This window comes from Dipteris shenzhenensis, chromosome 22 (assembly GCF_047967505.1).
Source record: "Dipteris shenzhenensis isolate YYH24624 ecotype China chromosome 22, Dip_SZ_1.0, whole genome shotgun sequence".
In the NCBI taxonomy this organism is placed as follows: Eukaryota; Viridiplantae; Streptophyta; class Polypodiopsida; order Gleicheniales; family Dipteridaceae; genus Dipteris; species Dipteris shenzhenensis.
In genome coordinates this window covers 36,886,234-36,958,322 of record NC_141617.1, presented here as the reverse complement: position 1 = coordinate 36,958,322, position 72,089 = coordinate 36,886,234, and the positions used below count along the sequence as shown (strand labels likewise).

The 72,089-nt window shown below is 40.3% G+C and overlaps 2 protein-coding genes across 2 annotated transcripts; both read left to right on the top strand.

Annotated features, from left to right (window-relative positions):
• The first annotated feature begins 30,669 nt into the window (after nt 1-30,669).
• Nucleotides 30,670-35,220, top strand: LOC147888060 (uncharacterized). Its single transcript, XM_087393799.1, has 6 exons — nt 30,670-31,073; nt 31,840-32,160; nt 32,253-32,408; nt 32,497-32,828; nt 32,984-33,866; nt 34,082-35,220. Exons 1-6 carry the CDS (start codon nt 30,842-30,844, stop codon nt 34,954-34,956), a joined length of 2,799 nt encoding a protein of 932 aa, XP_087249925.1. The 5' UTR covers nt 30,670-30,841; the 3' UTR covers nt 34,957-35,220.
• Nucleotides 35,221-70,440: 35,220 nt separating this feature from the next.
• On the top strand, nt 70,441-71,523 carry LOC147888059 (uncharacterized). The gene has a single exon (XM_087393814.1). It carries the CDS (start codon nt 70,586-70,588, stop codon nt 71,150-71,152), a length of 567 nt encoding a protein of 188 aa, XP_087249940.1. The 5' UTR covers nt 70,441-70,585; the 3' UTR covers nt 71,153-71,523.
• The last annotated feature ends 566 nt before the right edge of the window (nt 71,524-72,089 follow it).

The window sequence follows — 72,089 nt, the reverse complement described above, 5'->3', positions numbered from 1 at the left end:
CCCTTTGATACAGCCATAGCAATGGCTGCTCTTACAGCTGCCATCCTTGCAACCGGGCTGAAAGTTTCTTCATAATCAATGCCATATGTCTGTGCATACCCCTTGACAACTAATCTTGCCTTGTATCTATTCACAGAACCATCTGCATTGTGCTTGATCTTATAAACCCACTTACAGCCAATTGCATTCTTGTCTTTAGGCAAAGGCACCAATTCCCATGTAGCATTAGCATCCAAGGCATCCATTTCTTCATCCATGGCTTTCTCCCATTTTTCATTTCCCATGGCTTGCTCAAAAGAAGTGGGTTCTGGTTCCTGTATCACTTTGACCATATAGGCATAGTGAATGGCTGTAAATCCATCATATTTCAGCCTATCCACAGGATACCTAACCCTGGTAGACCTGCGCAAAATAGGCTCACTTCCAGGTGCTCTCAAAACATCCCTGGTCTTTCTTACTCCAGGTGTAACAATAGAAGGAATACCCAACTCATCATCAATGCTCTATTCTGAGCCACTGGATTCACCATCCTCACAAGAGTGACCTGCATTCACATCAAACATGGGCTGATCTACCTTCTCTTTTCATTGCTATTGTGCATTCTATGCAGCATTACCATTTTGTGCATCTACATCAATCATCACATTTATTGGTTTATACCAGCTACTCATCTCATCAAAAACAACATCTCTGCTCACTGTGAACTTATGTGTAGAAGGGTTATAGCATCTATACCCTTTCTGCTGCAGAGAATAACCAATAAAGATGCACTTCTCAGCTTTTGGATCCAACTTGGACCTCAACTCATCTGGCACATGGACATAGGCAATGCAACCAAAAATCTTCAAATGAGAAATATCTGGTTTCCTACCAGTATACATCTCCTCTAGCGTCATGCCATGTATTGCTGCAGTGGGAGTCCTGTTCATTATATAGACTGCTGTAGCAACTGCTTCAGCCCAATAATAATCTGGTAGATCTTTTTCATTTAGCATAGCCCGAGATACCTCTCCAATATGCTTGTTTTTCCTTTCTGCAATTCCATTTTGCTATGGGGTATGACTGCATGAATATTGCTGCTTTATACCATGCTCCTGCAAGAACCTTGCAAACTCATTTGAGAGGTACTCTCCCCCTCCATCTGACCTTAGGCATTTTATTTGCAGGCCTGTTTCTTTTTCAACCATAGCTTTGAAAGCTTTGAAGTGCCCAAACACTTCACTTTTCTTTTTCATAAAATACACCCACAGTTTTCTGCTGAAGTCATCAATAAATGTGACAAAATAGTGACAGCCTCCAATAGATGCAGCTTTTGTAGTCCAACATCAGAGTGGATTAATTCCAATGGCTTTTTACTCTCTTGAACATGCCTAGGAAAAGGTTTCCTTGCCTGTTTCCCAAATTGATAGGCTTCACAAACCTTGTGCATTTCTGCAACCTTGAATTTAGGCAATCCTGCAACAATATTTTGGGCTTGCATTGATTTAAGTCGCTGTATATTAACATGACCAATGCATTTGTGCCAGATATCAATATCTGCAACTACACCGGTCCCATGTGCAAACATTGCTGCACTCAATTCAGGCATGTCCGCATCCAATGTAAACATCCTGCCCTTCTTCTTTCCTTTTGCTATCAAGCGACCATTATTTTTCATATCCTCAACAAAGCATCCATGAGGATTGAATCTGACCTGCAAGCCCTGCTCAACCATTTGACCAACAGAAACCAGGTTCTTGGTGATGTTCGGGACATGAAATACATCAGACAAGTATTTCTTTTTCCCATCCTGCATAGACAAAGAAATTTTGCCAATCTGCACAATAGGATGTGCAGTATCATCACCAGTCTCCACAAATCCTGGTTTTTCCATTTTCCTTGCATCTTGCATCCATTCTGCATGACCTGTCATGTGGTTTGATGCACCTGAGTCAACATACCACACATCATTTCGTTCTTTTGCACTTGTCACAGAATTGGTCATATGCTGCACCATAAATAGATGCTCATTTCTGTCATCACCCTGCCTACTAGAAGATGCATAATTGCCTTGCTGCAATTTTCCATTCATAATGTCATTCTGCTTTTTATAGTAGTCCTTAGCCATATGACCCATTTTGCCACAATAGTAGCATTCAACATTGCTGTTTGCATTTTGGCCTCTCTGCCATCCACCACGGCCTCTTTGGCTCCCCCTGCCTCTAGAGTTACCACGTCCTCCTGCATAGGACTGGTTTTCTTGCGTTTGCTGCATATTCTGATTTCTACCACGGCCTGCAGATTGGCCTCCTCTACCTCTGCCTCTACCTCTGCTAGCATTTGAGTAGAAGACAGTTTCTTTTGAAGTTCCTGCTGAAGAAGATGCACCACCATTTCTCTGCTCTTTAGAAATTAGAAGAGCAATCAAGTCCTCAAAATCAGGAAATTTTTCACGGACGGCAATGGATGTCCAGAACTGTGCATAATCCTTTCCTAGACCATTCAAGGTCACAGAGACCAAATCGTCATCATCCACTGGCGACCCAATGGAAGCAAGTGCATCTGCAATTTTCTTCACTTTCATGTGGTAGTCATTTATGCTCAAATTTTCTCTCTGCACATTGTGCAACTCCTGTTTGAGTTGATTTTCCTGGCTTGCGTATTTGTGCTATACATTTTTGCCAAAGTATCCCATGCCTCCTTTGGCGTATTTGCATCGTGAATATGCACAATCATGGAGTCCAAAATACTGATAGACAGCCAGTACATAACTTTCCTGGCTCTCTCATGCCATCCTTTAAATGCCTGCATTTCCTGTTGACTGGGAACATTAGGAAAAACAGGTTCTTCTTCATTTCCTGTAATGAACTCCCAATAGCCTTTTCCCATCAAGAAATTTGTCATTCTAAACTTCCATGCCTGGAAGTTGTTCTTGTCAAGCTTTTCAGTGACAATCTGTGAAAGAGAATCAGATGCCATTATAGAACACTGCAAAATATTCTGTCACTGCAAAAAACACAGCTTTTGCCTCACACGGGCAGATCTGCAAAACTGAGAAAGTGGTATTTCACCACACAGTCACTTTCTAGTGACGATTTTGCATCAACAGGCAACAAGCATGAATCTGCAACTCCCAATGTCTCTGCGCACAGGCATACGATGCAATTTCTGCGGCAACTTTTCACCGACCTGTAGAACAGTGGTCGCACAGCAAAAACAGGGTCTTTTTCTGAGTGCCTGCGGAGAACTTCTGCCTCCAAAACGGGCCCCGAAATGACCTCGAATCAAAAAAATAAAGTCACCAAGGGCTTCGCCCCCGACTCGCAGCATATAATGTCCTCTCGCCACACCACGAAGGGCGTCTCAATCTGAGACAGTGCACTCTTGCACTTCCGGCTGTGCTACCTGCAGAGATTTGCTCCCAAACTCGAAAAAGGAAAGCAACACTTGTCCTCTTAGCAGGACACTGCGAACTTGGTTTGCTTTCTTGAGCTCCTTACCACGAACAAGGCTCTGATACCATGTGAAGATTGTGGGAGAGAGGGAAGGAGTCTCACTTGAGGCTTTCTCACAATCACAATGGGGGAATACACACGAAGGTGGAGGCTGAAAACGGTTTTCCTCTTCTTAGTTGTGAAAGCCAAAAGAACTCTAGTACAAAGAAATAGAAGAACCCTATATGTGGGTCTCAAACCAAACTCAACTAACTAAGGTGGCATACTAACTGAGCCACAAACTAGAGTAGATAAGGATAGCTGTCATCCAGCTATTATTCGTGGGCGGTGTACCAACCGCATCTCCAGCTAACAAGTCGGTGACATAAATGCACAACAGTCACCCTGGCATATCGCGAGTGGAGCTCGATATCTCAACACCCATATGGGTTCCATTGCATGCTTTTATACTTGTCAAGGCTATGTCTTGTTGGAGAGTAATGAAGTACAAGGATTGTAACTCAATACTGGTTGACCTTTGTGCCTTAACCCCATAAAGGATAGTTGAGGTAATAGCTTGTTGATTTCATTCATAGTGGATTGTCACACAATGATTGAAGGGGCAATTGAGTGGTTAATTGATCCACACAAATTGCTCAAACTACTGTTTAGTGCCAACAAACATTGAATTGAAGTGAGCCTATGGTACTGTTGAGGAAGATGTCATGACCTCATTGGGTCTTCATGCTGAAATTCTTCAATTGGTGATGTCATCATTGAACAATGCAATTTTGACAAGGAAGCGTTGTCATCAAGTTTGATTCGTATGGTTGAAGTTGTGATGATTTTTGGTTCAAAATGAGCCAAAATTTGGTGCAATGATGATATTCAAAATCAAGGCAAATGTTTTCAAAATCTTTTGCACAAGATGCTCTTCCACTGTGTGAAAGGTGGGCTTTGCCAGGCTTCAAATTGGGCTTCAAATAACTAAGTTATGGCTAATTGAAAGCTATGAGAATTTTAAGGTTAGGTGTGACTTTAGACTTTAAGAGCTAAGAGAGACCTAAACTTATTTAGTTATGTGGATTAGTGACTTGGTTGAACTAACTAATTAAAGCTTAGTTCGATTAACCAATGTCCATACTAGCTTTACCTAATGATAGCTACCACTACCTAACCTAGGATTAGTGTGGTTTAGTTAATATAAGTGTAGTTAGTGTGAACTAACTAAGGTTAGTGACTAACTGTAGTTTATCAAACTAGGTTAACTAAGTTTAGGTGGGTAAAATTGAATTAGGTTAGTGTTGGGATATCTCAAGGTGTATGCCTCAGGCACACCTTGGTTTCTATGTGTGTGTGCTAGAGGCACAGTTAGGTGCCCATAAGCACAGTTAGGTGGTGGTAGAAGCCACATAGGATGATTGAGAGAATCTAGGAGTAGATTGAGGAGATGATTGTGGAGCTCAGAGGTCATCAGTGATGTCAGTGATCATGTAAGAGGTGCCTACTTAAGGACCTCACCTTTCTTCATTCCATAAGCAAGATTTCTGAGTTTGTGTTCACTTCGTGCTTTCTTTTTAGTTTACCAACATGGTATTAGGGCCCTTTGATCCCCCTTGAGCCCATTTTTGCCACATCATCATCATCTTCTTCTTCTTCATCTTCACCATTTCTCCTCTTTCTTCCCAAATCTTGCTAAAGCCTGTTCTCCCTCAATTCTCTACCTTTCTCCAAGCCCTTCCTGCTGGAGATACCTCTCAAAGGGATGAACCTTTGGCTACAAGGAATTGAAGCATCTCATTTCGCACAGATTGTCGACTCTCTTTCTTGCGATTTCTCTGAGACTGCTTCATCTTTCTCTAATTCCTATCAGGGGAAGCTTCTCCATCCTTGGGCTATCTTGTGCTAAAATCTGAGTAGCAATGGCTACATATTCAAGGAGAAAACAGAGAAAAACCATTCGACATTGAAGAAGCGAGCTATGGCGACCTGGCGTGGAATTGCACCTCTCCTTCTTAGTGGATCTTCTCTGGTATGAGAGCTTTCTTTTGCTTTAGAAATCCCCTTTTTCTTTGCTTTGGAGAGTAAGATACAAGCCCTCGAAGTTCAGGCCTCTGTTTTTAATAGTTTTGACAAGGTTGTGAAAGTGATGCTACATTAGATGCTACTTTAGCATTTCTGAGGTTTTGAAAATTTGAAAAGCATTAGTACAACTATGGCTACAACTTTCTTTTGAGTTGCTATACTTGGATTTGATTGGAAAGCTTTCATTTAGCCACCTCTGTGAAGCATGTAAGTGAAAGCATCATTGATTGAAATTTGGTCATAAGACTTTGCTACATTAAATGCTTATATTTTGAAGCTTTTCAGTTGTTATTCTAGGCTTGTAAGAGAGAAGACATTGCCCAATTCCTGGGTTAGACCCTCTCATTGCTACCATATTGAATATAGATAAGTTCAATGGGAAGGGCTTCCACACATGGCAGATGAAGGTCAAGTTTGCATTAATGAGGGAAAACATTTGGGGACTTGTCAAACCGGCTTCAACTTCTTCTTCAACAGCCTCCAATGCTGGAGAATCCTCAACTCTGACACGCATAGCAAGGGATCCCGCTAGAGAGGAGAAATCATATGGCATCATTGCTCTTGCTTTAGGAGATGATTAACATCTCTGACTTAGAGTCTCCTTTAGAAGCTTGGCTTGTTACCACTTTGAAAAATCTTCCTAATCCTAATCTTGAAGGTCTTATCTCTGCTCTTCAAGAAGAAGAAAGGCACATGGAACTCTGGAGAGGCAATGACACAGCCTATGCCATAAAAATCCAGAAGAGCAAGTTTTCGCCTTGCAATCATTGTGGGAAGACTAATCACCTCTCAAAAGACTGCTTCAAGATCAATCCATGCAAACACTATGGCAAAAACAATCATCATGAAAAGTTTTGTAGAGCCAAAAAGTAAGCAACTTCAAAAATAGAAAATGCCAATCTACTTTCAGTTGATGTGCCTCCACAAGATGAGGCATCCTTTGAAGATTATGCTTTTTTAATCATCTTCATGTATGCTCCAGATCTCTCTTTTGTTGAGTCAAGGTACTCAGCCTAGATAGTCCTCCAAAATGAATGAAATAAGACCTTTGTAAGAAATGACAAATCAAAGCATGAATGCACACACCGTTGTAATAAGCATGCCAAAAGCACAAGTGCATGAGATGACCATAGTACAGAGCATGGCATCCACACATAAAGCATTAAGGCACATGGAAGAACAAAGCATCATGCATCAAGCTACGTCAAGCAAAGAAGACAACGACATCGACAAACATGTATTGAGAAGCAAAAACCTTGCCACCTTCAGCCCACACGTTTGTAATCAAATCTGACCACCTGAGAATAGCCATGTAAGCACCCAGGGGAGGTATTAACATGTAAACCACACTTGACCACCTTAAGTAGCAATGCATGCACTAAGGGGAGGTGATGGATTTGTAACTCACATCTAACCACCTTGCAGTAGCCAAAGGATCATGGCACCAAGGGGAGGTGTTGAGAGTTGTGGTGCCATGAGCACATAATTAGAGGCTAAGGTATGGTATAGGAAAGAATCAAAGTAGCCACCCTAGGATGTGGACTACATGATGTGGAGATGTGGATTGAGGATATCCACAAGGAGAGAGGTGGATGAGAGGATCCCACATGGTTTGACTATTCAAAGGGCAATCTCTATATAAGGGGCCTATCATGTATTGTTGAATACACATTACAAGAGAAGAATGCACATTCACTCAAGATTCTATTTATGAGTCCAAGCTAATCTATCTTGGAACCTAATTGGCTTGAGGTACATGTCATGAGAGCATTCTCTTCATCATGTCTCCACATAGGTTCCATCCACCTTAGAGCGCTCCATCCATCCTGAGGCTCGCATATTTTGTCACAAGCTGCATCCCAAGCTACGTATCTATGGAGAGTACATGTAAGTAAAGTTGACAGTGGCACCTTGAGTTATGAATGAATGGTATTGTAACTTTATTGATGAATGGTATTGTAACTTCATTGATGACACATGGTTTTGGCATGAGGATTTAGTGGAATTAGTGTGGCCTCAAGGGCTTGGGAGCCTAGCAACTCAACTCGATCATGTGGAGGCTCTATGTGGATGGCCATCTCAGAAGCCAATACCTTCATGGTGAATGCAGTGGTAGGTTCTTGTGGTACTACCGAGCTAGATGCAAAAGTGGAATCAGAAGTAGAGGCACAATTCAAGTGTTTGTATTTGGGAGCCCATCGAGGCTCACCAATTGTCTTAGCTTTTGACTTGTCACATCTTATGGCCTTGTTCCCCTTTTAGGAACACATTCTTGTGGGACTACCACAGTCGACGCCCTCCCATGTAGCATACAAATTCAAGGGCATAGGGATGTCATTTTTTACTTCACTGGAATGGTTCTTGTGGTGTGAGCAATAGCTTCTTGTGATGGGCGAGCAATAGGTTCTTGTGGTGATAGCTCCATTTTAGAGGCAGGTTCTTGTGGTTCTATTGTTGTGGTGCTGCTTGATGACGCTAGAGATTGCCTCGTGCCTTTTGTCCTCCATTCGTGTTGCTGTGGAGGGCAAGGTCCCTATGCTAGGGGTGGTCGATGGGAGACATGGTACCCATGTGGCAAGTCCTTGGTACCCAAATATATACATTACCTTCTAAGTACCCTTGAGCTTTTAGTAACTATTTAGGCATCCACCTTGCATAACTTCTTTGCATCTTGGGCCTCATCATTATACTTCTTCTTTGGGACTTCCTTTATCTGGGGGCCTGAGCTAGGTCCTGGCATGGGTAGTAATGGGGGAGCAAAGCTACATGATGAGGCCCTTTCCCTGGATTCCAGATAGTGTTATCCTAGTGGAGAACGCCCTTGGGGACCCACTAGGGTCCAGCACGCTTCTTTTCGTCAATTGTGCTCGTAACTTGATTAAGCAGAGGGAACCATAAGTTTTGCACTTCCTTTTGGAGCCTTAGTAGCCTTGGTGGTGCTGTCCTTAGAGGATGGAAGCACTGTTGTGATGCAAGCTCTCCCATTTGGAGTAATGGTTGTGGCATGGATGGAAGAAGTGGGGGTGCGGATGATGAAGCCTCAACCATGTTGCGTAGGTTTCTAGTGTTTTTGTAGATGTGTGTGTTACCCTTATATGCTGGGCCGACCTTGGACTCCATGACTCCTAAAAAGGTGGAGTCACTGACATGTGATCGCCACTTGGTTGCATTGTTATTGATTCTCGCCAATCAATTTGAGAATTGATAGCCCAACACCAAGTCCTGCCAAGTATTGCATGTTTTTTGATAGCACCTGTAGGCATCACATAGAAGTAGCTTGCCACACTATGGTTATTTATAGAGACTTGCATCTCCATATATCCAATTGTCAATGTATCTCAACCATTCATAGCTCGTACAAGTACAAGAGCGGGTCCAAGGATTACTTCAAAAATTAATTGGTCACATTCCTAAGATATCAAATTATAGCTTTTTGCTCCAGGTTCCACAAAAGCTTTAGAGAAGTGGATCATTTCTCTACAAACCTACAAGTCAACTGGCAACCTAGCAAGGGCAATGGTTAGGTCTTCAAGGGTGTCTAGCCTTTCTATGACTGGCCTTACAAATCATTATTAGCCCTAATTGCTTCACTTAATCCTAGCGTGCTTGGGCATCTTCTAGTGCCTGCCTCTTCATGATGCGGGCGGAATTTTTTTAAAGTCCTTTTTCTTGATGGATGCCCTGCAAGGTTTGGAGGGTCAAGGGGCCATACTATCATTTAAGTTTGCTCCCATTACAAAACCATCCATTTCTACTCTATCGAGGGTTGCAATGAAGCACCATCCTTGTGGTGTGATCTCTACAATTCAATATGGACCCATACTCTGCGATTCACTTGGTATTTCTCATGCTGTATAATAATGCAAGGTCAGTTTCACTAAGCTCTTTATTTTTGAGGTTGCAGTCAAGCCATCGTTTTCAATAAAGTTTCTCAACTTTCATGCCGTATGCCACTCTAAGCCTTATCTTGTCAAGCTTCTCGAGCTAAATCAGCCTCTTAGTGATGGCTTCTTCAGACATCCTCTTTGAATTGCCACCCTTAGGCTTGGTAGTATGAATTCCATGGGAATCACCACCTCTATCTTGAATGCAAGGTTAAAGGCAGGGCAATTAGTTGCAACCTTGTATGCGGTGCAATATGCCCATAATGCAATAGTGAGCTTATGTTCCTAGTCACTCCTGCTAGCCTCGTGCAAGTCATAGTGAAACATAAAGTTTTATTAGAGCTTTCGGCTTGGCCATTTGCTCAGGGGTAGTAAGGAGGGGATTTCCTACCGATTATTAGGAACTCACTCCTAAGGATGTGAATTGCCTTGCTCATGAAGTGAGCCCCTCTGTTACTCACAATTTCTAGTGGGAGGCCAATGACATTCTCATAAAGGAATTTGCCGTTGCTCAAGCATCAACCTTCTTGGTTGCCTTATCTTCTGCCCACTTGGTAAAGTTGTCAATTGCCACGGTAATATATTAGGCTTGTGTACCTTTTGCTAATGGATTGATAGGTCCTATAAAATCATTACCCCAATTTCAAAGGGTTTCTATAAGGACTCCTAGAAGGGGCATATAATCCTTCATGTGGGGTATGGAAGCTCTTTGGCAGGGGTGGCAGCACTTCACAAATTTAGTTGTATCTGCAAAGAGAGTAGGCCACCATAATCCGATTTGTAATACTTTGCGAGCTGTAAGCTCTCCTACAAAAGGACCTCTTGCAATATGGCCTTCTTCCAATACCTTGACAAATTCATTCTCACAAATGCAGCGACCTATTATGTCATCCTAACCCATTCATTAAAATTGGCCGGATATTAATTGATAAGGTGTTGCTTCCTTAATAAATATTTGGGCCCTGTCTTGTAGAAACCTATCGGCAAAAAATAAGGCCAAGTTTTTTAGTCATTCCTCAATTAAGCCTAAGTGCATTAGTTTTAGTTGAAAAGAAGTTGTATGCATACTTAAATACAATATCTAAAAACAAATATACACACATGTTGCACAATCAAGGCCGTATACACACACTAGATACCTCTATATTTATTTCTATTCTTTTACTATGAAAGAGTTTCCATGTGGTAGCCAAAGGGGAGAGCGAGCCAGAATTCAAATCTTTGTGTGTATAAGCCTCATAAGTGTGTGTGTGTGTGTGTGTGTGAGGGAAATAGTCACAAGATAGAATTTTTTCATCTATGAGAGAGAGAGAGAGAGAGAGAGAGAGAGAGAGAGAGAGCGTCTATAACATGGAAATGTGCATGTTTGTGTGAGTAGGTGTACATGAGAAAGAAGGGGGGGGATCTCCTATGTTTGAGTGTCTTCATGTGTTTGCATAGGAGGAAGCCACTCAAGGGCAAGAGAGCACATGTGGGTGTGTGATGGAGAGAGAATTGTTATATATGCACTAAGAGAGAGAGATTGTGTGTGTGTATGTGTGTGTGTGTGAGAGAGAGAGAGAGAGAGAGAGAGAGGGCTTTACTCCTTGAACAACATCACATGGTCTCGCATCTAGCTCAATTGTTGAGTAAACTTATCATAGAGCCAAGCCAAGTAGTGCCTATAGTGGAGGGCGTCTTGAAACTTGAAATTTTATTTCTTGAATGTAAACACATTTTAAGACCCAGCAGAGCGGGTCTCTAACCTGTCGTAGATGGGTCATGCTACTCGTATTTGAAAAAGAGAGCATAGTGGATTAGCACAAATTATCCATGTTCCAAGCACTATCAATCCAAGTGTTGACCAATGTGCAAATGTCTCATTGCCAACCATCCTATTAAAATACTTGCCTACCATGGTCAGTTTACATGATTAGCATTGCTGTGATAGCCATTAACTCTAAGTGACAACTGATACAAAGATTCACCAAAAGAATACACTACTCAAATGCCAACACTTATGAAAGTAGCTTGATCAATTACCTCACTCCAACAAGGCCATAGCGTAATCCTAAAGTGCCAACATTTGAGAGGATGTGATAAATAAGACTATGACAATTTATGGCGAATGCATTGCTTTGTTTGTGACAAGCACGAGATGGCACTTATCTAAAGTTAGAACAAAATGCAATTTAAGTACACCCACTCAACATCTTACACCTAGATATCCAACATGTCATTGAGCAGAATAAGGAGGAATGTTGAATGTGATCAAACCTTAGCCCCATGTTATTAAGCATGATCAAACCTTTGTCCCAAAACATGACTAGTCTTTAGACGAGATTGAGTCAGATGACATTGTGTGAAAAATTATTTGCACATTGGATGGGAACCAAAGCAATGGCAAAGGAACCATATGCTATGACAACAAAGCCAAGTCAATGACTTGAGTTGGAGATAAGAGGGTCCCAATAGATCAACCCTGAAAAGCCTATTCAAAAGCCTCAATGTATGAGCTACATGGCAAGAGCTCCAACCTAAAACCCATACAAGCAATCAAGAAGTAAGTCTCACCGTGACCACTAGTTTAAACAAACACCAAGCTTATAACATTAGAGAGATGAGGCCTCCCCTAGCTAAGCCTTTATGCGAAGTTCTCAGCAACAAAAAGATCTAGCATCAAAGTTTTATCTTATGTTAAATTTGAATAGATTAGGACATGTACATTTCAACACGTAAGTATGAGGATTGCTTTAAAAATAGCCAAACTTTTGCAATCCCATAACCTTCATCACAAAATCCAACTAGGGTCATGTCACATATCAAATTAAATGGCATGATCTATCAATAAATTTATTTGGTTCACCAATTGTTAAAGCCATTTATATAGATATAAGAAGATTATTAGTTGGATCTAATTTCGCTCCCAAATTAGGGTCTTGAGAAAATAAGTTCATTAAAAAATAAGAGAACAAGGGACGGCATGGGCTGTAGTTTTGGAAGGAAAAAATGAAAACATTGATCTCTCCTAGAACGAAGCACATGAGTTGTGATCAATTATCATGCTTAGAGAAATCTCTTTTTTCTTGGGCACAAAAATATTGTTGATTATATACTATATTGGAATCTTTTCAAGAACATAAAAATTTTGTACATTCCAAAAAATAAGTAGTGTTGATTGGAAGCTATAGTAGTGCATGTTAGGGTAACGTAAGTTGCACTAAAGGGAATAGTGAACCACCCTACCCATAACGTGAGGAGTAAGTTTATTATAACATCTTTTTCTTTACTTCAAATGTAGTGTGCAACTAGCTACATGGTGCTCTCTCTCTCTCTCTCTCTCTCTCTCTCTCTCTCTCTCTCTCTCTCTCTCTCTCTCTCTCTCTCTCTCTCATCCTACTTTTTTACCTATCAAAGCCTATATAGTTCTTTAGGCTTCTACACATCTATTGTTGTCTTGACAGCTTGAAGAGCATCCTTTGCTCTTCATTTCTTGCACACACCAAAAATCATATTTAGACCTTCTTAGCTCAATAGGTCCCCCAATCGAAAATAATTCAAGGATGTTTCAATTGGTGCAACAAAATGAGGAAAGGCAAGGGGAGATGTAAACAAGAGGGTCATGAATGATGCCATCCTTCTATTCATGAGGGGAGTGGACCCCTCCATGTAGCTTAGTGGTTCTGAGTACAAGTCCCTCATTTGCATGAAGTTATGAAGCCATCCCTTTGAACTCACCTTAATACGGTTCTCCACCTTTTGCCTAAGTATTCGATTGAATTAATCAATTGAAGTTTAAAGGCCTTCTTAATAACCATTCTCCTTAGGTTAAGTTTGATGTGGAATAATGTATTAAGATAAAGGGCCTTTAGAAGGGTACATCTTTTCTCTGAGCGTCTTGGTCTGAGCACATTTTTCTGAGCATGGCCTATATTATGATTTCGTAGACAATTTTATCATAACATCACACACCATTTAGTCATAAAACTACCCCAAGAAGATACTATATACATTTCTACCGCACAAAGATGCCGCTAACATCACACACCCTTTAGTCATAAAACTACCCCACAAAGATGCTATATACATTTAATTACATTTCTTTCCAATAGTATTTAGGGCTTATAAGATCCCTTTATTCACAAAACTACTTTTCATGTCTACTTCATTTCAACACCCTCCACCTATATCATCCATCATTCATACTATCATGATAGATAGTGATTTATTGATGAAATGATTGCAAGTCAAATGGTGAAGAATTTAGGGTGCAAATTTGCATGCATCTATGCTGAAACATTTATTAGTTGCATCAAGGAGATACTTTAAGATTCAATTCACCATGATGATCATTTGTACACAACTCATAGTTTTGACATGGAAATCTTAACTAAGATATGACATGATTGTCACATCTCTAGCAAATAGAAAAAGTTTTATGAAACCAACATGCCCAAAATTGAATATGTGATATTGAGATTAATATTCATGGGTACTCACATGATGTACTAATAGTTCTTCAATATGATTACTACATCTCTAGCAAATGAAATAGGTGCAAGACACCACAAAAGTTATACATGTTCAATACTAGGGCATCACAAGCAAAATGAATTGCTTGAAGGGAAAAAGTCATGTCAAATCACTAGACTCAATCTTCTTTACTGATGTCATCCACATAGATATTGCGATGATGCCTTCTCTCTTTGATGGGGGCATTGAATGCAATGTCATTACACATCATCTCAGCCATAGCACCTGCATAAGAAGGCAAAAAGCTAAAATAGATCAATCAATATCAATGCCTCATTGATAATAATATTCTCCAACAAATAGGTTTAAAAAGATAAAAGACGAGAGTAACATACTTACTAGTCATCTGGAAGATTAACAACCATTTCCACACCTTCGGAATCATTTAGAGTCCCATAGTTGCTTAGCACATTTCCCTTTCCTTTTTGTCCATCCAAAAATGGTTGCAATATAGAATTGCAAATCTTAGGATCATTCTCAATAGATAAGCATGCTCTCCCAGAATGCACGCATGCTTTTTGCATTGAACCAGTCCTAGCACCTAAGTCCACCACATGTCCAGAAATCGGACACAACAACTCCAAGAAGTACAACATCATGCACGGAGCCTTCTCCAATGCACCTCTCCATGGAATACTCTCTCCATGTTTTATAGTATACTCACTTGTTGGTAAATAATGATGAAACAAACTACTTCCAAAAGCAATGCCCAATTTGGTACCAACCACGGAAGCATTTCCAGGATTACAAACACAAGACATACTAGCCTAATGAAGAAGGCATAAAACCATAACATCCACCTAAAGACAAGAAAAGAATTAAACTTATGCTTAGTACAACCTATTTCATTATACAAGAGCATAAATTCTTTCAACAGGTCATTGTAAGACAATTGTCTCACCTTATGATCAATACCACCAACTTTGATTGTACAATATGCATCCAAACATTGCATGTACATTCGACATGCAAACTCCAACCTACTGATCGTAGCATAGATCCTAGCATAACACTCAACCAAATGAAGAACATGAGGAGCACACATAACTAGGATCCAACCAGAATCTAAAACAACTATGGCCGCTACTAGCAAGGAGTAGCATACATGGTCCTCTGTTAATAAATTCCAAGATGGAGATGTGGAATCCTCTACTCCAAGAGCTTCTAGCTATGTAGGCAGATTAAGATGACAAAATAAGCAAGCCAAGCAACAGTCTTACCATTTCTTGTTTTTCTTTCACCTCCAAGATCCACAAAGTATTCCTTCATGTCTATATACGCTTGTGTGAAGTTTGAGACAGACAATTGCTTCCCAAACTCGACATAATCATAGCACCAAACGTTGCAGTGTGAAGCATCACATGTGCCACTCTGATTCAAAGTTAGAGAGGTCAATGGAATGTACAAAAAGTGGATAGGCTTATCTTTCCATTTACATCCTTTCAAAATGGGTATAGACTGTAGTACCTGCACATCTGTATCCACACCACATATGTAAAGACACAAAGTGATAACAACATATGTTACACAAACAGATAACAGCTTGAAAAAAGACCAAGAGAGCTTACCATTATTAGTACCAGGATTTTTTGGTGGCCTACCACCCTTCTTCAGTTCCATACTTGAATCCTTGTCCTTTTTAGTCATCTTCTCAAGTGTTTTTTGAATCTCAATGACTGCATCATCCTCGTGGACTGAATTTGAGCTTGATGAACCCATCTCTCCCTTTTTATGCTGTGTGTATAGCTCTACCTCCTCCTCAATGCAACATCCTTTTTTCATATTGAGCCACCACGAGCAGTTCTTTCTCTCCCACTCAGAGAGCACTTGCTTCCCTTCTTTTTCTATCATGTTTGGAGAGTACATACAGATTTTTAAGTCCTAAATTTTTGTCCATACTCGACATATGGGCAACAATTTTTCAATCTTACCAACAGCTTTTAAGGATTGCAAGAATCTGCATACAATAAGAGTCTTAGTACAATAGTGAAATACTTAAGGATGGATTTTTAATTGAAAAGGAAAACACATGTATTGCTTACCTAAATACCAATCGTCGAGATGCCCTCGTCATCTCCATTTGTCCTATTGTAGCTGTAGCAATAGTCATTGAATCCTTTAAATCTTCATAAAGTTCAAGTCTGTTCATTGCTTGTATCTCCCCAAAATACTCTCTCAACATAGGATCTTGAGGAAGCACAAAGCTAGCTTGTTGACTAGCAACCAAGACCTGAGAGAGTAACCTCTCAGATTCACAAAGCAACTAATCCATCCATGCCTCTTTCTCCATCCACTTTATGAATTCTCTATCAGCTTTTGGCAACCCATAACTTGTTCTCAAATTTGAATCTGACCCTAAGATTCTGAGGGTTGCTAGTTGTGTCTCCTTTGAGACCTTTGCAATGGAGATGTTATATAACTTTTTCGATGTGACAATGGATGATTTATCATCAAATGGGAGGCTCCACAAGATATTAAACCAATCTTCACCATTTGTTGGTTTGATAATAGACAGAATCTACATATAAACAATACATGCAATCGTCACACTCAACTGTTTTTTTTTCATACAATACATGCATATTCCATACCTTGATCATTTTCTAAACAAACATCATATTTACATCCTTTTTTAATATTATGAATTGTGAGGGCTGGTGGTGTTGTATGCCCTAAAGGGATACAAAATATAATTTTCCAAGACATTATTCTGGAAACTTTATTGTCTAAAAAAGTGCAAGATGGGATTAAGATGTCGGATGTTGAGCTACAAGATTTGCTAAAACAATGTGAACCTTTGCTCGACAAAAGAAGGTAATTACCATAATATTTGTTATTGCATTGGGTTATTAAATTATGTTATTGACAATGAATATTGACCAACTTTATGTCTGTGTATAGATTATCAAGATGGATTGAGGAGGGTCGACGTGACTCTCGACCTGTGTCAGATGGGCTAGATGGAATTTTATACTTGAAAAGACATTGTAGATATAATTATTTCCAAAGTGTAGTGTTTCCTGGACAATTGCAACATAGTTCATTCAGCAGGTGTCATGTATTTAAAATGTCTACCCAAGGTTCTAGTTCAGGGGTTGATTTGGTAAATAAAATGAGACCTGGAGGAGAATTGGGTCATTGTTGGGTGTTGTTTGACTTTGTGAAGCGAATGAAAGATTGGACTACCATGGCTTGCCATGTGTATAATCCTTTTATCCAAGAGTTGCAAACAATTGCAACTTGTGACTTCAAGGTGGAAGATACTAACGCACAAATTCTATTTTGGGATACTCTCAACAAAGTAATGGTTTCAGAAGGATTTGACAATGCTGAATTCAAAGGGTTCATGGCAGATGAGGCCCAAGCCAACTGGAGAGCTGTACGTGCCACTTTCAATGGTGGCCCTGACAATATAATGGAACGGAAAGAGCGCTCTTGCCTTTCCCATTGGGAGCAAAGTCTTCATTCCCATGCAAAGGCATGTATAAAAGTTGGTAGCCAAGAGGAATTTAAAATCCGATGTAGACGCTGGAAGGATGCCTCTACAGAGCAAGCTGCAGAAGTCAAAATGAGAAGCCTAAGGGCATGGTGGAATGCAGGCCATGCAAGTGATTCAGACTTGCCACGGCTTGAAACTTGGTTTGCATGGTGGCATCCCATTGGGGCCACTACATTATAGAGGTTGGTTTTGTATTTCTCTTGAATTTTTTTAAATCATGTTAATAATGTAATTTTGTCATTACAGTATCTTTGCAATGCTGGGTTTGCAAAGTATGTTAGATAACGAGAAGTACTTGATACCTCGAACAAATCTAGCAGAGTCTATTCATGGTAGTTGGAGGCTGGATTGAACCATGTCAAATATGTTGGTCTCTACAATGCCTCTATTAGTGACCTCTCAAATGCAATTTTACAAAGCTCTAGATACACATCTTTTTTGAAGGGCCAGTTTATCAAAAGTGGGCCGAGTCTAGAGACCTTAAAAAAAAGATCTTCAAAATCTCGGATTGACATTAGTGCCAAAACAATTGTTGATCTAACAAGTAATGTTGCAAAGGAAATGGGTGTTGTATCTGAAGTATGTTTTAATGATGGAGATGACAAGACTATGCGAAAGAAAAGGCCAAAGTCAATGCCTTCAAATATATGTGAGGATGATAGTCACCGCCCTGAGTACAGTTATGCAAATAAGAAAAGATACACCATGTCTCCAAAATCTAGTACTAAATTTGCAACAGAGTTTTGAGGATGATGATTCCAAGAGTGTACAAGAATATGAAGTGCATGATGCAAATTGGGCATTACGAAGAGTTCCTGTAACAAGTCAAGTTCATTGCCAGGCTTGGACAAGGAGGAAAATGTAACAAGCTTGTCAATATAAAGGATTGTGAAAATCAACGTGGAGTTGTTGCACCATCATTCTTTGGGAGGATTCAAACACCAATTGGAGTGCGCTCCCAAATGATTTGGTTTTGTGGGAGGATTCAAACACCAATTGGAGTGCGCTCCCAAATGAAGGTGGAAGGTTCAATCAGGAACATCCTTGACAAAAGTAGAGATTGCGAGGTTAACAAGATCGGGGTTTGTCATATTAGGAGTGTCAACTCTGATGGTGGGTGCAAGTTGTGATTCACCAATTCAAGCCCATGATGAAACAATAGTATTGCATGAAGATCGACCTCAGCGTCGAGATGGAAAAGCAATCAGATGGTGAAACAAAATCTCCAAAAGGATCAATGCAAAAAGGTATTGAATACAAGGTTGACATTTCTCCATTTCCTTCTTGCAATTGTGAAGACTTCATTGCACGATCATGCAAATTGGATGCCTATATTCCATGCAAACATATTTATTACATCTTCCTTTCATATCTTGGACTGGATAGTAGAAATAATATGTTTGTTCACCAAGCCACCTTGAGTAAAAAAGAGATATTCCAGGTATTGTCCCGCTTGCCTTGAGGTTTAGTTTTTGGAGAATGTACTTTCATGATGGTCAACCAAAAATGGAAGGGCTATTATAATAATCCTTTTTCCATGAGGATTTTGAACCACCAAAATGGTATTTTTTTGAAGACTGAACCATCATGATGTTGAATACAAAATGAAAAGATATCTATAATAATCCTTTTTTCCATGAAGATTTTGAACCACAAGAACAATGTTTTTGGAGCCTTTTGCATTTCTCTTTGTGTAAATTTTTGGTTTGTTTCTCTACTTGTTGATAATTGTGGCAGGACGCTTTGTAGGAAACTTATTTGAAATAACATGAACTCAACCAATCTAGTAGCAAAATACCAAACTATGAGTGTAAAATATTGACTTAAAATTTGGTTATATTTGTTACATTTCCTTTTGTACCTTGGATTGGATATAAGAAATCCTTTTTTCCATGAGTAATTTGAACCACAAGGATAGTGTGCTAATTATTCTCCACTTGATAATTGTGGTAGGACATTTTGAAGGATAATTTTACATCACAAAAGTTTGAACATGTCTTCTATGTGATAAATCATGTCTTCATTTTCATTTGCATAGGTTGAAAACTTATTTGAAATAATATGAACATGTATTGGAATATACAACAAATAACAAAATAGAAAATATTGTGAGTGTATTTGACTTAAAATTGGGCTATATTATTTACATATTACTTATATGGATAGAAAAGACAATATTTTTGGTCACCAAGCTAACTTGAGTACAAAAGAGATCTTCACAGCATTATCTTGCATGCCTCAAGGCCTGGTTTTTGCAGATTGCACACCTTCATGATGTTGAACAAAATTTGAAAGGACTATTATAATAATACTTTTTGCGATGGAGATTTTGAACCACCAAAATAATGTTTTGGAGTCTTTTTCATTACTCCTTATGGAAACTTTGGGCTATTTCTATACTTGATACTTGATAATTATGATAATTGTGATGGGACGCCTTGTAGGATGATTGGAATCGCAAAACTTTGAACGTGTCTTTTACGTGATAAATCATATCTTCATTTGTAGTGATGTAGGTTGGAAACATATTAAAATTGTCAATATAGAATAATTAGAAAACTATGAGTGGAAAATATTTTGACTTAAAATTAAGCTAGTGTAACAAAGATGCAGAATACTGGATTTTGCTAAGGTCGAACGCAATCTTTTTTTTTTTTGGTGGACTATACATCCCTTTTAATCAAAAAAGGGATCTAGCAACTTCAAGATTTGTCTTTTGGTTATTGGTTGTTGTGGTTTATTAGTTTACAAGGATAACCACTTCTTTTATTGAGCAATATGGACCCTTCATTTACAAAACAATTTCATAATCATGGCCTCATTTCATGAACTTCAAGAGTTAGAAAACTTGTTTAGTTAGAAATGAGGATATCCATTTCTTTTCTTAAGCAATATGACCCCTTTATTCACAAAAGGGTCCATACACTTGGATTGTTTTCATAAACTTTGACACAAAAAAACTACACTCTGTTCCAATTTGCTCAAATGCTCAGATGGTTTTGCTTAAAAATTAGAAATCCCCCCTTTAGAATACTTAGGTGGGAAGTATACATGAGCAAAATAATTGAGGAATTTAGACCTTCTTAGCTGAATTTATCATCTTTCAAAGCTTGAGTGTTTGACTCACTATGAATGGGCTTTCTTTTCTTAACAAATGTTTACTCACTTGTAGATCTAAGTACCTCAAACCTCAGTCTTTTCATGCCTTATTTTCTCGAGAGAGGGTGAGGAAAGAAGTTCACTAATGTATGTGCCATGTATGAATTGGAGCAAAATGTAGTGCTTTTGCAAGTGTGATTATCATGAACAAAGATGAGATAGCCAATCTAATTAATGCTACCTGTTCAACTTGTGTATTTTATCTTGAAATGCTATTATAACAACAAATAAACTAGAGTGAAAAACAAGAACAAGGGATAGCATGCACAAAAAATGCATCATTTAATATCACAAGGAATTGCTTGCTTTGCACTTATCTATATTATATTCATCCTCCTCCCTCAAAGTAGTGTCAATATTTGAAGTCCGCTTCGATTCCATTTTGTATCTTTCATAGGGGAAGACATATTAGTTTCATCGAAAAATGCAGGATGATTTCAAAACAACTCCTCGTGGACCAAACTATCATCCAATGAGAAATCCTAGCAAATCTAGATCTCCTAATTTGGGTTTTCCTCAAGAGGAAAACTAGACTTTCTAGTGTAAAAGTATTTGAAGGGCCATATGTAAGTAGGGGTTTTTAATCAGCCCATGAATGCACATGATATGGGTAATTTTTATATGATGACTCCCCAAGCCTTAAGACATCTATTACATAAAACCTTGTTTGCATACCTTGAGATAAGAAGACGCATCGGGCTTGTGACCAAAAAATGTCTCAAATGGAGTTGCCTTTAGAATTGTGGTTGTTGTAGATCGGTTGATGCTATGAGCAACCATTGTGATCCATGCTTTTTTAAAGGTGAAGAAGTGTTGCCTATATTGGTCCATGTGTTTCTTAGGTAACTACCACATTAGCATACCCAAATTCACCTTTGTACATTAATGCGATAGGTGATAGGGTCCTACATAGTTTTGTGCTTTTCCTAGTAGACAATTGTGTCAAACCCTCTTGCTCAATAATGAAAAATAGGAAGGGAGGCATTAAATCTTTCTTACATGCACTTGTCCTCTAGGGTGAAAGCATGCTACGGTGTCTTAAAAAGTACTCTTTTTGGCAAAGGTTCTAGCATAGATATAGTACTAAATTGTGCACTAAAAGGCACTAATAGTTAGATTAGATTTTCACATATTGAGGAGTCCACGATCTGCAATCTGCAATCCATTCTCAATCGAGGATGATTTCCCTGCACATCGAGGAATCTGCAACCTACAATCTACTCTCAATTGACTCTCTTCTTTCTCATGGAATCACTCGCACATGTTTGAAACCATTGACAGTCGACTCTCTTCTCTCTCGTGGGTCCTGTCTCTATCCTTGCAATTATCTCTGCTCATCTTCACTAGAGGTCCATTGCTCTCTCTCTCTTGGAGGTCCATTGCTCTCTCTCTCCCCTGCTCTCTCCATTCTCTGTGCAAACTAGCTCTCCCCTTCTCTCTCATTGAAGCCCTTGCACTTTGGACAGCATGTTCTTTTTGGTGCAAAAATCAGTTATGTTTGAGTGATTCTACAGCTCTCTCTCTCTCTAGAGCTCTCTCTCTCTCTCTCTCTCTCTCTCTCTCTCTCTCTCTCTCTCTCTCTCTCTCAGGATGACTTTCTTATACAGTAAGATTGAGCATGCATGTTTTGACGTATTGTCTTCTTGTGTCATTCATTAATTTATGATCTACCACCATTGAAATATGGTTGTGCGCAGGGTGGAAAACTCTGCACTAGAAGTGCCACACCATGAAGGAAACTCGCTTAATGCACTGCCACAGCATTGCTCCGAAAGGAACATGAGACACTTGACATTAATAGTTGTACGACATTTCAAGCATACCACAAAGAACTTGGACTTATGAACGATGCACTAGAAGTGCCACACCATGAAGGAAACTCGCTTAATGCACTGCCACAACATTGCTCCGAAAGGAAGATGAGACACTTAACATTAACAGTTGTGCAACATTTCAAGCATACCACAAAGAACTTGGACTTGAGAACAAAGGCTGACATTTTGTCTAAGGTTATAAAACATCCAAATATGCAAGAGGTTGTCGATGAGACAAATTTTCAAAGCCAATCCATATCAATGGCGATAGTGGATAATATAAAGACATTATTAAGTCTTGTGAAAAGAGTGGAAAGTGCTGATAATTTAGCTGTTGCAAAGAGAGCAGCTCTCCACATGATTGCTAACACTTCAACGTTTAAAAAATATAGTGATCGTAAAGTAGGTAAAGCCCTTGGAATTTAAGCATAATAGATTTCTTCTTGTGTTGTATGTGGCACTTCATCTTAGTAAGAGGTTCCTTAACTGACAAACTTTCATCTGCTGAACAATATATAATACATGAATAGACATAATATATAAAACATGAATAAATGAAATAGATAAAACAGGAACTTATAAAAATAAATACCCTCTTTTGGCCACATAGGAAAAAAAAACAGTCCTACCTCTCTCCTTCGTAACTTTCAGGTCTCCCTGTGCCACTACCTGCTGCTTTTTTACTTTATCCAACATTTTGTCCTCATCATATTCCTGATCCCCAACGTCCTCCAAGGAGTTATCTTCCAACCGACTTCCATCGAATAGTTGTTCATTGTCTTCTTTTCCACACGAGGTATGCCCCTCTACCTGTTGTTCTTTCTTGGTGTCTATGAATACATTTGAAATGTTAGGAGCTTCGCATTTCTCATTTTCAATAGCTTCAGCTTGCTTTGTACCAGTCTTCAACTTTTTTGGACATGATATTTTGGTGTCTTTCCCTGTTTGTGTAAGAAAAAGAACAATTATTTAAAACCGATTTCAAAAGGCAAATACATTATTTGAAGATAGAAAATAATAAAAAAAATAGTAGTATTTAAACTTGAAGGAAATGTAGCCTTTGAGGGGTCCCCTTTAGGAACAAGGGACATATTCCAACACAACCCTTGCCCCTAAAGGGGACCCCTCAAGGGCCATATTTCCATTGGCTGTGTTGGAGTCCAGATGTGATTGGTATTAAACAGTACTAAGTGCTAAGTGCTACTAATAGTGCTAAATACTACTGATACTGCTAAGTACTGCACAACTATACCAGCAGTGCTAGATAGTGTCAAATATTACTAAATGCTAGGTAGTGCTAATAATACTAAATGCTGAACAGTCCTAAATGCTAAATAGTGCTAAACAATACTAAATGACAAATACTACTAAATGCCAAATAGTGTTGAATGTTAAATAGTGTTAAACACACAGTACTAGAGTGCTAAATAGTACTAAAAGCTAAATAGTACTACTGAATGCTAAATAGTGTTGAATACTACTAAATGCTAAATAGTACTAAAGTTTAGATAGTGCAAAATGTTAAACATTGCTAAATGCCAAATAGTTTTAAATCGTAAATATTGCTAAATCATATAAACAGTACTATTTAGTACTAAATAACTGACTTCAAATGTTCAGCATATACAATATTATATTACTCTATTGAGTGATAAGTAATAAGAAAAAAAGAGTAAAGAAAATATACCTGCTTAGTCAAAGCCCATGGCAGCCAACCATGTATTTGACACCAATACATTGTAGGACGGATGAATACATTACAAGTTCTCAAAAAATGAAATGCTGCACACATGATGTGATATGTGTGCAAGCATGGTGCAAAAAGCACATCAATAGTTTTTTGAGAAAATCAATAGTACACATTTATTGAAAGGGTAAGTACACACTACTTGTAAGAGGACCCAACTCTAAAAACTAAAACATCGATTTGTACATGGAAGTTAAGAATCTCACCATTCAATATTCACGTTCATAGTCGCTGCTGCAAAGCTTGTGGGATGATGAGTTTTTGTTGGATTCAGAATTCCAGGATCTTGACTTGGGAGCTTCTCAATCAGATGCTGCACGTTGCTCAAAAAACTTGAGCTTGCTTTGTAGTACTCTCCAATGCTGATTCGCTGTCTTTTTTATGATTCAAATATTACTTTTGCTACATCCAGTTCTACCTCAAGTTTTGCTACATCCTTCAAGAACTCGTTCTGCAGTACACTACCATGTAATAAATTGTCTACTTTACTACACACCCAGCTAAGTGTATGTACAATTGATTCAACTTTTGTGAGGGCTGCGCCCTCAGTTGCAGTAGCAGCCTCAAAATCTGCATGTAATCTTGCATTCTCCTTTGACACTGTACCCTTTCACTCATGCAGCACACCTTCTTGCTCCACGCTGAACTTTCGTTGATCCTGTAAAGTTACAAGCTCTCGTTTTACTGTAGATGTGTCTACATCACGTTCATGCTTGATACACGTGCTGTCCAAGCTAGCCGAGCGTAGATTCACGTCTCTAGGTTGAGCAAAGTCATCCCAATCTACTCCATGAGTAGATGCAGCGAATGCCCGCGTCAACACTGTACCAACTTCATTGTTCGTGACTGTTTTTGAATTGTAAATCCTATAGTAAATCTTCATAAAATCATTCAGCAAACGATTTCTTCAGCTGACCTATATGAAAGCCACGTCGGCTCTCTTTGTCATTGTTTCCCCATATTTCTTGGATCCAGGTATCCAACTCCACATAAGAGTCTGGCTTCCGCTCTTAGAAAAAATCTTCGTCCAAGGCTGACTTCAGTCGGAATTGCTATTGGTTTGATGTCCTTAGTCTTTGGCTTTTCTTTGGTTGGAGTTGGAATAGAAGCCGCTTTGATGTCCGTAGCGTTTGCCTTCTCTTTGGTTGCAGACTTCTTGGATGGAGTGTTTCTTCTTGGAGAAAGGACATTGGGCTTCTTGGAGGTGGGAGATGTATGTCTTTGGGCTTCCTTGGAGACATGGCGGTCTTCAGCTACTGCAAAGAGAGTAAAATTTTAGTACTAGGACTCACACTAAGATGAAACATAGTAAAATAACAAAGAGAGAGAGAGAGAGAGAGAGAGAGAGAGAGAGAGAGAGCAACAATAAAAGCAAAAAGTTTGCATGTCAACAGAAGGAATGGCAAAAGACAATCGCATGATGCAGGTCCGAATATTGAATTATGGGGGGAAAGCATTTAGAGAATGGAGGAAAAGCAAAGAACGAATAGAGAATGGGGGAAAAGAGAAGAATGAATAGAGAGAGAGAGAGTACTCACGACAGAGCGACCCGCGTCAACGTCCTACCAGAAAATTCGAGGTGGAAATCAGAAATTCAGAAGTTCGAAAGTGGAAGCTAGAAATCAAAAGTTCAGAAGTTTGAAAGTAGAAGTGATAGAGTGCAGGTTCGAAAGTGAAACACCTAAGAGGAGACGCAGTGCATGAAAATGTGTGTATGAGCATGAGAATGCATACGTGAGAATATCTTGTGCATGAGAATCTGTAATTAATAAATATATTACTGCACATGCTTTCAGCCTCTATGACATTCATTTCTTATTGCATTGCCATGTTAGGTGTTATGATATAGATTACACATCATATTTTTCATGGCACCAATTTATTATGAAGGGTAGAATAAAATTGAAGGCCTTTATAGAAAATGAATTCCCAAATGTTAAACATTGCATTCCTCCTTGAGATATAAGTGTTGTTGTTCAAAGTTGTGCTATTGCTGAAACCGCCGCTCTGATGAGAGGCCATGCAGCCGCGAGCGTGGAGGGTAACTTGCATGTTTCCCAGTAAAGCTAATCTCCAGCACGGGCCTATGGTAAAGCGGTGCATCAACTCTGCGGATTGCCTTCTCCAATTTAAGCCACGTTTCCTTGACAATAGGGCATCCCCAGAAAAGCTAGTTGTTTAATGCCTTCCACAGGATGAACCTTGCTTTCCCACTTACACACCCCTTCCGTATTTCTCCGAACCTCGCATCCCACCACGCGGCACTCCTGTTGAGGCCCCATCTCCTATTTAGTTTGCGCAGGTATTTGGGGAGCATCCATGCATATACCAGCTTGGCTGAGAACTTCCAAATGGGGGGTTTTCCCTAAGCACCAGTTATTGGCTTTCCAATCAGCTGAGGGGATAGTGTTGGAGGCCTAGTCGTCAAGAATTCTGTCTAGGATAGCCTACACCAGATCCCACTCGCCCTCGGTTAGATGATATCTTCCCTAGATCTGGCCGGTTGAGAGCCAGTCAGCCTGGTGAGGATCCCAAATGTCTTTACGCCTTTCATGGAGCACGAAGGGTTCGTCGGTACGGCCTTCGTCCACCAAATTGACTCCAGAAGTCTACTGTCCCCCCTTAAGCCTGACTGCCCTTTCCACGTGCAATGGCTAAAGCAACTCTCTCGTACCAGGTCGTTCCGAGCCCACAATCTTGGTTGGGTATGCGGAGTAGATTCGATCATGCCATGCAAGCCTGGGCCACGTTCTTGCTCCCCTGCTCTTGGATGAAGAACTTGGCAAAATTTTGGATGAACCTTACTTTCCCACTTACACACCCCTTCCATATTTCTCCGAACCTCGCGTCCCCTTTTTGGACCAAATTTGTAACTCCCCCCCTCTTTTTATTAATACATCTGGCTGTTTTCTTTATTTTTTAAAAAAAGTTTTGCTATTGCTGCTGCAAGACTGAAATTGATCCCTATATGGTGAAAGTTCATACAAGAAATAATCTTATGGTGCATATTGGCTAGCCACTAACCATTCGCTCTAAAAGTAGATCAATTCCAACAAACTGCGGGTTTGGCTCTATACTTTGGATACGTATTTTAATGATTCACTTAGTAACTCAATCCTCCTCTTTGATTCAAGAGCAACTGTGTTTACCCTAAAAAAGAAGAATGATAGTGACACACACAAGACCTTAGGATAGTTTTGTTATCGAATATGTTTCTTTAAAAGAAAGTCCTCATCATGAGAGAGAGAGAGAGAGAGAGAGAGAGAGACTTTGGCGAATAGCTACGAACTCAATTCTTCTCTTTCATTTATCCTAAGAAAGGCAAATGATAGTAATATGCACAAAACACCTTGAGGGAGTTTTTAAATTGAACTAGTTTAGTAAATGTAATATTCCCAAGGTATACAAATTCAATCATCATCATTCTGACTCTGTCAGGAGTGCACACATGCTTGTAAAAGAGAGAGAGGAAGAGGAGGAGAGAGAGAGAGATCCGTATAACATGTGGTCTTAATCAAATTAAAGAAACTTCTATACACACACACACACACCCAATCATAATGTATATTAGTTCATGCTTCTTAGACATTACGCAAATTCATAATAACAATACTTTAAAAACATGGTATGCATCATACTATGTTACTTTCCCAACATTCTAAACTATGACACTCCGTGTGTGTGAATAATATAAGAAATTATCCCCTTATGTATAAAGCATATGCCAATAGCACTCCCCTTTTTTGGCTGCACAACTAAGAACTTTGAGTTATGCCTAGCTCGTTCTACTAGTAGTTTGAGATTGTCATAGTCAAAGTGTGAAGTAATTGGTAGGATAGGCCAACTACCATTAGAGAGACAAATGCTTGGGCCTCCCAAGAAACCAACAAGATGTTTTTGGGGACGTTGCTCATGGGCTTGATATTGGGCATTGCCATCTATTGTGCATATCGTGGGTCCGTCTAATGAGGACTGAAGAACTTCCTTGGGTGGAGAGCCTCTCTTGGCGCGGAGAAAGGGAGGCGAATTGTCTGGAGATCGTTTGGACTCAGGGCCATCACGCTGCACATTACCAAGAGTTCGACTCTCAGGTTCAACCCTCAAGACAATCGAACGCGGAAATCGCAATGTAAGTAAGACATCAAGAGAGTGGGAGAGACTCCGAGAGAGTATTTAATAATTTTGTAGGAACACGACATGCATCCTCACTCTCGTGAAACTCGGACGTTCGGGAATCGGGCGGTTAACAAAGACAAGTACTTGTCAAAAGCAGCTGGGCATGTGTACGACTCTCAAGAAAGGACGTAAAGAGACGGACGACACATGGAAAAAGCTCTGAGGAGGTGAGGTCGCGACTCGCGAGTTTGCAGCTTGCGAATTCGCTAATGGGTGGAGGCTATGGCGACAGTGGACTTGCTATTGAAGGAATGTAGTAAGTTGTCTCTTGAAAATTGTTGTCTGGGGCTTTTCGGGTTGTGTGAAGTAGAAGGAATTAAAAGGAAGGTGTGGATGTTATCGACGTCCATGCTCGGCAGGTTGGGGGTGGCAAGGGGCCACGGCCCACGGCCCACGGGGCGGATGCTCTCCGTCCCTCAATAGTACTCTGTGACCAGTAATTGGGCCCGGGTTGGTCACAGACAGACTCGCAGAGTTGGGCGATGGGAAGGGAGTGGGCAGAGAGACTTCATGGGGGGGGTGAATAGTGGAAGTAAAAAGTAACAGCTACAGTCTGGGAGCAATCGATTCGCTATTCCGTCGAAGAGGCAGCAGATTCGTTGAGGGACCGGAGGGGAGACTGATAGTTGCGGCACTGTGTAGCATGGGATTGTGGACGCTTTCGAGGTGAGCGACAGATAGGCGTGGGCAGAAAGGGATGCGCATTGCGTATGGTAACTAGCAAGGAGAGAGAGAGAGAGGAAGAAGAGCCGGTGTTCTTCGGAGCGGATCAGTCACGAATATCACAAGAAGGTGAACTGTGTTGTGTATCACGACTTTGGGAGGGACGAAGGTCCAAGGCAGGAGCATGATTCATGGGATCCCTTAATATGGCCGACAGCTTTCTACCAGCGCTTGTGCGTCTGGTTATCCCCGTGTGGCTACATATCCGCTCCCAAACCTCCACTTCAATTCTGTAGATGCCGCCTCCTTGCTTCAATTCATAAGATAAGTCTCAAACACTGGCGACATCGTCCCGCTCGCATTGCCTTTGATTTCTCCCAAGAAGGTCGCCCTCGCCCCATGATTCATTCATCATCCCACCGAACCCAATGAAAAGTTCAAGCGGCAATCGTTTCGTGGGTCCCTGGCCTCAATACAGACACGGAAGAAGAAGCCTGCTTCAACCAGCAGCAACCCACTGCGAGCAGAAGATCCCTTCCGCTAGCACTCTTGCTGCGGAGCCTCCCAAGCTCCGTGAATATTTCACCCACTGCTGTGACCAGACCGGCAAGTTCATCTGTGAAGGGAGGGGGGTCACACGTTGACGTGAGCCAACCGGGCGGCAAGGCGTTGATGATGAGGACTCAGGAGGCTGCCAGATACTCATGAGAGTCACACCAGCACGCTTTGAAGGGCGCGCGCGGTGCACAAACAGAGCATGAAACGACGCAACCACATATCCATATAAATTCCCAAAAATGGCTGCAGGGCGCGTGTTGGTCCATGGAAGCAGAGCAGGCAAAGGGGAATACCGGAGCAAAGGGTGGATGGTGACGTGAAATATTTTGACAGGAAGCTCTGGATGAAAGGGTGGAATCCAATCCAAGCAGAGGGTATGATGATGATGATGAGGATCACGGCGAGGATCAGAAGCAAAGGTTGGCGACGCAAGAGTTTCTTGTGAAGCAGCGAACGAGGGCAGGACAGCGGCGGCAGAGGTGGCACGTTCTTGGCCGTAACGACCAATAGGAAAGCGCCACGAGAACGTAACCCCATCTACGTGGCAGAGTGTGCCCACCGAAACGATGCCCAGCAGGGCGCGCGAAATCTGTTGGAACGCCAAGCGTTGATTGGCGGGAGGCTGAGTCAGCGGCGGCTGGGCAGGGGAGGGCGTGCCGCCGGCGTGCCGGGCCCACAAAGGAGGGTGACATGGCGAACATAGGGGACGTGTGCCGCCAGCTAAGAAAGGTGGGACCCACAAAGAGGGTGAAATGGCAAAGGGAGGTGCGCGAATCGCCGCCAGCCATGCAAGATGGGGGGCAAAAAAAATGACATGGCAAAGAAAGCGGTGAATCAGCAGGGTGAGCTATAGCGGGTGACATGGCAAAGAAACGCTGACTCAGGGGAGGGGGTGGGGCCCACAAGGGAAGGTACCTAAAGGACTTAGGATGGTATCACATTTCTTGGCAGGAGAACCGGAACGGGCAAAACCAGATACGGGTGGAAAGCGGTTTTGGGGAATGGGGGAATAGAAGGGAGGGAACTAGGAAGGGCAATAATCCGGTTTTGTGTGCCTTGTCAGGCTGTCCCGTCAAAACCGCCCACCAGCACGCTTTCCCACCATCCTCCCCACCACTTTGTGTCTACACTCCAACCGCACGCAAACAGCCATTCTCTGTTTTTGCCCTCTTTCCCTTCCTTTATCTTCTACTTCTTCTTCTTCTTCTCCTTCTTCAACCAAGCTTCCTCCGCCATAGCCACATATACCTCTTCCTTCCTCCTCCATAGCCAAGCTTCCTCCCCCATGCCTCCCCCCCCCCTTTCCCCTTTGCCTTCCTCTCCTCCCCCCCATGGATTGCTTGGAACTCCCCTCCTTGCCTAAAGCCATGCTCCATAAGCTCTTCTCTTTGTCCTCCTCCTCCTCCTCCTCCTCCTTCCGTCACCCTCCCCCCCCCCCCCCTCCTCCCTCGTCCTTGCGACCTTCGGCCCCCTCGCCCTTGCTTCCTCCTTGGACCCGCACTTCTTCTCCTTCTCCCGTGGCTTCCAAATCCGCCTCGCTTCCGCCATTGCTGCCTGCCTCAGGTAACTTCCTCGCTCTCGATTTGGCGGAAGATCTAATACAACTGCACGGTTCCCCATGTTTGCCGCGAGCGGAATTAGTAGGAGGGCTCAGGGGGAAGATAGAATTCGCGCCGTTTCGGCGCAGAGTAGCAGCTCTACGCAAATTCCATGCGAAGATAGCCGAGTTGCACGCGGCTGTTGGTTCTGGCGTCCGAAGGGCGCCCTGCTGGTAGTGGTTGTAACTTGCTGACTGTTCTTGGACGTTCTTGCCGTCCGACTTCCTAGTTTACTGGAAGTGCAAAAGATCCGATTGATTTTATCAATCGGGCGAGCGGGAAAGGCGGATTTTTTGGAGCTGTGGATGAGTAGAGCAATGAAAGAAGTAGAGCCCTATAGGCTGTCATGCGAGTGGGAAAGGATTGGTAGATTCGGGAACATGCACCGATTGCAGTGCTTCTGATGAAAGCATACAGTTTGGCTTTGGTATTTGTTAATCGGAGAGAGAGAGAGAGAGAGAGAGTCTTAACTGATTGCTATCATCCTCACCATGTCTCGACTCCCGATCGATACCGTTCGATTTTACCTTTTCACTTGAGCACGTTAGCTTTACTAGTTATGGATTCCTCTAGGTTTGCTGTTGCGGAGCCAAATCTACGATGCGTTCACTGCGAGTCTTCTTTCTTCGTAATGTAACAGTGGTCTGTTTTGGTTTCTTATACAATCCCGGGAGGATGTTTCCTGGTTTCTGACATACGTACTTTACCTCGAACAATGCATGATTCTGCAGGTGGGACGGCTTCTTCAGATCTTCCTAGCCGAGAATCAATCGTGCCAATTCCGCTCTTCCTGGGTCATTCAGAAGGTGTTGCAAAGGATAACCATCGTGGACCCTCGCCTCTCAAGAAAGCAGGCAATGGAAGCTCTCCTTTACCTGCGCCCGAGATGGTGGAGAAGCCGAAACCAAAGCGAGTACGCAAAAGCAGGGCTTCTGGCACTCCCCGGAAGAGAGTCAAGGCTGCGGATCCCGCGGCTGTTCCAGGCACTCAAGCTGAAGTTGCAGCGCCGCCTAAACGCAGGCGAGCTAATGCTAAGGCAACCTCCAACGGTGGTAAGTTCTCATGACGTTCTTCTGCATTTAGTTTGCATATTTATGGACGGGCCCTGCGGAGAGGATTTAGATGTTCTGCTTTGATTGCTCAGAGGACGCTCAGAAACCTCCAAGGCGACGGAACCGGCAGACAGCAAACAAAGGGAAGCCTAAAGACGCACAGGTCGGAATCCCATCGGGCAACGATCCAAATCTCAACAAAGCTTCAAATTGTGGTCATTCAGATCCTACCACGAAAAACATTCTAGGTGAGCTTTTGCAGATTTCTATCTCGCCTAGAAAGCCAGGCGACCGTCTGGTTGTGGACTCCCTGACATGCAATCCGTCGTCTTGCAGGTACATACGGGTTGGATACAAAAGCGTTGGATTTAACACGATACATGAACGACATTTCATTGCAAGCTTTGATGTGTGGAGGTTTCAAGGAGGCTCCTTGCAAAGAGGACATTTCTGCTGTTTCTGATGACTCGTTTGGAAAGCACGTAGGCTCTATCCTACAACTCTTGGCGAAGCCTTGCAATGGAGAGCTTTCTCAGACGAAGTGTCCCCCGAAGCAGACAGAGGGCAAACCGCAAAAATTGATGCTGGACCTTGAGGCTACTCCTCAGGCTGAGGACGAAGAGGCGCCTTGTTCATTCGATGACTCATTTGATGACAGAACAGTAAAGGTTCGTTAAGAACACCGTCTTTTCCCTTTAACCAAGAATTCGACAGTGGATGTACGCACGCAGATTCTGTGCGCACAGTTTTCTATCGAGCATATCGCTGGTCCAACATGCTCTGTTTCCTGATCGTTGCCTGTTTCCTGATTGCCACTTTGCAGGCCCCAAAGGACGGAAATCCGCCAGAAGCTCAAAACCCCTTTCCGATTGAGACTCTCCCCATTTTCCCATCTACGGTGGAATTCTGGAATTCCCTGCAGCTTCGTCCGACTGAGTCTTTACAATCCTTGCTTTCACAGGCGTCTTTAGAAAGCAGGCCTCTATCTTCGCAGACTCTGGCTAGGGCAGGCAATTGTAAATATACAACGGATAGCCTTCCTCCTCTACCGTTCTCCCTCAACTCTGCTCAAGCTCTTCGTGAGAATGCATGCGATAGATATCCCAGGGTAAGTCACTGGTTCAAGGCGGGGTCACCGAAGCGTGAATCCTCAGAGACTTGGTTTTGTAATTCGGCTAGCGGTTCTCAAGGTACTAGGCTTTCATTCCAGGCCGATGGTGACAATGGCACGGTGAGGCCTGCACTAAAAGAGGGTCTGATGGATATAGATCTGAATAAGCAGTCACCGGAGGCAGAAGCTGCCGAGACCATGACGCAATCCGGCGTATCTTGCGTGAAGCCTGAAACGGTTAATCAAGCAGTGGAAGTGCCGCTTTCAGTTCGAAATGAGGAGGCGAGGATGGAGAGATTCGATGAAAAGCCAGAAGCGACATGCATACGGGAGAATGAGACATCCGACGAACAAGGAGACGGGAGATGTGGTAATGTGAACGCCGGAAACGGTGAAGATGATACGATTAGTTTGCCGCAGAAGAATGTGGCGAAGGGAGAATCGGGACAAGAGGTGGTGGACGGTATCGTGTGCGATGGTGCTAATAGAGAAGGAAGGCAATGCGAAACAGGACAAGGTCTCGCGTCAAAGGCTCCATCTGGATTGGCTCAATTGTCCTTCTCGTTCGATCATCAAATTCAAGAAATCTGCAATGGTGCGTACCTCGCCAGTTTTAGAATTGTTTTCTGTCACCTTCTGGTTTGATCATCAAATTCAAGAAATCTGCGACCTCGCCAGTTTTAGAATTGTTTTCTGTGAATTCTCTGAGCTCTCGTTTGATCGTCAAATTCAAGAAGCGCAGTTTTAGAATTGTTGCCTGCAGATCGGCTGCCGTATTAAGCATCTTGTACCGTGTTGCTGCTGTCTCAGAGGTTCCATGCTCCCCGGGCGTGCAAGCTGCGGCACAGCTACTGTGCAAAATGGCGAATTCGTCAACTCCGTTCCACAGCGATAAGGACGCGGAGAAGAAAAGAGCGTTTCCAGCGAGCGGAGAAGCGTTGGAGCAAAGGCAAGCGAAAGCGGCGAGAAGGGGGGGGGGGGGGGGGGAAGAGAAGAGCGGGATGAGGACAATACAGAAGCAAGCAGCGGTAACGGAAAGAGGGGGAAGGGAGGGGGGGAGGAAGGTTCAAGGCGGAGGAGGTGGGGGGGAAGGAGGAAGAAACAAGCTATTGAGCCAGGTAGTGAATGGCTGTGCAGAAGCAGAGCAGAGGTCGTCGACGACGACGACTCCATGGCCAAGCTTGAAGGGAGTGATTAAAAGCAAAATGTCAAGAAGCCACTTTGAACGAAGAAGAAGCCCTTTTACCCACCCCAAGGAGGTACTTCCCAAAAATACCAATAGAATTATACAATTTCATCAACCCCTTCCCCTTTCATTTAGTTCTAGTCCTCCTTCTAATAGTAAATCATCCCCAAATCCTTTTCCCAAGGACAATCGAGCCATCCTCTCCTCCCTTCCCTCCAAACCCCTTTTTGCCCCACGCTCATCTCCTTCCCAACCACCCTCCTTTCCTTCCCCTCGCCTTCCCAAGACTAGTCGCCCCCGCTCTCACCCTCCAAGCAGATCCTGGCTCCCTCCCCCTAAACACCTTAGCCCCCCCCCCAAACCTCTCAGTAGCTCCCCCAAATCCCTCAGTCGCTTCCCTCTCCAGCCTCGGCATTCCTCTTCCTGCTCCGTCAAGCCTGCCAGGCACATCTTGCCCCTTGTGGGAGAGATCGGTCCCGCTACAAAACGTCTTCTTTGAAATCAGAGAGGTCATTGTTCCCCCCCTCCCCTTCCTTTTGTAACATACAGATAGCACCAACTAGAGAATTTCAACTCCCTCCCAAAAAATGGATGTATGTTTGGTAGCGTCTATTTAATGACACGTCTATTTAATGATAGCTTCGAGCAGATCTGGCACAATGATATCTGAAAGAAACATTGTCAACGTGAGCTTTCAAGTTAGTGCTTTTTAGTCTTTGTCTAGATAATTTCAATTTACTTGCTTCCCATAACATATATTTGCTCGTGGATGAGATTTGCTTAATGAAGAGGACCCCACGACATGTACTTTTTCAAGGGATTTCTCTATGGTCAAGCTTTTCTTTTATATTCGATGAAACTTTAGATCCTATGGTTATATGTGGGATTTCTTGTCATGTAGCACTAGTGCATGTCACATCTATGAAATAAACCCCTTTTACATAAAAGAAAACTAGAAGCAAAGATAGGTTATTCCTTTTCCCATTGAACACTAATCCAAAGGAACCATCTTCCCAAGTTCCTTGAAGTTTATTTGTCCCTCTTGATTTCTTCTTCTCTTTATGAAGTTTGTTCTTCCATTACTCAATATTATAACAAGATATTTTTTCCATGCGCATGCCAACACATAAAGTAAACTTACTATCTTCTCCCCTTAAGAGGGTCACTCAAGCTTACATTAGTGTGCTCTCCCCCCCCCCCCCCCCCCCCCTCTCTCTCTCTCTCTCTCTCTCTCTATCTCTCTCTGCCTCTCTCTCTCTCTCTCTATCTCTCTCTGCCTCTCTCTCTCTCTCTCTCTCTCATACACACACACACACATCGTTTTATTGTGTGAAAACACACGCACACGTAAGATTGATTGATTGTACTTAACAACATTCACATATCTTAGTCCCCTCAACCTCTATGCCCTTTATCTTTTAGTAAGGATATGTCTAAGTCATAACAATCAGGGGTGCTGCTTTGTAAATTCTAAATGCTCCAAGAGTTAGGATTCAAACAAGGGGAGGAGTGATTAGCGAGTTCAAAACATTTTTTGCATTGTCCAGGGAAAAGTACACACGAGCATAGAAAATTACGGTAAAATTATGAATGAGGATTGAAGATTATGTCAGAACAAGATGCCATTGGAGGGACTCAATCACATTAGCATAGTCCTCCTTCCTCTTAACTATTCAAAAATTATTTAGGTTTTCATATTTCATTACAAGAAGTTACAAGTTTAAAGCACGCACTATTGATATGGCCGTTATAAAAGATACTTCATGTTGTAGCATCCATTATGGCATTTGAAAAGTCTTTGATTCTTGATGGAGTATTTCCATGATCTAAGGCTAGGTGACACTATAACATCTTTGACAAAATCTTTGGTTCTTCGCTTTCCTTCTTTGGGGACTCATTGTATAAACATTATATCTGTCATGTGCTTTCATGGGCTAACACAAAAACACCTACTTACGTATGTCCTTTCAATACTTTTACACTAGAAGGTTTAATACTTCTCTCAATGAGAATAACTCCTTATGTTCTATTTGTGAAAGGTGAAATTCAAAAAACACCTCCTTTTGAATGCACATTCTACAGCTAAATATTTTTTGGGACCCCCCTAGTCTTAAGGTTTTTCATCCAACAATGGTGAACACATCGCTATATGATTAGTTTTTCTATATTTATGGTAATGAAGGTAGTTATTATTAATTCAAACTAGTTTATGAAAGTATGATAAGCATGGACTAGACATATGCATGCATACATGTACATATGTACATACACAAAGACATGCATTTATACATACATAGATATATATACATACATATACATACACACAAAGTCGTATATACATACATACACAAAATCTTTATACATACATGTACATGCATGCATGCACAAAAACATAGACATATATACATACATATACATATACACAAAGTCGTATATACATACATACACAAAATCCTATATATACATACATTTACATGCATGCATGCATGCACAAAAACATACATATAGAAACTACGACAAACTAGCCAGTGGAGCTAGCTAAGGGATGACATCTCTTATCTTCTCAATGAAAAAGATGTGACCAACAACATTTCGTAGGCCATTAGGTAGTTCTTGTTGTTGTAAATCATCTCTCAATATGGTGCTTAGTGTCATGAACAACCCCACTGGCAAGTGTAAAACATCTCATAGCCTCTTACCATTAGCATGGATGTAGAAAATATTCTACCATTGAATGGACCTATGCTTAATGTACCATCTACCTAAAGTGGCAGTGGTAATGCATTTTGACTCCTCCAAAGCTTAGAGAGCCATATTGCAATTCGATAAGTTTTGGATCCACTTCTCCTCATCATCACCATCATTGCCAATTGACATGGATTCAATTGTTGTGGACAATGAATTCCATACTTGGAAGCAAGTCGATAGCAACATGGAAATGGGTTGGACAAATCACATCAATAGGAACTCATGCATCATGATCATGTATCATATCACAATACCACAAGAATGCAAATAATGCAAACAATGTTTCAACAAAACACAATGACACTCATAGGCCATCTAAATTCATTCTTATACACAAATCTCCTGCCTTTCCACCACTGACTATTGTCTTGCCATAAGTAAAGTTTGCTCGTTACCAAATTTGATCATGAGTAGATAATCAAAACTCCCTTCTAATTTATAGCCAAGTTTTCCATCTCAAATCCCATATTTTCCTAAATATTATGCTGGCTCTAATGAAGTGAGAATTGCTTAGAGTCTTTTTCTTAAAGATAATAGAGTCCCACATAAGTTATTCCATGTGAAACCCCTCTCATTGAGAACAAAATTTAATTCTCAATGGCCCAAAGAGGTTTCCAAAAGTGGATATCCTTGGATTTGGAGTTTCAAAGAGCTAACAGCGGTTATCCATTCCATTTGGTGCCATATAGGTTTAGCTTTGGAATACTCCTCATGAATGATTGAACCCAAGAAGCGTTAGGGTTAAGGGAAACTTTAATATCTTGAAGCCTGATAGCTTCTATGCTACTTGGGTGGTTAAGTGAAACTTTAATAATCTAGGAGGTTGAATCATTCCTATACACAAGTCTCCTGCCTTTTGCCTTGCCACAAGCAAGTCTGCTCCTTACCAAATTTGATCATCAGTATAGATAATGAAAACTCCCTTCTAATTTATAGCCAAGTTTTCCATCTCAAATCCCTTATACTCCATATTTTCCTAAATATTATGATGGCTCTAGTGAAGTAAGAATTGCTTGAAGTCTTTTTCTTAAAGATAATAGAGTCCCACATACGTCATTCCACGTGAAAGCCCCTTTCATTGGGAGAAAATTTTAATTCTCAATGGCCCAAAGTGGTCTTCCAAAGGGGGTATCCTTAGCTTTGTTGAATTTTGAGTTTCAGAGAGCTAATAGTGGTTATCCATTCCATTTGGGTGCCATATATGTTTAGCTTTGGAACACTCCTCATGAACAATTGAACCCAAGAGGCATTAGGGTTAAGGGATACTTTAATTACTAAAAGCTTGATAGTTTCTATGCTTCTTGGGTTAAGGGAAACTTTAATAATCTAGGAGGTTGATAGTTTCTATGTGACTTGTTGATGTATATCAGTTACAACCAATCCTCCTTCATCTTCGGCATAGTGCAAAAGGTCCACCTAACTAAGGACATCATCATTTTATGAGTAGAAACTCTCCACAAAAACCCAAAGCCCTAAACCATATACCCAAAATCCTATAGCCTAAACCCTAAACTATAAACCCTATACCCTAGACCATTTACCATATACCATAAACCAAAAATCTTAAATCCTAAACCCTAGACCTTAGACCCTAAACCCTCAACCTTATACCCTAAATCTTAAACCCTATACTCTCAACCCTATATCTTAAACCCTAATCCCCATACTCTAAATCATCTACCCTCAACCCTAAACCCTAAATCCTATACCCTATACCCTATACTCTATACCCTAAACCATTTACCCTAAATTGTGAATCGCAAATCCTAAACCACAAACCCTATGCCCTCAACCTTGAACCCCCAAACCCTGAAACACCCTAAACCCCAAACCCTATACCCTAAAATCTAAACCCTATATCCTAAACCCTATACAATATACCCTAACCCCTACGCTATTAACAATATCCTATCTGCCACCATTAGATATCACTTGCATGGTTGGGTGTTCATTTTTCCTTGTTTCTCCCCACCCATCATGCATGGCTAGCTTATGTGTTTATCTTCAATTGGTATGATACTTTGTAGGGGACTTAATCTTACCCAGTTTAAGTCTTGTGTAAACCATCATAACCATTAGAGGTTGGGCATGCATATCACCTTGTTTCTCACCATGCGTCATGCATGACTGTGAAAAAATATGCATTGGGGTATCTCTATCCTATGTACGCATGTCGGATTGGTATGATACTTTGCAAGAACCTTAATCTTACTCACTTTAAGTCCCGTGCAAAGTATCAAACCATAGGATGTCATTTGAATGGTTAGGCATACATATTTCCTTGTTTCTCACCACACGTCATGCAATAGTACGAATTGGAGTACTTCTATCCTATGTGCATGTGTTGGATTGATACAAATTCTTTTTTGTTTCTCGCCACGCATCATACATGAGTATGAAAAAATGAGCATCGAGGTATTTCTATCCTATGCGCACATCTTGGATTTGTATGATACTTCATAGGGGAATTAATATTATCCAATTTAAGGTTCGTCATACCCATCAGATATCATTTTTGTGGTTGGGTGAGCATATTTTCTTTTTTCTCACCACCACAAGTCATACATGAGTCAAAAAAATGTGCATGGGGTGATTCGATCCTATGTGTTTATGTCTGTGGGATATGGTATTTTGAAAGGCTATTTTCATTTTAAGATCTATGAAAATTTTCATACCCATATGATATCATTTTCATGGTTGGGCATGCATATTCCCTTGTTCCTTACCATGCATTATGCATGTGTGTCCAAAAATACGCATTGGGGTGCTTCTATTGTATATGCATGTCTCCAATGGGTTTAATACTTTGCATAGATCTTAATACTGTCCATTTTAAGACATGTGCAAAGTACCATACACATTAGCTATCATTTGCATGGTTGGGCTTAGAATTTTTATTATTTCTCACCATGTGCCGTTTGAAAAAATTTGCATCGGGGTGCTCTCATCCTACATGTTTATCTCTGATGGGTATGATACCTTGCAAGGGATTTAATCTTACACAATTTAAGTCTCATTCAAAGATCATATACATAGGATATCATGTTCATGGTTGGAAGAGAATATTTGCTTATTTCTCACCACACGATTCAGGCATGAGTGTTAAAAAAATGCATTCAAATACTTGTGGGATATAATACTTTGAAAGGGCCCCAATATTACCTAACTTAAGGCCCATACAAAATATCATTCCCATTATATACATTTTTTATTGTTTGACATGCATATTCTCATATTTCTCACCACACATCATACATTGGTGTAAAAAAAAATGCATCAATGTGCTTCTACGCTGCATGTTTATCTCTAAAATCTGATGATTTGCAAGGTCATTAATCTTATCTAGGTTAAGAACCATGAAAATGGTTGGCAATACATTAGAGCTATTTCAACAGCATGGCAATGGAATTATAGCATCGTGTCAAAGCATTGCTTGGTGGTGCATAATTAACGATGCTGCATGGTGGGGGTTATTGTTAGTGCAACTGTAGGTTGATGGCTGGTGGTGAGTTAGCGATAAGTGGCGTGGTGATGGCTAGCGTGGCATAGCGCTAGGCTTAATGCAGCATGATGAAGTTAGTAACACAATTGAACCATGGAACTTGAATTGTGCATAATCTTGAACCCTAGTCACCTAAGTTGACTCATAAAGTGCTGACTCACTTAATATGGGTGTGTAATGCTTGAGTTGACATATAACCATTATGAGAGTGCTAGTTTCACTTAAGATCCTGACCTCTGTTGTGGTGACTCTCTATTTTCACCTAAGACTCTTTAACTAGATAAATGAAATCAAGCTTGTGAGTACGTGGGGTATCTTGTTACTTTCCAAGCTACATCCCAAGCTATGTATGTGTGGAGAGCACCTGTAGGTAAAGTTGACAGTGACGCCTTGGAGTTGTGAATGAATGGTACTGTAAGCTCATTGATGATGACTTGCATGGTTTTGCCATGAGGATTTAGTGGAAGTAGTGTGGCCTCAAGGTCTTGGGAGCCTAGCGGCTCAACTTGGTCATGTGGGGGCCCTATGTGGATGGCCATCTCAGAAGCCAGGACCTACATGGTGAATGCAATGGTAGGTTCTTATGGAAGTACTCTCTTTTTAAGAGCAGGTTCTTGTGCTACTACCGAGGTAGATGCAAAATTGGAATTAGATGTAGAGGAGAAATTCAAGCGTTTATATTTGGGAACCCATCGAGGCTCACCAAGTGCCTCAGCTTCTAACTTGTTGCATGATATAGCAGGTACTTATAGGAACACGTTCCTGTGGGACTGCAGCAATCGATGATGACATCCTCCCATGTAGCATAAGAATTCAAGGGCATAGTGATGTCATTTATGACTTTGTTGGAATGGTTCTTGTGGTGCTAGCTCCTTTTAGAGGTAGGTTCTTGTGGTTCTATTGTTGCGATGCCACTTGATGAGGCTTGTCTTGTGCCTTTTGTCCTCCATTCACGTTGCTATGGAGGGCAAGGTCCCAGTGCCTGGGAGAGGCCAACGGGAGATGTGGTAGCCGTGTGGCGGGTCCTTGGTACCCAAAAATATACATTACCTTCGTAGTACCCTTGAGCTTTTAGTAACTGTTTAGGTGTCCACCTTGCATAACTTCTTTGCTTCCTAGACCTCATCATTCGTCTTCTTCTTCCGGACTTCCTCTGTCTGGGGCCTTGAGCTAGGTCTGTGGCGTGGGTAGTAAGGAGGTGCAAAGATGCATGTTGAGGCCCTTTCCCTAGATTCTGGATCGCGTTGTCTTGGAAATGCCCTTGGGGACCCACCAACACCCTTCTTCCTATCGGTTGTGCTCGTAACATGATGAAGCAGAGGGGACCATAAGCTTTGCACTTCCTTTTGGAGCCTTAGCCTTGGTGGTGTTGTCCTTGGAGGATGGAAGCACTCTCATGATGCAGGGTCTCCCATTTGGGGACATGCTTGACAAACATGGAAAGCAAGGCAATCAAAGCCAACAATTGGAGCCACACACCCAGCCTTGTGTAAGAAACATAAAGCATAAAAGTTGAAGCATACGTGTCTATCAGAGTGAAGCTGTTTTTGTAGTTCTGTGTGTTAGACTTATATGCAGGGGCAACCTTGGACTCCATGACTCCTGAACAAGGTAGAGTCACTGACGTGCAACCGCCACTTGTTAGTGCTGTTATTCGTTCTCACCAGTCAATTTGACAATTAATAGCCGAACACCAAGTCCTGCCAAGTATTGCATGTTTGTTAATAGCACCTGAAGGCATCAGATAGAAGCAGATTGCCACACTATGGTTATTTATAGTGACTTGCATCTCCATATGTCCAATTGTCTATGTATCTTAACTATTCATAGCTCGTATAAGTACAAGAGCGAGTTTAAGGATTACCTCTGAAATTAATTGGTCACATACTTCCTATGATATCAGACTATGGCTTGTTGCTCTAGGGTCCACGAAAGCTTCAGCAAAGTGGATCGTTTTTTTGCAAACCTAAAAGCCAATTGGAAACCTATCAAGGGCAATGGTCAGGTCTTCAAGGGGTCTAGCCTTTGTGTGGTTGCCTTACAAATCATTAACACTCGTGCATGATGCATGGTCAAAAACAAGAAAATATGGATGCCAAAGTATGAAAGTGATATCGGATGGATATTATAATTTTCATGGGCCTTAAAGTGTGTATTAGTAAGGCTCTTTTAAAGTATCCTACCAACTGAGATAGACATGACGATGTGTATATTTTGAGACTCATGCAAGACATGTGGTGAAAACAAGGAGAAATGCATGCCCAACCATGCAAAAGATATTGGATGGGTATGATACTTTGCATGCGCCAAAGTGAATAAAATTAAGGCCCTTGCAAAGTATCCCCATCAGAGGTACACATATGATAAAAGCACCCCAATGTGTATACTTTGACACTCATGCATGATGTTGGTAAGCAACAAGAAAATATGGGTGCCCAACCGTGTGAAAATGATATCCAATGGGTATGATACTTTGCATGGGATTTAAACTAGGTAATATTAAGGTCCCCTACAAAGTATTATACCAATCCAAGACACAGACATAGGATAGAAGTATCATGATGCATATTTTTTAACACTTGTGCATGACACGTGATGAGAAACAAGGAAATATGCATGCCGTACCATGAAAATGATACCCAATGGGTATGATATTTGGAATGGAAATTAAAGTATATAAGATGAATGCATGTGCAAAGTATCATATCCATGCTCGATAAACACATAGGATAGAAGCAACCTGATGCATGTTTTTTCACACTCATGCATGACATGTGGTGAGAAAGAAGGAAATACGCATGCCCAACCATGCAAATGATATCCTAAAGGTATGATACTTTTCATGGTCCTTAAAGTGAGTAATGCCACTACTATGTGCATAATGCTACCTCCCATCCCACTTCGATCGTAATGCCATCCAAATTGAGGAAGAACAGCTTTAGCAGCATATGAGTCCCAAAGTTAAGCAATAGGTCACAAGTGCCAAACAAAGAAGACTAGAGGAGATGACAAGCTGGAAATTGAAACTGAATATGCCATCTCTTGCACAACTCATTTCCCTCTTGGCACTCAATGCCTCAACAAGCTCAATAGAAGAGCCATCCATTCGAAATATAACTTCAATGCCACAAATGAGTACTATCTATACTATCATACCGCAAAATGCAATGCCGCCCTACAAGATCCTGAAGTCTAGCCTCACCTTCAAAGCACTGGGCCTACAGGGTATGGCTGATCTGTTTCCATGCTGCATTTAATATATCCCTCATCACATATTTTTTTCAAAATTATAATGCAACCATAGACATCACATTCATTCATCAAAACAAGCAAGAGCAGCTCACACTGCACCACCTCGACATCGACACGGTGCAAGTTGCATATAGGCTACTAGTGATAAGCGCTGAATACAAAAGCATCTGCAACATGCCAACAAAGATGCAAGGGGCAATGGATTACACCACAAAAAAGCATCAAGGAGGCATCTCCTTTAACGCCATCAAAATCCCTACTCTGAACAAGCCATCCTAACTACAATGGAGATGACATATCACCCAAGCAATATTACGTCCAATTTGTTGGCCTGCTTGCATCAATCCTAACCCACCAACTAGGCTCTTTTTTTCATAAAGCCTAACTAGGAGATGACAGATCACCCAAGCAATATTACATCCAATTTTTTGGCCCATTTGCATCAATCCCAACCCACCAACTAGGCTATCTTTTTCATGAAGGCTATCTGGAACTTTTGCGCACACCACAAATTTAAAATTGCCAACCCAAACCCAATGATACTCATGCCAATCATTCATCACATGAGGGGGAATGGGACTTCCCTCGTGGAGCTTTGGGATTAATAACTAAAGAATTCATTCCAATATCCCTCAAGTCCTACTACTACAAGACAAGGTGTCAGCTGCACGCAAAAACGAAGTGCAGCAAGGGTGATGTAGCCAAGGCCAGGGCTGTAGAGGAGGCCAAAGAAAAAAAGGCCTACAGAGCCCATCTAGAGCAACTTCAAAAGGACAAAGTAGACAAAGAGGCTGCAAGACTGAGGCAAAATTGCATGTAGCATAGGAAGAGTAGCAACATCAAGAGTAAGTGCACACAAAGGAAAAGGGCAATGAAGTAGAGAATCTAAACAACAATGATCTATAAAAAGAGCAACAAAATATCTTGAAGTTACATGATCGGGCAGTTAGTGATGCCTACCAACAAGCAGGATTGGACTAGCTACGCATTTTCACACTCATGGGGTCCCTTCAAGGTATCTTGTAGCAGCAACCCTCTCAAATGTTGCCCATAGGTGCAAATCATCAACTGCCGAGCAACCAAGTGGTACAACCATCGCCTAGCTTTTAGTCCAATACATCCCTCCTACAGAATAAACTGGATCAAAGTGCATGAAGCGATTGCATTTTGTTCATCTACTACCTACGACAATAAAGAAATGTACACATTCATGAGGAGCCAAGATTTTCATCTGGCAGACCACATGGAGGAAAGGATCACGATGGCCATGATCTAGTACCAAAAAATGGTGCTCAACGTCTTCCAACGGCGACACAAAGCACAAGCTATCATAGCCGCCTAGCTCATTATGGCTAATTTCCACAAAAGTGAGTTGCAAAAATGTGGTGGATCCTGAGGGGGAGGTGTAGTAGAGGCAAAAAGGGTGCGGAGATATCGTCTTCTTCTTTCGATATTTCTTCTGGATAAGCTACATGGCTTGTATAAAAACCATTGGATTGTAACATTTTTGTATGGCCTCTAGAATGTGATTATATAACATTATAATGCCAGTTGGATGATATTGCTAGACGTTATTATAAAGTAGATATTCCAGTGTTTTGATAGTGTGTTGGTGCCCCTGGTCTTGCAACCACCCAAGGCCTTTGGCCAAGGAATGTGGGTCATAGGCATAGATTCCTAATGTTCCATGCTTAGATAATTGCAAAATGTATTCAGCTTCCAAAAAGAGAGAAGACTCTTGTAGTACCCTACACGAAGCTTGAAAATTTGCTCTAATGGGCTGTAGGTTAAGTTGTAGGATATCAAAGGGTTGTTCTTAGACTAGCTCTTGGTCTCAAAAAAAGGCCTACTTCAAAGAAGCTACTTGTTGTCAGAGTAGCTATCTCTTTCTATGTATAGAGTATTATGCAAAGCGGTGATCTTAATATCATGACAGACTACTTGCATCTATGTGCCACCTTGTAGTCTTCAAATTATGTGTGCAGCTTTGCATAGTTGTCTTAGAGGTGAGTGTCTGATGGCGTAGTTCTTCATCATGGGTCTGCTCCTCTACCAGTTGGTCGTTGAGCTACTAAAGGTGGTTCTGTATTTATTTTTCCTATTCTTTGTATTCTTTTGATGCTTGTACGCTGGCCTCTCCAGCTGCTTGGGCTATGAACAGACTTCGTCACTCATTGTCTAATTGTTGAAGATGAGGATTTGATCTAGCTTATAGAGGCTCGTTACTAGGAGTCAACCATCTTTGGACATGTCTCATTGAGGATCGTGGAAGCTTGTAGAGAAATGCCTTACAAAGGCCGAGAGAGATACAAGAACTCTCTCTCAAAGCATCTCTCTCTATTTCAATTTGTCATAGTGAGTAGAGATTCGCTCCCTCAAATAAGATCTCTTGCAACAACCATTCAATAAAATATTTCAATTAACCTAAGAAGGAACATTATCACTCAAGAACCTGCATCTCATTCTGCATAGCTCGGAATGATGAGCTTTTTGAACTAAATCAAAGAAGAGAAGGAGCTCTACGATGAGAGCTAGAGAAGGAATAGAGGTACATCAAAGGGAGGGCTTGTGTCTTGACTAGGGATCATACTGTCTTTCACATGAAAACTCTCTCACACAAAGAATGGACCTCACAAATCTCACTCTTGAAGAAGGAGAATGCCTCATACAAGGAGGGCTTAGTGCCTTGACAAGGTGCAAGGGCTTGGGAGCACCTGGTGCTCGGATACCATGAGAGAGAGAGAGAGAGAGAGAAAGAGAGAGAGAGAGGAGTGCACACAATATAGCTACCTATACACTATGTTGCATTGAGCATAAATATGGATGTCCTTGTGGTGACACCCTCTAGTAGTTGAAGGATTTGGTACTCACCTGCCAACTACTATTGAAACCTTTGGTTGATCTATGGAAAATCAGTACTCGCAAACAAGAAACTCCAACACTTCAAAAGAAATACACATTAACAATTCCTTCTACGAGATTTATCCACAAAACAAATGCATATTTACATGCATATCTTATATATTGCAATTTCATATCACGCCTACAACACCGAAAAAGATGCGGTTTACTCTGAAGGAAACAAATTACTACAAACGAACTACATTCGCACATGACAAATGGGGACAACAATTCTTTAAATCGTACCTTTTCAAGCAGCTTTACTTGCACATCAATAATACTAAAGAATACTTTGAAGGATTGCTAGAGGATGGTTATTACTATTGTGCTGAAGATCTATTCTTGCAGCACATTCTATTTGATATTTTCGGTTTCGAATTCAAAACATATCATGTTCATGAGATGAAATAAACTACGATACTTTTATACCTATGAAGATCTCAAAGCAACCAAAACAAATACAACTTGTAATAAAACATCCTAAAATGTTTACCTACGTAGGCACAATACAACCAATCAAGAAGAACAACACTCGTTGGACAGAAGCCATGGTGCTTAGATTGGAGGACATTATTAAAAGAAACATCTCCACTTTGACAAACAATGTAGTGCATACCTTACACGAATAGTTTTCTTCAACAACAATATGCGTCGACACTACTAGATGCAAAGCCTCAAATAGTAAAAAAAGAATTCATAATACAATTCTAGTATCAACACATGAGCCCAAAACCCAAAACAATGGCCATAATGAGAAAATTGACCATTATCCTTGTATTCTAGAAACAACACGAGCAAAACAAAATCTGAATACAGAAACTCAATAACAAAAAGAAAAAAGAAAACATGCATATGTAACAAATGATTGTATAATATTATCGAAGTACTTAGAAACATTCAAAACTCCTACAAAGTACGTACGTGCATACATTAATGCAATTGAAGATACTCCAACACATGCATGCAATCCTGTGAGCGTTTGCTATTCAAAAAACAAACACTATATGTTAAAGAAGATACGCATGCTTGGGTACTGCTAAAAGACAGTGCCAGACATCATTTCATGAAAAATAGAACGCATTTGAATAGAGTATAAAAAAGCCATACGTGCAAATACATTGCCAAAATATTTCGTTCCCCTCCAGATTCAGCGAAATACTGCAATATCTGCTGTAATAATTTTAAATGATATTGAAGAGCGATTGGTTGCCCTCAGAATAGCGCTTACTCAGATAAGAGAACTCACACGGTGGACAATACGGCATGCAAGACAGCATTGTTAATGTTGTGTCCAACACAAGTGCAGCATATCTTGCCACGATTCATTAATGAGGATGACTCATCCATTATTCTCAAAATCAAGAAAAAACTACAATATAAGAGCACATATCTCCTCAGAAAAGTTCGTCCAAATATTTTGATGCGAGCACTACACATCCTCATTCAAAGACCACTTTACAGAGCTAACAACCTCAAAATAAACAACCAATAGTCTAAACATTTGCAACAAATAACACATGATGACCAAACAATGGAGGAAGACAACAACAACGAAGCTGATGAAGAAGATACTGATGATACCTATACAGATACACTAATTCATAACCTTATTACAGCTAAAACAGACATTAGGTACGTTGCTCCTTGTGAAGACAATAGACCATTGGGTTTGTTCCAAGACAAGCATAGTGAAGAACTAAACTTTCCAAGACTCTTCTTCCAACATGAAAGAAAATTTGGAAATGCCAAGCTAACATACCAAGACATAGCAAAATGGGAATTAACACACATATCCCTTCATTTCTCACAAAATATACCAAATCTGATCTTCAAATCAATCAAAGTTTTGATCAACCAAGTGATGCAAACAATTTGGGTTCATTTGCGTACAGGGGCTCTACAAAATACAACAATAGACTACAAAGGATGTTATGAATGACACCAATATTGAAGCTATTATGAAACCTAGAATTGGATATAGAGACTTCGAGAATGCACACTTCCCCAAACCATAAAGAGAAACTTAGAAAAGGTATGTTTGCAATGATGAGACAATTGGGCTGGCTAACCTTTTGTATGACACTATCATGTACAGAGAGACTATGGGAACCTTTGACAAAATTTCTACCACAAACATACTCAAACAATAACAAAACACATCCAGAGCACAAAGACTCAGTCATTACATTAAGAGAATTGAAAAGAGACAATTTGATGATATGTGTAAGATAGCACAAACTCCAAAAAATCCTAAATTTAATAATGAAAGACAAACAATTACTTAGAAATGTAATGGACTACTTTTTTGTTTACAAAATTTCAAAATAGAGGAAGCCACCATGAACATGGGATTTTATGGGTGCAACATGGACCTATATATGGGATTCATGAGAATGAAAAATCATCTCCTTCATTGACAAATACATAACATGTGACAAGAGCCTGCCTGTACCCGCAAATATTAAAGACATCCAAACACACATTTACTTGTAAAAAAAAACAACAACAACAATTGCAAATTTCACTATCCAAAGCCTCCACTACATGAAATGAATGATACTAGAACCTCTACAACAAAACATGATGCATAGTTACAAACAAACATACCAAACCATTTTCGCAAATATAGATTGGCATAGAATCCGACTCACATATGATGTTTGCTGTGAATGGGTAGACAATATTGGGGTAGACGTACCAACATATATATACTAGCACTACATTCATCAATATAAAAAACAACTCTATTCTTAAAAAGACAACCAAAATATGTTTTCACGAATGCTTTCAATCATGAAATGAGTTTCATATGGCAATTAAACATGGATATACAATACATCATCAATCCATACTCAGCTACAACATACTATACTTTGTACATCACAAAAATAATAACACAATAACAACAAGACTTCGACAAACAACGAAGACATGCACAGAAGATAACAATAGCACACAGGATAGATTATGAGCAGTGGGCAATACATTCTTGCATGCATAGCAAATGAGTGCACAAATAGTGTCTTTTATTACTTTATCTTTACCACCATTACAAAGAAAAACAAGAGACTTTTACTTCATAAATACAAATAAACAACAAAATAGAGCTCTCATTCTTAAAAGAAAACAACAATTGCAACAACTCCCTATTGAATCAACAGATATTACATGTCAAACTATTATAGACAAATTTAAAAAAAGAGAAAATATGAACAACATTTGCCTCACAACATTTGTTGCAAAATACAACAAAAAAGACAATACAATCAATAAAAGAAATAAAATCAAGAATCATAAGATTTTTAAAGTTCAACATAGCAAAAGATCCAGATAATTATTACAATGAACAATTATTATTATACTATCCTTTCTTGATTATACTATCCTTTCAAGAACGACGAAGACCATGAATTATTAATACATGGATCTTGGGAAGAAGCTTACAATTCTCGATATCAAACAATTATACAAAACAAGGCTTTATATACAAAAGATGATGACAACGATCAAGCAACAAATACAAGCGATAGTCTATTAATTGACAACAAAGATTCTGCGGTTCGACACTTCCTTCGCATGGACTAACAAAACGAATCGGGCCCCCTACATAGGAAAGCAAGGATAGATAAAATGTACTTGCTTCTCTTCCCTTCTTTGACCACAAACCAATCCTAATTACTCTAGAAAAAAGTTAAGGAAAGAGAAGAAAGTCATGGTTCAAGGCTAACTCCTTCTTCTTTCATCTTCCCTATGTCCAATAGAAGGTAGTCAAGATTTGGGGAAAATCTTTTGATGGCACAGGCAATATAACTGAAAAGTGGGTTAGGGCTACAAAAAAAATAGGTACTTTCCTTAAGTCTATCAAGAAGTGAGTGGATATCGCTAGAGCTGGTAGACGAACAAAAATTGAAGAACAAATCAAACTTTTGGAGGAGGATGAAACAACTCAGGGACAAGAAAGACTCAAAGCTTTAGAGACCAGAGCCAGGATAGAAGCCACCATAAAGCCAACGCAATCCAAAGTTTACACAAGAGAATGGTGGGCAAGGAAAGGTGACAGGACAAATGATGACATGTTTAGAAGCCTTAGGAAAAATTAGGTTCAAAAATCGATAGATACTCTGTTACACGAGGGCCACCTAATCCACAATTCGAAAGAGATTGGTGAGATTGTGGCGGAGCACTTCTAGAGGATTCTTGGGGAACTTGAAATCCTTTCCATGAATAAACTCAGAGCAAGAGAAAAATGTTGGTGGGTTAGGAGGAGCACTATCCAAAGATTTTATTCCATCTTTTTAGATAAGGAACTCTCCCTTGAAGAGTTAAAAAGTGCAGTCATTGCCATGGCAATTGGAAAAACTCCTGGTGAAGATGGACTTCTAGTCAAATTTTACCAAATTTTTTGGGACGTAGTGGGCCCGCACCTTCTCCTCCTTTGGTAGGAATCCAAAACAAAAGGATTCCTCGACTCATGGATAAACACAGGTATGATTAAATTGATCCTCAAAGGGGGCCCCAAGGAAGTTCTTAAGAATTGGAGACCTCTCACCATGCCTAATACTAGCTACAAAATTTTTGCTAAAGCCCTAGCCACCATCAAGCTCAAATTGAAAATGAAAGACTGGATAAGGGAAGAGCAAAAAGGTTTCATCCAAGGCAGACACATCCTAAAGGCCATATTAGCCCTCTGGGAAGGACTTAAGCATGCAAATGAGACAAACCAGGATATTGGCTTCCTAAAAGTAGACTTTGATAAAACCTACGACAGAATGGAGTGGGGATTTGTTTTGTCCACCCTTCAAGACATGGGAGAAGGTCCTAAATTTATCTAATTTGTTGATACTCTAGTGAACCAAGCCAAGGCCAAGGTGGAAGTTAACGGGTCAATATCCTCCATGTTTTCTCTTAAAAGGTCTATTAGACAGGGTTGCCCTTTAGCACCACTCCTCTTTGCCATTCCAATGGATGCTCTTGCTTGGCTCATCAAGGAGGAAGAAGCCATTGGAAACATCAGAGGTATCCAAGTTGGAAACGGGGTAAAGAAAGTTTGCCAACAATTCATAAATGACACAAACCTCACACCAAGCAATGATGTCAAATCAATTGAGGGCGTTCTTAGGTGCTTGGACACCTTCTACACAGCTTCTGGCTCTAAAAAAAATCATGAGAAAACAAGGGTCTTTGGAACTAAGGCGGCTCCTCCCCAAATTCTCATAGATATAGGATGTAAGATTCTCAAGGAGGGTGAGATCTTTTGTCTCCTTAGGATTCCAAATGGGCTTCAGATGCACAAACAAAGACAGATGGGATTGGGTAATTGACAAGCTCAAGAGTAAAATCAACAGATGGCAAGGTCTGCAACCGTCATTAGCCAGGAGAAAGTTTGTGCTAAACCACTACATTTACCCATCCATACTGTATTTTATCGTGTGTTGGTTCCCAACAAGAAAATAGTTTGACCAACTCAACAGACTGTTCCAAACTTTCTTGTGGGGGGGCTCCTTAGAACAGAACAGAAGCTCCAAGGTTAGATGGAATATAGTGTACTCAAAGGTATGGCATATAGCATTCAACATAGAATCAATGTACCTTGTGTGGCTTAGAAATATTCCTTCCTTGATTTGTTCTATGTCAAACTATAATGCAAAAGTCCTAGATCATGCATTTCAAACTTCTTGCAAAGATTGTCCTTGACCTCCTTTATAGCATGTCATTGCCTCTCGCTTTGACAAGGTCATTTGAGGATTGCAAAAATTTAAAGATCACCTACATTTATCTTCACATACACTCCATAACCATTTCAATTTTTACTAAGCCTTGCTACCTAAAATATGTGTCAATCTTGATGTGCCAATACCCTAGGTTTAATTGATACCATACATTGCTTTCTTCTATTTCCACACCAAGTGCTTGGATATTTTTCATCAAATCCTTTTGGCTGCTACATTTAGTATCCTTCTTATAGCTCTTCATTAATGAATCTAGACTAGATGTCCACTTGATCATACAAGGGTAAGGTAAATTGTCTTCATCATTCTGATCAATGCAAAAGTCTCCTCATAGTCAATTCCCTCTTGCTAAGCATATCCTTTTGCCACCAACCTTGCCTTATACTCCTCTACTCTTGCTTTTGTCCTTGATCTTGTAGACCCATTTGTAGCCAATGATATTCTTTTTCTTAGGTGGTTCCACGAACTCCCAAGCTCATTTTTCAAAATGCAATTATATTCTTCTTTTATGGCATCAATCCATTCCTTGGATTGTATTTCTTCTGGAAAGTTAGCAAGCTCTTTGACTTGTGCCATGCAACACCTAAAATCTATTTGTAGTCTCCTAGGCTTCATGTCCTTGACAATGCTCTCTAATTCATCCACCAACTTCTTTGCCCATATTGGCACGTGTCTAGATTTTGTGGCTTCTCGATCATGCTGAAAATGAGATGCATTGTCTAACTGAGAATTTGCAAAATGTTTAGGAGATGTTCCCCTATTCCATTAAGTTCTGATAATCATGCTAGGTAGCATTTCATCAAATATTCCAAATTCTATGGACGTTTACAAATCCACATTTCTAGCATTGTCAACCTCTTGTTTGGATGCTCTTTCATTTGATTCCTTATAACCATGGTGGCAAGTAAAATGCTTTACTTTTCAAAAAATAGTGTCTACGAAAGGGCACATTGTAATATAATAGGAGTCCTATAAAGGACAACAACACCTGCCAGCTAGATATAATATAGATGGGTTTAGTGGTAAGTGCTAAAGAATGACTGCTTCTCTTACATCCGCCTCAAAAAAACGGTAAATAACTTTACAAGATTCTATCAATAAACTTCCCTCTAGATTTGATTGCTTGAATCATTTTGGCCCTCAATGCTCATGATCCTTGAAGTCCATTTGACATTGCTCCCATGCTTGGAACATTATGAATGATGTTTATGCAACAAACTACAGGGAGAAGGCAATCAAGAATCTCTATAATTTAGCACTCATGCCCCATGTAACTTGCACCCTATGCTTTCTTGCTCCACCACTAGCTTCTGCCAAACACACTGCTTGTAATTGAGGGACCATGTCTACTTCTTGTTGGTAACATGCTGAAAGGGAACTATGAAATATGTGAGAAATAAGATTGGAGTTAGGGAGTTAAAGCAAACAAAAAATTTAGATTACAAAATAGCATGACAATGAGCATGCATCACATCCTCCTATGCTTTGTTGCTCCACCACCAACTACTACCAAGAATGGATCCATGAAAGAATTTGAGAAATAGATTAGCAAAATGGAGTCAAAGCAATAAATATTTCAAATTAGTACAGGGTCAAATAGGATCCATGGAAGCAACAAAGTTTTGAATTCACAACATAACAAAATGGTGAGAAGAAATTGGATTTAGGAGTTGAAAAGTGATTAAGGTGAAAAGAAGAAGGATTTAGGGGTTAAAAAGTGATTATGGAAGAAGAAGGATTTAGTGGTTGGAAAGTGATTTGGGTGCATAGGCATGGTTTACGGGAAGGTTTGGAAAGGTTTTAGGAAATTTTGGGCACTTTTGAAAAAATTCAAAATTTTGGGGGGAGAGGTACCCGCAAGATACTTTTTGGGAAGGGGGACCATATTGGGGTGCAAAGAGGGGCAACTTTTTGCAAAGGGGGGGGGCACCAAGTGGGAGAGGAAGGTGCACTTTTTGGGTCCACCAAAGCCTAGGGAGATGTACTTTTTTGGACTCATATGGGGATGATGGGACCCTCTATAGGTGTTGTTAGTTCTTAATACATTTTGCTAATCCACTCCTTATGAGGCCCTTTTTGATGTAGACTACGAAATAGTACTTAGTGTGCACTTATCTCCAACACCCTCCTTAAGTGGACACTAGGAGTAAGACAGAAAGACAAGACTAGAAGACAGACTGATAGATTGAGAGAGAGAAAACATGACAGACAAATGATCCTGAGACACCCCTCCTCAAGTGATATCCTCATATGGGTCCACAAGGGTAAGGACAAGATGGATCTAAAACAAAACACAGTCAGATTGATAGACAGATAGACAGACATACAAGACTAGATAGACAGAAGACTGACTGTAGACAAATAGAAAGACCAAGACACTAGAACCCCTTGACCTACATCATCGGTGGTCAAGGTGGTAGACAAAACATAGAAGTAATCAGAAAGCCCACTTCTCATCATGTAAGGAAGGAACAGCAGGATCAGCTGATGGAGAGTCCAAAATTCCCCTAATGTGTGCAATGCAATTCATAATGGGACTAACATTGTGACAAGTGTGTCTATTCATCAGCATCCATTTGCCTTGTATCCATTTAATCACTAGATACGATCCTCCCCTACAATTTACTAGACTTTAGCGCCATTTTCAATTATTTGAGCCAGAGGTGTGGATAAATGAGGTTGACTTGGAAAATGTGTAATTGTGAGGCATTTGTAAATGTAATTTTGAGACTGTGGTAAGTCTCATCAAGCATTGGCATCCAATTTTCTTGACATAACTATCAAATATGCTCTTCTCCTATAATTTACTAGCCATTTCTATAGATTTGAGCCAAAGGCAAAAATAAATGAGGTCAACTTTGAAAATGGGTGTGAAAGGAAATCAATCATACATGAATGTTTTGTTATTGTGATAAGTCTAATGAAGCATCACATCCATTTCCTCATTGTAACTACTAGAATTTTTATTTTTAATTTTATTTTTGGGCATCATTGTAACTACTAGGGAGTGTCTTCTCCTAGATTTTACTAGTTCTTTTTGCCATTTTCACAAATTCCAACTTAAGGCAGGGATAAATGAGATTGCTTGAGAAACGAGTATGTAAGGCTTTCATAAATCATGAGTTTAACATTGTGACAAGTCCACTTACCAATTGGCATTCATTTTCCTTGCCATAACTACCACGAACGATCTTATCCTAAAATTTGTTAAACTTTTTAGACAATTTTTTAATCTTGTCCTAGCCTTTTTTGTTATTTTCATGGATTCAAGCCAAAGCTAGGGATAAATGAGGTAGAGTCAAGAAATGATTATGCAAGGTATTCATACATGATGATTTTGGCATTGTGACAAGCCCTTTCAAACATTAGCATCAATTTACCTCACCGTAATCAACAAATATTGTCACAATTTACTAGCCTTTTTCACATATTCATGCCAAAGGTAGGGATAAATGAGGTCACCTATGAATGAGTGTTTGAAGCATTCATAAATGCTGGGTTTACATTGTGACAAGTCTATTCAAGCAACAGCATCTTCTCATACAATTTACTGGACTTTTTAGCTATTTTCATGGATTCGAGATGGAGGTAGGGACAAATGAGGTCAACTTGCAAAATTAGTGTGTGAAGAACTCGTATATGAAGAGCTTGACATTGTGACAAGTCAATTCTAATGGTGGCATATATTGCCTTGTTGTAACTACTAGATATTGTCTTCTCCTACAATTTATTCAAGAATTTTTGGTAAAACAAAAAGATGGATCATAAAACAATGCTACCTAAAAAGTGTAAGAAAACTCAAAGAGCAATTTACTAATATTGTTGCTTAGGACATCATGGGGAAGTAATTTTACTCAATAATAATAATATGGTGTAAGATTATGCCTAAGGGATTACCTTGGATTAAAAAAAAGAAAATTAAGATAGATAGTGGATTTCCAATGACCCTAGGACTGAGTGCAACATAGTTAGGAGTTAGAGAGACCCTAAGACCTAGACTTGCAACATAGTTAGGTTAGCTCACACTAGCCCTAGTTCATGAGTGTAAGAAACATCTAGGACACATTTAGCAAGTGACCAATGGGATTAGGATGATAGGTTGTTCATATGCAATGTTCTACTTAGTGAGTCCTAGCATGAATTGGTGTGATTGGGTGGCACAAACTTCTTGATGCTTTGTCATTATCTCCTCACACCTATGCTAGCTATGGATATTCTAACATCTGGTATGTCAAATGGAGAGATTACCCCCACTCCTATACATTCTAGATGTCTCAACCATGCATCTCTAGAGAACTCAAGAATTGCATCATTAGATCAAATCTCATGTAGGTTCATTTGGTCTTCATGTGGGAGCAATCCCCTTTTTGTGCTCTCTCTCTCTCTCTCTCTCTTCACACACACACATGCGCAAATGCACACAATGATTTTCTATGTATACTAATAAAATTTGAAACGAAAGGCACAATAAACATAAAATCCAAAGATAGTTTACAAAGCCATGTCACAATATAGCATTATGTATATTATTCTTCCATAGTGTGAATCTAAAACAATTTATTTTTTCTTATATACTCAAACAAATATTCCCAAAATTTTGAAAGATCGATATAGTTTGATTGCATATCAGATATCTAGAGATGATTTCTAGCTAGTTAAATTTGATTTCAAGTAGAATACCTTCCAAAAAAAATTGAAGTACCTTATGGTACTCAAAAAACTACCTTATGGTACCCAAAAAAGTACATTATGGTACCCTAAGAAGTCCCTTATGGTACCCTAATAAGTTCCTTATGGTACCCCAAAAATTCCCTTGTGGTACCCTTAAAAGTTTCTTATGGTACCCCCAAAAATGCCCTTGTGGTACCAAAAGAAGTCCCTTATGGTACACCAAAATGTCCCTTCTGATAATCTCCAAATTACCTCTTGGTATCTCTTCAAGAAGGTACCTTTTGAAGTACCTTATAGACTCAAAGTATTCCAATTTACCATCTAGAGTATCTTGTGGATATGCTATGTTTTGATCTTTGTGTTGATGGAAGTGTCGGTGATCTACTGGTGTACGGAGATGACGAGATAGTAATGCACCTCTAGATGCTGACTTTGTTGAGGTTTATTTGGTTGAGAAGGCTTTTGACCAGGGTTGAGGTAGTAGAGTTGCACCTTTCTTGGACTTGGATAGATTTGACTCATGTTTTTTGTGTGTGGGTGTGGTTTATTAAAAATTGTGTAGGTTGGAAGACTCTTGCAATTGTTTTCAATATGATGGAGAGCTTTGGTTTAGAGTCTTCAAAGATTTCTAATAGGAGATTGTGGACTAGTTTTGTGAGTTGGATAATGCTATCTAATGTTCCTTTTGAGGGTGTGTTGCTTATAACCGGGCATATAGAGTTATGATAGGACTTTTGATTTGCAAGTTGAAGCAACTTTTGAATTTTTGAGGAATCCGTATGACGAAGCCAATAATAAACGTGAGTATTCCAAGGTCTTGAAGGATATTGTGCATGATTATGCTTTGAAGTTCAATGGTGTTGGTGCTTTGAGTAAAAATTGTGATGGAGATTTGAACGGGCAACCTGGTTCTTGCATTGGTTCTCGGATTTGTGAATTTCTTGCTTTTGTTTTATTTTAATATTTAGATTCATGTTTTGATTTTGTTATTTTGGAATTTTGTAGGATTCTTCTATGTCTACGATTGTTTTGTTTGTTGCTAGTGGTGGAGAATGTACGCAAGTCTTCAAGTGGAGGTCATTCTATCGTAGCTTGTCAGGTTTGTTTTTTTTGTTACATTTGGGGTGTTGGTATATATGGTGATTGATTTCTTGTTTTTTAATTTATAGGGCTTATATTGTTTTGTTGCTTATCTGTCATGTGATGGCTCTAAGTGTTGGTTTAGCTTCCTTGGATCATTAAGTTGTATCTAGTTTGGGTGGAAATTTTTTGAAGGTGCCTTGCTTGACAAAGATTTCAAACATTGTGGAGCTTTATGCCTTGTTACCACGTTCGATAGTTTGGCAAAAATTTTGAAACTATTTAATTATTCAAAGAGTAGCGACTTGAAGTTCATAGTTGACAGCTAGCCCCAGTGTGCTAGGACTTTGGCATTAAAGAACTGTGGGGTTCTCTTCAGTAGTTGTGATTTTTTGTGGGTCGGGTTTTGCATAACTATGTTGTTAATATTCATAGAGGTGGAAGTTTTGGACAAAAAAATGATTGATGCAGTTATTTTGTGAAGCATTTGATGCTAGGAGGATTTTCATGTTTGAACTACTTTGTTAGAAGTTTTTGGAAACATTTTCATGAGGTTGGAAAGTTGTTACTATAAATATTAAGAAGAACTAGAAGTTTTTGGACAAGATTACTATAACTCGAAGTTGTATCTAGTGACTAATGTGAAGTTTTATGTTTAAGTTTGTGTATATGTTTCTGTGTGAAGTTGTATATAGTGACTAAGAAGAACTATAAGTTTTGGACAAGATTACTGTAACTCGAAGGTGTATATAGTGACTAATGTGAAGTTTTCTATTTAAGTTTTTGTATATGTAATTTAATGTTATGTTTCTATTTTACATGTAAGTATTGTTTGTGTTTATGTAATTTTATGTTAAGTTCAAGTCATAAATTAGGTTTTGGAGTTTTGAAGTATTTTTAATTGGTTTTTAAATTAGGTTGCGTTGATAATTTTAGATTAGGTTAGTGATTATTGTAGGTGGGGTTAGGGGTCCAAATTCTAACTAATAACGGGGTTGCATAGGACGGCAGAGATTAGATCTTTGTCGATTGTGGATCTTTAGAAGAGGTAGAAGTCGCTCTATTTTCTCCTCAAAAGCAATGGAAAAATATCTCAAGAATAATAAATGGCAAATATTAGCCTTGTAGATATGCTCCAAGGAATGTCTACAACTTAATCACGATGGCTTTTGAGTCTTGACGATGGCACAACAGGTAGTCGAACGAAGGATGGTCACACACACAAAAAAACAAGTAAAGGCGTAGGTAAAAAAACCTTAGAAGAACTATAATAGTAGGTGCAACTCTTTGAGGTAGCGCATAGGATAGTTCTTGTAGAGCAGGTTGGGCTCAAGCAAGAGCTAGTGCAGACCTTGATTGTCAGTATATATAATGGTAGCTAGAGAAATTATGAGACAGTAGCTCTAAAAGGATGTTCATAGTAGTAGCATGTTCCTCCATGATAGGGAAAAATGAATCCACAAAATGTCACAAAAGGAGCCATGAACAAAAGGATCCATGAACAAAATGTCACAAAAGGAGCCATGAACAAGTCTCAAATAGGAGCCATGAACAAAAGAATCCATGAACAAGTTGCTAATAAGAAATTACAGCTTCAAACAAAGCAAGTTACAAATAGGAAACTGTAATAGCTTCCCACAAATTGAAGGACTGGCTACAAGTCATGAACAAATATGACCACAGACAAGAGTAGCTGAGAGATGCATGAACTAGAGAGTAATATTTTGACCATCTGCAGCACGCTATTGCTCCCCCCAATGGTGGCAGCCAAAGAGAGCACTAGGCTCTGACACCATTTGTTGGAATGCATAATCATAGACTATGGAGGATGGAAGAAAAACATAGCACATAGTATACAAGCAAAATCACAACACAATAATGAGAGCATTTATTCATATGAAGAGAATTTAAAATAGGTTAATATTGGTTAGTGATTATGTCATCAATTACATTATTAGTTCTAGGAATTTTCTCCTATGACCTCATCTATGAATTGGATTAGTAGTTCTACAATCCACCTTGATCCTATCCACTCTCATAGGTCAATTTCCCTTTCACATACTCCAAATCACACAATCTCCCACACCACTCTCAATCACATGTGCCTAAGCCTAGTTATCAAAATTTTCTACAAAATAACCCAACAACACACACATATGTAGCACTTGGAATAGAAAGGTATGCTAAAATGAATCATGTAATTGATTGGCAAAAGCACATGGAGAAGTTTGTCATATATTTGTGTGCTAAAAACAATCCCACTCATCTCACCTTTGGGTTCTCCTTTTATTTTAATCCATAGAACCAATCAAGGATGCACTAACTTGCTCTTTACCCCCCTCGCTTATTGTAATAACACTCAAGTTTTAGACTAATGTGTAGCACAATCTGTGATTGACTTGTATTATAGATACCCTAGAAATCTGATTTTGACAAGATACACAGTTATTCATGGGGCCAGACATACAAGTAGATCAACCTATGGGTTGAGTTTCATAGAAGAACAAGAGTTGTGTGTAGGCAATTGGAATGATGCAACTATGGGTTGAGTTTTATAGAAGAACAAGAGTTGTGTGTAGGCAATTGGAATGATGTAGTAAGCCGTGAAAGACTCAGCCTAGTTCTTTTTGCCTATATAACTAGAAACATAGTCATAATATTTTGAAGGATTGAGGGGAGAGAGAGTGGGTTGCACAAGAGATGACTAATTGTAAGGGTATGGGTTTGTTCCTATGCCCTATCTCTATGGTGAAATTTACACATTCTGAATACCCCCTCTTAAATTGCACTGGATATGTAAAGGGTGTAAGTACAATATCTTTTTGAATTTTTTTGGTGCACATGATAGCAACCAAGACTAGACAAGAAAATGACTAAAGTTGCCAAAGTTGTATGTAATGAGTAAGCACGGTGATGACTGTGCAGTGAAAGTTTATACAATGAGTACAACCTAGATCTAATAAATTAACCTTCAATTTCCCCTCTTAATATCTAAATCATCCTTTGCCTCTAGGAATAAAACCCAAAAATTAGACTAAAAGCAAGATGGAACTATGCCAAGATAAGTGATAGCATTGCATACAAGATGCAAAAGTAGAATAAGCTCTCTCATGTAATGAGGGATAATCAATAATTTCATAATCATCATCAACAAAGGGATCCAAGGGTTATCTAACATTGGGTGCAAGAAGAATATGGTATCTATAGATAAATTACCTTGCTTTGTGGTAATATCCCCATAAAGTTGAAAAGGTGTGAGAGTAGAAGGATGTTGCATATTCCATGGGGACATCCTAATAGCTTGAATATCTTGAATGCTCAAGTAACATGAGATAAAGGTAAGCCACAATAGGAGTGCCTGAATATTTATCCACATGATGTAACTAAATCTATCCTAAGCTTGTCAAGGAGCTGACAATAAGAAGGCCTAATAGCCTTGATTGTAAAAGAGAATGCATGAGATGTCATAAAAGCATATGAGATACCAAATGCTCAAATCACATAAAAGAATGTCTTCTAACAAACTCGTATGCTTTGATGACATCATAATACTACATCAAGTATGTTTTGTGCAAAACAATCATGAATGATTTGCACACTAGAACACTATCATCCCCCAATTTGCTCTTAACCAATAATAATAATATCAAATACATTATGGTAGGATAGAAATGATACTAAAATGTCCTCATGCTAATTATTGATCTACAAATATGGTATGATTGACCTAATGCTATAATGTCTCAATGCTAAGGACTAACCTATTGATCTAAAGTGGTGGTGGAAATTGAATCCCAAGAACATATGGACTAGGGCCTAAATCTCTAAAGCCTTATGGAGATGAAAAGGCCTCATGTTGATGGATTACCTACAAATCTACATGATCAAAATGTGGAGGTTGATCCATGCAATCATGTGATGGCTATACATCTCTACAAAGCCATATATGTTGATGTAGATGGAAGGGCCTCATGTTGAGGTCTTAGTTACAAACTTGCATAATCAAAAAGTGAGATTGATCCATGCAAGCATTTGATGGTTGTACACCGCTTTAATAATCAAATTATGCTAGTGTAGATGATATTGTAGTAGGTACTCTATTAACGGAGTCATAGTCGATACTTGAATTGTGGACAATTTTGTCGTCGTCATGTCATATCAAAATATCACCAAAATGTGAATGGCTCCATGTTGCATGTACTGTATGGTTCTTAATAGTAGAGGCTTACCCATCTTTTTTTGAGAGTGTCTACACATTAAGATCCTAAGATGCTTCATTGTGGAAGGAAAATGTGCAAAGTTGGCTAGTTTTGTGAGCATTCATAAACGTTATCATGAGCCAAAAGCTAAGAAATATAAGTTGTCTCTATCAAGCTTATGCTTGACTTGCTATGTCTATAATACTACCTTTCAAAAGAAAATGTTTTGTAAAACATGTACCAACTATGTTGGTATGAGAGGGACTCTTAGCAAATGCCTAATCCAAGCCATGATGGAACAATTGGATGTAGAAGGGCAAAATCTATAAAAAGATAATCACAAAAACTTGCTAGACATAGCTAGGAGGCTTTACAAAGCTAATGCATGTGCAATAATCAATGCTAGAAATGGACAACAAAGTGACTTTACAAGGTGTCATGTGAAGTGTCAAAGAGTGCAATTGTCTTGTTTCCAAAAGCAATCACTCTTCCAAGGGAATCATTGAAATGATGAACTACCCATTGCCAAAGGTACTGATGTGGTGTTAGATGTATGAATGTGAAGGGCAATATGACAAAGCTAGCAAAATGTTTTTGTCTCTTTGTTCCTTTTATGTGTTGGCTTGATTGGTGAAGAGGTTTCAATAAATCAAGGAATGGCTATGAGGATGAAGCTTTAAAAACTACATAGTGACTCATGTTGAGGTGACCAATGTGTAGACCATGAGATGCCATGCATTTTTCCTTTTTACAGCACCTCAAAATTCATTATGGATCAAAAGTTATGGAATTTTTCAAATTTGCCAAACTTTGTTAGCACAAAAATGAGATGGGAGCCATAAAGCTACTAATGTGGTTCATGATGTGGACTATTAAGCTAGAAACTATGAATCATACTGATAAGGCTAGCTACATGGCAATGATGATGTGGTACTACCATGTGTCTTGCTTATATGGTAGGTAGGACTAATCTGACACATGTTACTTGTCTCTTGGCTACCACATGTATGTGTGGTTTGGACAAGTTGTGGAGATTGCTCTACCATGTGGCCTTATTTGCCACATGGAGAGGCTCTGTGGCTATGGATTATAGGCAAAAGTGATGATGGCAATGCTACTATGTGGAAGGGCAAGGGCATTAGATAGTCTAATGAAGTCAATGTGAAGCTATTTTTTATCTTCTTCAAATTTCATAAAGACAACGTCCTCTTGAGCTTTAGAGGCTAAACAATCACAATATCACCAACCTTGTCCGTCCTCTTGAGCTTTAGAGGCTAAATAATCACAATATCACCAACCTTGTCCATCCTTGCAATCGACAACAAGTAGTAGTAGTAGGAGACATGACAACATAGACTTTGTTGGAAGTGCAAGAGCATGATACTCGCTACTTCACTAGTCTATCTCAATATTCAAGGAACCTCAAAAGCTGTTGTCATAAAAATGCTGAAATGGTGGTATGGAACATACAATTATGCACACCCATTTTCTCGCAAAGAACAAGCAGCCTAATTGCAATGAGGATTGAGGGCTGAGGAAGCCAATGATGAGCCGGCTAGCAAGGAAACATAGAAATATCTTGTGCGATATTCCTGCATAGCATTGAGAAAAGCCATCAGGCTATGTGTCAATGAAGGATAGAGATTATTCTTGTAGGAGCCTATTGAGGTGGGTTGAGTGGTCCTCAAAAAGCGCTCGCTTCTTGGTTGCAGAGCTTGCTTACTTCTTGGTTGTAGAGCTCAGATTCTTCCTCGACATTACAAACAGAGGAAACCCTTTGGAGACCATGACTCCTTAAGACTTCCAAAAGTACCCTCCCAATACCTTAAAAAATATAGTTGGTAGTTGAAAGCACATCTACATTTGAATGAGAACAACTCAATCGAAGACTCTGAATCGAGAGCTTTTTGATGCAAAATGGAGAGGAGAAGAATCTCTACAAAATGAGCTCTAAAAAAGATCTAGATGCCTCAAGGGGAGGGCTTATACAAGACTTTTTTGCAAAACAATCGAGTTTGATATTATTTAAAAAAAAACATGAAATTATAGGAAACGGTCAAATTTTAGGGTGGAGTACCGCTGCCTAGCAGCAAACACTACCCTAATAGAGTAAGTTCCAATAGACAAGTGCCCACCACATCATCATTTAGAGCTACAACTAGATCCACTAACATCATCTCGATCACCCCCCACACCGCATCTACCTTATAACCCTGACTAAGTGTCACCTAAAACACTAACTTATTTTGAATGCTCCAGATGCCCCCAAAAACCAAGGCTCTAATATATGGCCAATAGGTCAGGGTATATGGTTAAGTTTGTCATCTCTCCCAATAGGATTAACTGCCATTTAGCACTTAGATTGAACCTATCCATCAACCCCACTGCTTTGATTCTAGCCATTTTACTCCAAACCAATTCGCCACCACACAGGACCAAAACAAGTGGTTAATGTCTTCAAAGGCTCGACCACACAATGGGAAACAAGTATTAACTTCTTTCCATCTTGCAATTTTACCCTTAAAGGAAGCCACATATGCATAATTTTCCAAAGTAAAAAATTGATCTTCCCATATTTACAACCTCTCCACACCTCCTTAATTCTATCCCCCCGCCATTTAGGTGATATCAAACATCATGTGCCCTTCCACCAATTTTTTGTAGACTACCCTGGAAAAAAAAAAATTTAACCCAATTTCCATATTCCATTGATTGACTCTCCCGTCTAGTGCCACGATTGGATTAGACAGATAGCCTTCCTACATACTTCCCAACATCTCAGAGATGAATGTTGACTCATTGTCACTCAGACAAAAAAAGTGGTCTTTAATCCAGTGCATAGGCTTCCAATCATGTCTTTCCTGGTCCCATAGGTGCAAGCAAACTCTCAGCCCTTTGTTATGCATAACTTTTGGCTCTTGTGATGTGTGCACACACCACTGACTTCCGGTTTATGGTTATGGCCCAACTCTACCAAATACTCTCATGCAATCTTGCATCACCTCTTAAACCTATTCTTTCTTTCCACCGCATTACTAGCCACATTGCTTACAGGCCTGAAATCAAATTAGAACCCATTATTTTGATAGGGTACCATGAGCAGATAACTTCATACCATAAAATATATCTCCACTTGCCAACCCCTCTATAGGTTTTTGGGACAAAAAGAAGGTGGCATTATGTGTCTTGGTATGCTTTGAAGGTTTCTAATGCAGGTCAGGGTCTTGGCACCTAATGTTGATAAGAAGAATTTGTCATTGCTAGCTAAGTGGCTTCCCAAACTATTTGTTTTGTGACTCATTTTGGGTGGTTTGTACAAAGTGGTTTGCAAAATAGAGCCAGTGTAAACATCCTACCAATGGGTTTTCTTGATTTAATGCCAAATCAATGCTAGATAGTAGTCGATGCTGAGAGAATATTTTTAATCACTAAGCACTGTGCATTTCAACCAAGAGTCACCCCACAACAATGTCTCAGTTTTTGTTTGATCTTATCCCGAAACTAGATAAATCTCTTTTCAGGGTAATCCCAACCCCAAGGGGAGCACCTAGATACCTCATTATTTCTCCTCTTTTCACCAATTGACCAAAGAATTGATTAAGCCATTTTGTCTTCTCACCTACATCAGAGCACATAAGAAAAGACTTATTCCAACTATGGAGTCAACCTAACACAGTGCAAAATTTATATAGCACCTTGATCAAGGTGTCCACACTCGCTCTGCACTCAACTGTCATCGTGGGACGGGAGAGCACACACTCATTGTGGGACAAGAGAGCACACACAAAGGGATAAGGAGACACCAAAATTGGTGGAGCAAAAGCTACTCCAGCTTATTCCTCTATCATATATATATGAGTATACATGGGCACTGTACAAGTGGGTGGGCACACTGCCCTTTACCCCAACAACCTCCCACTTAAAGGCAGTGTGCCTTTAAGGGAGTATAGTACACATATAATACAATCAGCCATAGGCTGAAAAACAAGATGACCAGATCGTCATCCTATGCCCATCGGCACTTTACAATGTGCAAAGTGCATAGAGGATAAGCTGCTAGCAGACATTAGGTTTGCAGGATAGAAAATGACAAGCTGTAGGTGCTTGTTAACCAAGATCTCATGACAGATCTCACTGGGAGAGTGAACTCTCACCACCATGTGCTCCTGTGCTAAGTCCATAGCATCCAAACTGTCACTGTGCAAAGAAAATGTCTCTGTACCACCTGTGACCATAAGCACATGCCCTACAATAGACCTCTGTTGGTCTACCCAACCTGCATCACCTGCATGCTGCTCCTGGAAGCATAAGGACCTGATGTCTGCAACCGCTTCCCTACTGCCAAAATTTGCCATAATCATGCTACCAACTCCCACTGCAACGGAAGCAAGAACCAGAAGTGTAGCCCCAATGGCAAACATGTGAGAACTAAGTCTCAACACAGTCATGGATGCATGAAGTACTATGGCTGCCATATCAACCATAACTTGCTGCTCAACTGATCTGTGATCGTCAAACCTACTATGTTTCAAGTATGGAGCCAATATAGGCAATGGAGTACTCAATAACTTCCCCCTCTCCATATTGAAACAACCAAGTATCTGACAAACATCATCAAGACCATGCAGCTCCCACTGCAAAGCATCCCTATCCGTAAGGAACCATATGGCAAGTAACCTCAGAAGGATAGCAACCTCCTGAATACTGAGACCATAACCTATCTCACTGCGCATCACATCCTGAGCTCTCATAACGGTATCAAACCTATGAAGCCAAGCTCGAGGGGATTGCTTCTGGCCATGGAGGCACTTACAAAGCAAACATATCAATGATTCCTACCCATGCGCAATATGACCTGAGTTAATAACTGCAGAAACCACATCTGTCTTGGCATAACCAGCCAATGGATCATACCGGGCATCATTAGCCAAGGTATCCTCCTCACCATGCATAGCCTCATCCTCATCTGCAAGAGGCACTCCGCATCCTGGGAGTAAATTGTAATTGTCCATAGAAGATGCATCAACAATATCCATAGGAGTATAAACCTCTGGAATACTCGAGACATCTGACCGCCGTCTCTGACCAAAATCAGGAAGTAATCGTGGTTGTCCCAACTTTACAACCTGCTCACCGTGGGAAAAACCTCCCACTCCAAGGGATATGGGCTGCCCCTACAAAAAATTCGGAGGTATCAATGCACTTACACGCTCCTGGAACACCACTCTCCTGCTATCCACAGTCCTGGGCTATCTAAACATAGCATCCTCTCTGAAATAGACATTATGGCTGCGTATCAACTCTCTAGTTGAAGAATCCCATAACTTGTAGTCCTCACTGGACTCACTGTATCCAAGGAAGATACACCTCCTCGATCGGGAACCATGAGCATAAGCCTCGTAGCCAAACACACGTAAATGCTCATAACATGGTGCCTTGCCTGTCAAGAAGTCAAATGGCACTCTACCATTTAGAGATCTCCTGGGTGACCTGTTAAGCAAGTATGCAGCTATCTTACATTTCCCAATCATGTGGAGTAGTAGCTTCGAAAAGGCCATGACCTAATTGAAGCAATTCTCTTTCGCTTAAAAGTTTCTTTCTCGTAAATGTTTGCAGTGTAGTACTTTCTACTTTCTTGCACAAATTTTGGTTGTTTCTTTGTATCCATGCAATTAGTGAGTTCTTCAATGCTAAATCCGAGCAATGGTTGCTTTTCCCAGTGACTCATTCAAGGTCATTGTGGTAAACACATGAACAAAATAACCTTCCATTTTATCTAAAAGCTCAATGTTTTGTAGTTATAAAAAGTAACAAGCAAATCAATTGCAAATTTGAGTGAATTTGATCCTTGGACTATGGGCTTGTAAGAAAATTTCATGCTTCTTGATTCCTAGCTCATCAACCAATTTAGGGGAAAATTTTTTTGCAAAAGAAAGAAGAATTTACATGAAAGGAACTAAAAAGATTAAAGGAACTAAAAAAAAGTCCTATGATACAAAAAAAATATGGATAACTTCGAGCACTCTAATTTTAAATGATTAAGGTTTGGGGGAACTCTTCTATGGTGAAACACTATAGCAGTCTGAAGCTGCCAGATTTGCTACAACACCACAACATGAACTATTGACCACAATAAAAAAAGGGCATCATTCATTTGTCCCTTATCAGCTTAGCAATGCTCATTTCCAAGTAATTTGAGTAAAAACTTGAGCTGTGGCAAGCCATTTTTGAATGCTTTTCCAACTCAATCGCACCAACTAACATTCCAAGAAGACATGAAAATGCGATTCCTTTGTAAGAGCACATAATGGGCACAACGGGGAAGCATCATGTCTCCTCGTCGACACCCCATCCCTAGTCAAAAGCTTGCATCTGCCACAAAAGAAAATTGAGCCTATGAGAAGGTGTGGATGACCACACACTTCAAAGATGCACTCTCCAAATAGAGAGTGCAACTTGAGGGGCACACTTGTGCCACACAACCCGTAGCCTCCCTTCCTACTTCAGTGTACTAACGAGAATGCCACTGATCCTTCCATATAAAATCCAATGCCATCTTATCTATAGCTGCACAACCATAAGTAGTGAGCAGTAGTACAGATGAAACATAGACAAGTGGAGGCTTCAACACATGCTTCAGAAGAACAATAAGCCTTCCTAGGAGTGAGAGAGATTTTCTCTTGCCAATTGTGAAACTTTCCCCACTGACTGTGGTGAGGGCCCAATGAAATCATTGTTGCATAGTGATGCTGAAGCCAAGTGAAAAACCCAAATACTTGAATACAATACCCATAGGGATGACTTTAGAATGATAATCACTTAGCCAACTTGGCATAGGGTCCCAACCGACATGAAGCATAGTTGTTTTATTAGTGTTTATCCGGGAATCAAAGACCTACGCAAACTAATAAAAAATGGTGAGCAGTTGATTGAGGCCCCTTATCCTCCTCAAGCAAACTCATGTTATCGTCCACAAAGAATTTCCCTGTAAAAGCAGATCCATCAAGTAAAGACAAGCCACGAAGCATGCCTACTTGGACATGGTAATCAATCTAATGAAGTAGGGGATCTGTAACTATTACAAATAATAAGGGTTCCAGTGGGCACCCTTGGTGCACAAACCGTTTCAATGAAAAAAAATGTCCATTCAGAGACAGAGAAGCTGTAGCATTAGTGAATAAAGTTTGAATAACCAAATAGCTTGAAGCATTTAATAGGGACCTGAATACTTTCCAACAACATTTAATAGGCGCTGAGAACCGTTAGGGAGCTCTATGTGTGAGAGGTGGAGATCTTTCATTGGCTACCTCTATGAAGCATTGAAGGCACTTCAACCTACATTTTGAGCACTAGATGGTAGCGTGCCATTGGCTGGAGCGAAAAGAGAGCAGTGGAGCTCAAAATGAGAACCTTGAAAAATGAGGTGAGAAATGTAAGACAAGTGGCACCAGTGCCGCATTGTGGGTTGCGTGTGCATTGAGGGCGATTCACACTACCCAACGCACACCCAAGCAAGAAAATGCATGCTCCCACATCAAAAATACTAGGCGAGGAGGCAAAAGCCAACAAATGCAAAGCAAATGTTCCCATGCACTGGCAATGAGAGAAATGGAGAGGAGGGTGGTTCTGGTTTTGGCGAGCATTCAATCGGACAATCGGAAATGAGCATAGCATTCAATAAGACAAATCTCAAATGAGGGTAGCCGGGTGGAGAGCCCAAATATTCGATTCTACAGGGGGGGCAAAAATGCTACCTGTTGTCGGCAACAGGGGAAGCGGAAGTAAATTGTGGCATTTTGCTAGAATATCCAACGACGCGGGAACGGGCTCTAAGCACGGTGAGCCGTAAAAGAGAGAAAGGCTAGATGGAACTTTATGCAGTGGTGTATGTACTATGTAAGTCCCAGTGCCACATTTTCCACGAGGAGAGGAACTAGAGGAGTGTTGAACAAGGAAAAGTGAAGGTGTGTCGAGATTCGAGATTTAGGGTTTAAGGTTTACCTCCTTGCCCTTGCACACTCACAATTTTCATCTTCTCTCGAACCAATGGCTTCCCTCCCCCAGCACCCTGATGCTCCCTCTCACCATTCAGTCAATCGTCTCAACTCCGACCAGCAGCCTCTTCCTTCCTCTCAGGAAGACATCCCCCAAGTTGCATCGCAGTTGCGCCCTGGCGACAATACACAAGAACAGGAGAACAGCAATGGGGAGGAGGAGGAGGAGGAGGAAGAATGTGGGTTTTGTTTGTTCATGAAGAGCGGTCCGTGTAGGGACAGTTTCATAAAATGGGAGGAATGCGTCGAGGAAGCCGAGAAGGCGAACGAAGATATCGTGGCGAAGTGCCACCAAATAACGATGCTGCTCAAGGATTGCATGGAGAACAACGCGGATTACTATGCGCCTATCCTCAAGGCAGAGAGAGAATTGGAAGAAGCGGGTACTTTGGAAGAGGGGAATGCGACCAGTAATTCAGAGGGGCCCAGCGAAGATGGGAACCAGCCTTCTTCCGAAGGGAAAACGGAAAACGATGATCCTGATGGAGGAAGCAATTCGAATCAAACGGATGCGGTCCAAAACTCCTACACTGTCTCTCAACCTTCTCAACAGAATTAGGCAATTCATAAAACTAGTGAAGTACGTGCGATTCGTAGCTCGTTAAACAGAGAACCTTCTTTATCCATTCATAACCGCGAGACACAGAACATTGATGTAGAGTCTGAAGTGGCTCGGTGTCTTTCTTACAGAGAAACCATTCTTTTGTAGACTTGTTAAATTAGAGGTTGCAGGATGTTTTAAAGCTCACTTGGAAGTCATTGCAATTGCACAGAGTCAGTGCCTTTATGCCTGCTGCCTGGCAATTAACTGTAAGTCCGATGCCTTGAGGCATGGACAGCACAAAATAATACTGGCCGCTGAATTTTTCCAGCAAGAGTGGTGTTGCGACTGTTGCCGTTGAGCAGACTGGTCGATCATGACCTGTTAATAAACACGGCTTGAATCTCCTTGGCTTAGGTGCAGTGATCGCACACTTTTTTTGGGGGAAATAACAGTTGTAGGCACTGAGTTTTTATTTCCATCCCTCCCCATTCTATACATTTTTATTTGGGGCAGACGGAGAGAGAGAGAGAGAGAGAGAGAGAGGGAGAGAGTTTCTGCCGAAGATCCATGGCCAATAAGACTTTCAAATGCATGGATCGCATTCGCTCTCCCACTGTCATTCTTGCATCCTAAGTGTCACCTTGTGACGAGTATCTAAAGTCTCTGACATGCTTATCCCTGTTTTTTGCTTGATATGGCCTACGTTCTTATCTGTAAGAGCCATCTAGCTGGTCGCTCATTTACTAGAAGAGACATGTAGGACTTAATCTCTCCTTTGGTCAATTCAATTATGGACCTTATTGCTTTTGGAGACCTAACACCGTTTAGGGTATACAATATTAATCCAAAACTCTTCCCCCTCATTTCTAAACTTCATCTTTTGAGAGAGAAAGAGAGAGAATTCAATAGCTCAGAATTTTTTTAAGGACACGGGCACATAAACATCCACTTC

Coding starts and splice junctions, on each gene's coding strand:
- LOC147888060 (XM_087393799.1), top strand. CDS start 30,842: ATGGATTGCTTGGAACTCCCCTCCTTGCCTAAAGCCATGCTCCATAAG. Junction 31,074..31,839: donor GCCATTGCTGCCTGCCTCAG/GTAACTTCCTCG, acceptor ATGATTCTGCAG/GTGGGACGGCTTCTTCAGAT. Junction 32,409..32,496: donor TACCACGAAAAACATTCTAG/GTGAGCTTTTGC, acceptor GTCGTCTTGCAG/GTACATACGGGTTGGATACA.
- LOC147888059 (XM_087393814.1), top strand. CDS start 70,586: ATGGCTTCCCTCCCCCAGCACCCTGATGCTCCCTCTCACCATTCAGTC.